Here is a 72,089-nt window from a genome sequence, read left to right as displayed (position 1 = left end):
CATTGTGTTTTCATTTGTTTCTAGGTATTTTTTGACTTCCTCTTTGACTTCTTCAGTGATCCCTTGGTTATTTAGTATTGTATTGTTTAGCCTCCCTGTGTTTGCAATTTTTATAGATTTTGTCCTGTATTGAAATCTAGTCTCCTAGCATTGTGGTCAGAAAAGATACTTGATATGATTTCAATTTTCTTAAATTTACCAAGGCTTGATATGTGACCCAAGATATGCCCTATCCTGGAAAATGTTCCATGAGCACTTGAGAAGAAAGTGTATTCTGATGTTTTTTGATGGAATGTCCTATAGATAACAATTTAGTCCATGTTGTTTAATGTATCATTTAAAGCTTGTGTTTCCTTATTTATTTTCATTTTGGATGATCTGTCCATTGGTGAAAGTGGGGTGTTAAAGTTCCCTACTACAATTCTGTTACTGTTGATTTCCTCTTTTGTGGCTCTTAGCATTTGCCTTATGTATTGAGGTGCTCCTATGTTGGGTGCATAAATATTTACTATTGTTATATCTTCTTGGATTGATCCCTTGATCATTATGTAGTGTCCTTCTTTGTCTCTTGTAATAGTCTTTATTTTATAGTCTCTTTTGTCTGATATGAGATTTGCTACTCGAGCTTTCTTTTGATTTGCATTTGTATGGAATATCTTTTTTCATCCTCTCACTTTCAGTCTGTATGTATCCCTAAGTCTGAAGTGGGTGTCTTGTAGACAGCATATGTATGGGTCTCGTTCTTGTATCCATTCAGCCAGTCTATGTCTTTTGGTTGAAGTATTTAATCCATTTACATTTAAGGTAATTATTGAGATGTATGTTCCCATTACCATTTTATTAATTGGTTTGGGTTTTTTATTGTAGGTGTTTTCCTTCTCTTGTGTTTTCTGCCTAGAGGAGTTCCTTTAACATTGTTTTAGAGCTGGTTTGCTGGTGCCGAATTCTCTTAGCTTTTGCTTGTCTGTAAAGGTTTTAATTTCTCTGTCAAATCTGAATGAGATCCTTGCTGGGTAGAGTAATCTTGGTTGTAGGTTTTTCCCTTTCATCACTTTAAATATTTCCTGCCACTCCCTTCTGGTTTGCAGCATTTCTGCTGAAAGAACAGCTCTTAACCTTTTGGGGATTCCCTTTCATATTCTTTGTTGTTTTTCCCTTGCTGCTTTTAATATTTTTGCTTTGTATTTAATTTTGATGGTTTGATTAATATGTGTCTTGGCATGTTTCTCTTGGATTTATCCTGTGTGGGACTCTCTGCACTTCCTAGACTTGATTGACTATTTCCTTTCCCACATTATGGAAGTTTTCAATTATAATCTCTTCAAATATTTCCTCCATCCCTTTCTTTTTCTCTTCTTCTTCTGGGACCCCTATAATTCAAATGTTGGCACATTTAATGTTGTCCCAGAGGTCTCTGAGACTGTCCTTTAATTCTTTTGATTCTTTTTTCTTTTTTCTCCTCTACAGTGGTTATTTCCACACTTTTATCTTCCAGGTCACTTATCCATCTTCTGCCTCAGTTATTCTGCTATTGAGTCCTTCTAAAGTTTTGTTAATTTCAGTTATTGTGTTGTTCATCATTGTTTGTTTGCTCTTTAGTTCTTCTAGGTCCTTGTTAAAAGTTTCTTGTATTTTCTCCATTTTATTTCCAAGATTTTGGATCATCTTTACTATCATTACTCTGAATTCTTTTTCAGATAGACTGCCTATTTCCTCTTCATTTGTTTAGTCTGGGGGTTTTTACCTTGCTCATCATCTGCTGTGTGTTTCTCTGTCTTCTCATTTTCTTTAACTTACTGTGTTTGGGGTCTCCTTTTCACAGGCTGCACGTTCATAGTTCCCATTGTTTTTGTTGTCTGCCCCCAGTGGCTACGGTTGGTTCAGTGAGTTGTGTAGGCTTCCTGGTCGAGGGGACTGGTGCTGTGTTCTGGTAGATGAGGCTGGATCTTTTCTTTATGGTGGACAGGACTGCATCTGGTGATGTGTTTTGGGGTGTCTGTGACCTTTTTATGATTTTAGGCTGCCTCTCGGTTAATGGGTGGAGTTGTGTTCCTGTTTTGCTAGTTGTTTGGCATGGGGTATCCAGCACTGTATCTTGCTGGTCATTGAGTGGAGCAGGGTCTTAGCATTGAGATGGAGATCTTTCAGAGAGCTTCCACCATTTGATATTACGTGGAGCTGGGATGTCTCTGGTGGACAAATGTCCTGAACTCAGCTCTCTGACCTCAGAGGCACAGACCTGACACCTGGCTGGATCCTGTCAGGCTCAGAAGAAAAGGGAGAAAAAGAAGAAAGAATAAAATAAAATAAAGTAAAATAAAATAAAATGAAATAAAATAAAGTTATTAAAATTATTTTTAATTTTTAAAAATCTAAAAATTTTTAAATAATAAAAAAAGAAAAAAAAAAGAAAGAAAGAAGAGAGCAACCAAACCAAAAAACAAATCCACCAATGATAATGAGTGCTAAAACTATACTAAGAGAAGAAAAAAAAACGGACAGACAGAACCCTAGGACAAATGGTAAAACAAATCTGTATAGACAAAAATCACACAAAGAGGCATACACATACCCACTCACAAAAAGAGAAAAAGGAAATAAATATATATATCTATATATATAAAAAAAGAAGAGAGCAACCAAATCAATAAACAAATCTACCAGTGATAATAAACTCTAATTACTAAACTAAGATAAACATAAAACCAGAAACAAATTAGATGCAGAAAGCAAACCCCACATCTACAGTTGCTCACAAAGTCCACTGCCTCAATTTGGGGATGATTCATTGTCTATTCAGGTATTCCAGAGATGCAGGACACATGAAGTTGATTGTGGATATTTAATCCACTGCTCTTGAGGCTGCTGGGACAGATTTCCATTTATCTTCTTTGTTCACACAGCTCCTGAGTTTCAGTTTTGGATTTGGACCCACCTCTGCATGTAGGTCGCCCTCTGGTGTCTGTTCTTCACTCAGATAGGATGGGGTTAAAGTAGCAGCTGATTAGGGGGCTCTGGCTCACTCAGGCCAGGTGGAGGGAGGGGTATGGAATGCGGGGCAAGCCTGCCGTGGCAGAGGCCGGTGTGACGTTACAACAGCCTGAGGCGAGCCGTGTGTTCTCCCAGGGAAGTTGTGCCTGGATCATGGGACCCTGGCAATGGCGGGCTGCACAGGCTCCTGGGAGGGGAGGTGTGGATAGTGACCTGTGCTTGCTCACAGGCCTCTTGGTGGCGGCAGCAGCAGCCTTAGCATCTCATGCCCGTCTCTGGTGTCCACACTGATAGCTGCAGCTTGTGCCTGTCTCTGGAGCTCATTTAGGTGGAGCTCTGAATCCCCTCTCCTTGCACACCCTGAAACAATGGTCTCATGCCTCTTAGACAGGTCCAGACATTTTCCCGACTCCCTTCCGGCCAGTTGTGGTGCACTAGCTCCCTTCAGGCTGTGTTCATGTTCATGCAGCCAACCCCAGTCCTCTCCCTGGAATCTGACCTCTGAAGCCAGAGCCTCAGCTCCCAGCCCCCACCTGCCCCAGTGGGTGAGCAGACAAGCATCTCAGGCTGGTGAGTGCTGGTCGGCACTGATCCTTTCTGTGGGATTCTCTCTGCTTTGCCCTCTGCACCCCTATTGCTGTGCTCTCATCTGTGGCTCCAAAGTTTCCCTCCCACCACCCCCCGTCTCCACCAGTGAAGGGGTTTTCTAGTGTGTGGAAACTTTTCCTCCTTCACAGCTCTTTCCTAGAGGTGCAGGTTCTTTCCCTATTCTTTTGTCTCTGTTTTTTCTTTTTTTTTATTGCCCTACCTAGGTACATGGGAAGTTTCTTGCCTTTTGGGAAGTCTGAGGTCTTCTGCCAGCATTCAGTAGGTGTTCTGTAGGAGTTGTTCCACGTGTAGATGTATTTCTGTTGTATTTGTGGTGAGGAAGGTGGTCTGCACCTCTTACTCCTCTGCCATCTTGAAGGTCTCTCTTGCCAAAGTTTTGAATGGAAAATTAGCAAAACTAATATTCTATTAGTTGTACAGATAGAATATTAGCACATAAAAATATACTCAACATCATTAATACTTGAGGAAATGCAAATTAAACCACAATGAAATATCACTACTTATCCAATATAATTGTTAAATTTTAAAAAGATGCTATAGCAAATACTACCATAGATGTGAAGTAACTGCTGGTAGGAATATATAATGATATAACTATTTTGGAAAATTATTTGGAAGTTTTTCAAAAAGTTAAATATATATCCATCATATGACCCAACCATTACAATCTTGAGCAATTAGCAAAAGGAAATGAAACCATATGTGCATAACTTGTACATGAAATTTCATAGTAGCTTTATTTTTAGTAGCCACAATATGAAGAGAAAAAGTGTTTGAGGGTAAAGGATGAACAAACTACATTCTATTTTACATAAGAGAATATTATTCACTCTTAAAAATACATGAACTGCTGATAAAACATGGATGAACTTCAAAATAATGACACTGTGTTAAAGAAGCCAGATAATCAATCAATATTATAGGAATCAATTTATATAAATTCTAGAATTACAAAGCTTATTAATATAGACAGAAAGGAGTAGTTGCTCAAGGATGAGGGATGAAAGGAGTGAAGGAAGGACTACAAAGAAGCATGAACAATTATTTAGGAGTATTGGATGTCTTGATTATTTTGACTGTGATAGTGACTTCATGGGTATTTGCAAACATCAAAACTCACTAAATTGTATACATTAAATACATTTAGTTTATTGTACAGCAATTACACATTAGTAAAGTTGTAAGTTATTTAGCCTTATTGAGGCCTTCTTATGCCACCATGTGTAAAATTCCATTTACCTTCTTGACATTTCTAGTCCCCTTTTAAAATTGTTTATTTATTATTACCTTCATATTTATTGCTAACTAAAAACATCTAATTTATTCTTTTAATTTGCTACAAGTAGGTATATATTTTTATCATTTTAAACACTGCTTTATTTCTACTGATTAGAAAATTCCTCTACCATAGTAAGTGCAAACTAAATATTTGTTGAATAAATAAATAAATGATTGAATGAAAGAGTAGGAGAAATTGATGGTATTAATTAATATGACTCAATGGGGTCAATGGATGGTTGGAGCTGAGTTACTAGGAGAATTGCAAAGGAAAACTAAAAGGAAGTGCAACAAAGATATATGCTTGTGTTGAATTATTGGAGACATTATGTTTACTGGCAATGATATGTCTAAATTTGGACCACTGGGTCAAGTTACTAGGTAAGGTGGGGGAAGCAATATTTGAAGGGGAAACAATGAAGAAATTAAGACCCCAGAGGTTTGGAAATATATTTATTGTTATTGGTGTCAAATGTAAGGTAAATTTAGTTGGAAAGAATTATAGTATGCCAAGAGCCAGTAAATTTAAAGGAATGAAGTAAACTCTGTGATGACAATAAGTAGGTACATCAGTGGGTAAACTGATATGAGATTCAAAGTTTCCTGTTTTTAGGAAGAAGAAACATCTGCAAGCAAAATGTAGCTATTACAAGCAATCTACTCACATTTTAGATAGTGAGAAAAGAAATAGTCACATACTGGGAAAGTTGCAAGGGAAATGATAGTTCTAAGGAGACAAGCCAGAACACAGTTAAAGGGAGAAAGCCAAGGGATCATTCTGAAAAGAGATTAAGGATATAGGCGATTTGGTTGATGACTGACTTTGAAGACTATATACATTCTGCTCAAATTTAAGGAAAACTTATTAGAAAAACTGAAGGAGCAACATGATCTAACAGATTCTACAACCCCATGAAAGCCATCACTATAGGAGAAGCCTGTCCAACAGAAGCTGTGGCCTTCAATAGAGGAATGAGGCCAAGGTCTCATTCCTGCACAGTCATAACCAGGGGATTACATATCCTGACCTCTCCTTTTCACACACTCTGATTTTCAGATGGTAGCTCCTTATGACAAAATCTAAACAGAAACTAGAGAGCAAGAGATCCTTGTTCCTGAACTACATTGAGGTCAACCTCCTGAGACAGAAAACAGAGTGCAGAAAGGCAGAGAGTAAATTTGGAGGAGCAAGTGATGCCTTTCTTGTACAGAATCTTTCTATGTTCCTCAGTCATATGGCTGAACTTTTAAAAGTTCAGTCTTCCCAAATTGTTTTATAAATCAATAGAGTTTACTTTAAAAAATGATATGTGTATTTCATTTGGATAACCCAATATATTTGTCCAAAAATTTTTTAGGAAAGGATTAAGTTTCCTGATTTGTTAATTAGACTTGGAAAAATAAGAGCAAAAAATAGTATTTGCCTTACTAAAGACATTCTATGAAGTTATAGTAACACAAATATTTTGGTACTACTTAAGAACACATGGTAGATGCCACAGTATTAGGTTAGAGAACACAGAGATAGACCATGTGTATGTGAAAACTTGATATATGATAAATTTGGGTTGTCTAATAAATGAGGAAGAGAAGGAATATATTTTACTCAATGCTAAAAAAAATTGCTCACCCCATGTGGAAAAATTAATATTAACCTTGATAATCTTTCAGCTTCTACTTAGGTCGCAGAAAGCCTGAAAATGGCGTTACCCTCACATTTACAATGCACAAAACACAACTCTTCTTAAATGCATCAGAAAGCTGGGATTACAGGAAAACTAACCTGAAACTTGAAAGACAGGTGACTACAGAGGAGAGATGATATGAGTATTGCTCGGGGCAGATGTTGAAATCCAGACAGCATGGAAATCAGTAAAAAGAATTCAGCTAAAATTTGTAATAAATTTTTAAAAGCCAAGTGTAGACTAGACTGACAGTATAGAAGTCCTGGAAGTCACAGACACAGAGGGAATTGATGCTTATTTGTGGTTTCTACACCACAAACTCTACCTGGTTTTTCACAAGACTGGGAGTTGAATGGGAGTCTGAGAAAGTCTCCAACATGGTTACTCCCAGGGAAGCAAACAGCAGCTGTATAAGGCATTACGCATTTGGGCTCTCTCCTATATTCCCTACGGAACAAAAGCCTTAAGCTACTTGTGGAAGGGCAGCAAACCCATTACCCATAGGGCACAAGTGAGACTCAGTGGAATGTGGTAAGGTTCTAGGCCCAGAACATTAGAGATCTCCTGTAGCAAGGGTAGGGGTAGTCACTTAGAGAGCCCCACCACCGATATCCAGGATCAGACCTCCAACAAAATGCTGAAGGTGAAACATGGCAACAGAGAATGCATCCTCTCCTTGCACTCCATTCCAAATCCGGGCTAACAAGTATAAAGTAACATGTGCCAGCAGTTTATTGTTGGGGAAGTTAAAGAGGAAAGAGATGTTCTCTGAGGAGCAATTATCAACACAGAAAGAAGACCTGAAGCTGAGGGGAGAGAAAACATTAAGAACAATTCACTGCAAGCCAGCCTCTAAACACATTACAAAGGAACTCTAGAAATATTTAAAGCCTGTGGTGCTCTGAGTATTGCAATAGCAACAACAAAATCTATATGCTGCTCAAATCCTAACTTAATTGACTAAACCCTCAAACTGGCAATACTTATAAATGTGAATAAGGCCAACAAGTGGGATATGACAGCACAGGAATTTTTATACATACTGGTAGACATATATACATTTGTGTCCATGTAACCCTGTGGTCTACCTCTGAGAAAAAGTCTCACCAAGGTCCATAAAAGGATATTCATTAATTGTAGTAATAGAGAGTTGAGGAAAACTGGTTTCCATCACTAGGGCAATTAATAAGGAAAGTGGGTTCATTTACCCCATGAAATAATATGCAGTTGTTCAAAGCAAAATATAATGTACCTATAAAGATTGGTATCCAAATCTTAAAAGTATAGTGCTGAGAGATAAAGAAAAAGACATCCATAGCACAATGTCATTTTTAAATAAAAATACATGCACAAAAACTAATTCAGTATAAAAACTAAATATTTAACAAGGACATGTATCAGTAAAAGGATACCCACAAAAGCCATGAGAACAGATGATCAAATAGGAGCATGGAGATAGGACACAATGAATAAAGTGAATAAACAGATAAATATACAAGTAAAATAGGAGTGAGCCTTTATGAAGACTGATGTCAATTCATTTCTATGAATACAGAAGAAAAATTAATTTGAATTTTTCACCTTGAGTTAAACAATCAAATAAAATAAAACCTACAGTGGTCACTAAATATATTGGGTTTTCTAGTTTAATTACAGAAAAATATTTAGAAGCACCTAGGTCATCATGTATGTGTGTGTGTGTGTGTGTGTGTGTGTGTGTGTGTGTGTGTGTGTGTGTGGTTTAAAGAAGAGATATCATTCATTTACTTTTTTTACCTTAATTAATTGATGTCTAATTTCATTTATTTAGCTCAAAGACATATAAATAGATGGTATTTCTCAACTATGATACAAATTCAACTTTAACAGGATTCATGTTGAAAAAGAAGAAATAATAAGAAAACAGAAATAATGTTTTCAAAATTTTTCCTGACTCTGAGAAACTCTAAAGAGTGAATCACAATCTTTCTCTCTCATTGAAATCAGTAAAGTGACAAATCTGATTAGTGTTACAATAAAAGTTTAAATAGTATAAATGAAATTCATAAAAAAGATCTTCCTTTGGAGGCACTCTTGGAAAGTTTCATAGAATCTCCCAGCTTGCTGATAGGCTTAATTGTACAAAGTAGTAACATTTGGAACTGGGCAGTCCTAGATAATAGACAATTTTCATTCACAAATCAGATTGCAGAAGAATGTTGTTCCCCAAATAAAAAGCAGCACTTACTACCATTATCCAAATATTGGATCATGAATGTCTGCACATGCCAAACAAAGCTCCAGAATAATTACTTTGAATTTTTGTTGAAGAAAAAAAAATGACTCTTTCCAGCCTAATTTCTGTTATACCATCAGCAAATCATCTATTATCATATAAGACTAAATCCCTTTCATTGGTTCCCCAATAGTCACTTGTACTAGTTTAAATTAAAATTAGTTAAAATTAAATAAAATTTAAAAGTCAATTCCCCAGTCACATTAGAAACATTTCAAATGCTCAGTAGCTCTATGTGGCTAGTCTATTATACTGACAGTGCAACTTTAGAGCATTTCCATCGTCACAGAAACAGCATTGGTGTAAAGAATATACAGTATTATATTTTATATTGTCGTCGGTTGCTAAAATAAGATAGAACAACCTACTTATTTCAAAAGACATCTGTCATGCTAATAATGTAAAGAAGTATTCTCCGAACCTGTAGTCTATAAATTTTAGTGCCATTGCTAGAGGCATCCAAAACAAAGGTGGGTTATATAGATGTAAATAGCACATGAAATTCAATGAAAGAAAACTAATCAAAGGAAGATAAAATATTCTCAAGAGGTATAAGCACACAGAAGCTTGTCTTATAACATAAAAAAATTTATAAGTGGTCTTGTTTTATGACATAAAGTATATATATGTGGTCTCTATCTTTATGTGTTCCAACCAAAATCTTCAAATATATTTCCTATAAAGAGACACAGTATACAAATCTATTGATACATAACACTAAAAACAGATAAAACTTCCTATAACAAGAACGTTTTTAAAACAAAATTTAAAAGTAGCATTGTCAAAGACTTTTCACACCTTGATGAAAGTTTTAACATTATTAATTCTCTAATGTATTTTCCAGTGAGTTGGTATGATTAATGTATTAGCAATAATACCATGCAAAATAGGAAAAAGAAACAACACAAGATGAAACTATCCTGACAAGAGAACAACATAAGGTCTTATAATTAGTAGGACACACAGGATGTTATCTCAGTAAATATAAAAACACTATTAAAGGTAAAAAATAATTTCTATTCTAAAATCCTCAAAATAAATGTTATTATTGATATATCAAGTTACTAGAAAAAATCTAAACTCCCTCCTAGGAAATCAGTCATCATTGTCTTTCAGTCTTCTGAAACATTAAATATTCTATAACATGTTTGCATTTTGTGCTTAGTTTTCAGATCTAACAGAATAGGTCACTGTAAAAGTGTGGGCTTGACTCTGGCAAGGTATTTTATTTTGACATGAATTTTATTTTGACATGCAATAGAGAGTAGATTAGAGAGCTTTCCTAAAGATAATTTTTGACCAAGTGAGAAGTGCATCTAAATTAGCCATAATAATTATAATGTTAAAATTACTAGAGATTCAAGTATCCAATCCCATTTCAGGGTGGTTGGCTTAGTCCAGAGGTAAATTCTATCCTTGCCCAGGTCCAGACAACTGTCTCACAAGTGAAACTAAATAAAAAAGATATGGATGTGGCACATATATACAATGGAATATTACTCAGCCATAAAAAGGAACGAAACTGAGTTATTTGTAGTGAGGTGGATGGACCTAGAGACTGTCATACAGAGTGAAGTAAGTCAGAAAGAGAAAAACAAATACCATATTCTAACACATATATATGGAATCTAAAAAAAAAGAAAATAATAGAAAATGGTCAGAAGAACCTAGGGGCAAGATGCGAATAAAGATGCAGACCTACTAGAGAATGCTCTTGAGGATACGGGGAGGGGGAAGGGTAAGCTGGGACAAAGTGAGAGAGTGGCATGGACATATATACACTACCAAATGTAAAATAGATAGCTAGTGGGAAGCAGCCGCATAGCTCAGGGAGATCAGCTCGGTGATTTGTGACTGCCTGGAGGGGTGGGATAGGGAGAGTGAGAGGGAGGGAGATGTAAGAGGGAAGAGATATGGGGGCATATGTATATGTATAACTGATTCACTTTGTTATAAAGCAGAAACTGACACACCATTGTAAAGCAATTATACTCTAATAAAGATGTTAAAAAAGAAAAAAATTTAAAAAGAAAAAAAAGGTATGGTCAGTTCAGCCATATTCTCACTGATATTAAGAAAATAGATCCACAGTGAGCTGCCTACTAATTAATTATATCCAATTTATAAGTGTAATCCTTAAATATCTATTTTAGTCACCCAATATAAAAAAGTTATTATATTAATATTTTAATGGCAAATTTATATCCTTCACAAGAGAAACAAAGGAGATAAATTTTATGTGCAGAGATATGCATTTGCAAAAAATACAATTCATATACTGTATACATCTGTATTCCGACATTGTAAAAGAGAGCAATTATGCAGTGCAAAATTTGTGGGAATGTACATATAGCATTCCCCTTACAGTTTTCTTCTCTTCTCTTCCCTCTCACCGGTACCCATGGCCAATGCTCTTCATTATGAGCAGCCAGCTAACTCATAAAGAAAAGCAAGTAACTAGAAATTAGTCATAATTGAATAAATATATTGATAAACACATTGTATAAACTATTACCAGGTCAAAATATATACATAAGGACGGGTTTCCTATTGCTAAAGGAAAGAATTTAACTCCCTGGAATCAGAAATACCCATAGGAATCTGGATATTTCCCAACTTGTCTCCAGTGAATTTTATTCCACTTGATATTTCACAAATTTACATTTAAGAATAAAACAAAATTTGGAATTACTTCATATAATACCTTACTCGGTATTACATAATGCATAATAACATATCAAGGACTTTTTTAAGACTTTCAATACTTGGAGTAAAACATTGTAAAATTTGTTTATCAACATTTTAATTCATAACATTTCTGAAGAACACATTTTGGAAAACACTTTGTTTGCTTAAATGATTTAATTTTTAAATGAGGACTTCAAATTACAAAGAATAGGATTATTGAATTCTCCAAAACACAACAAAATCTGTTAACAAAGAAAAGTTTTAAGAAAAAATATCACCTTAGCAGAGCTGTGTCTCAGAAAGGGAAGCTACATATATAAACAAAGTTGATAAGGCTTTGGAGTCTGAGCTCAAGTGGTTTACCATGCATGTTTCAAGGCAAAATCAGATTGAAATTAGGCAAAAGTTATGATATAACAGTTTAGAATTAGAAGTCTCAGGGTCTTGATGTGAATGGAAAAATACTTCTGTTTTATACATTAGCTGCTTGCCCAGATGACTAGAATATTGATCTGTAGGGATTTCCTTTATCACACATTGAAATTATTTATTGTCTTATAGCTTCAATTCTCTGTGGCAGAATTTTCCTGAAACAACTAAGTAATACTGACTTAAGTAGTCCACAGTCATATTTAAGTCACATTGACAGGTATAGTCTTGATTCTCAGTCCCCCATTATAGTCATTCTTCAGTGAGTATGAAGATAGGTCATTATCAACCAGGGAAGTGATCATTCCAGATCTCCCCCCACTCTTTGAATAGTCATGATTGTATACCAGATTTTTGGTGGCAGTTATTTGATCTACTTCATATGTCAGGGTTATGTGATCTTTTAGATGAAGACCACTTATTATTTATTTATTTATTTATATTGACATATAGTTGATTTACAATGTTGTGTTAATTTCTGCCATACAGCAAAGTGATCCAGTTATACATACATATATATATGTATATATATATATACATATATATATATACACATACTTTCTCATATTCTTTTTCATTATGGTTTATCACAGGATATTGAATATACCTCCCTCTGCTACACAGTGAGACCTTGTTTTTATCCACCCTATATATAATAGTTTGCATCTACTAATTAAAAACTCCCACTCCATCCCTCCCCCACCCACCCCTTGGCAACCACAAGTCTGTTCTCTACATCTGTGAGTCTGTTTCTGTTTCATAGTTAAGTTCATTTGTGCCATATTTACGATTCCACATATAAGTGATATCATATAGTATTTGTCTTTCTCTGTCTGACTTAGTTCACTTAGTATGATAATCTCTAGGTCCATCTATGTTGCTGTAAATGGCATTATTTCATTCTCTTTTTATGGCTTAGTAGTTTTCCATTGTATATATGTACCACATCTTCTTTATCCATTCATCTGTCGATGGACATTCAGGTAGCTTCCATATCTTGGCCATTGTGAATAGTGCTGCTATGAATATAAGGGTGAATGTATCTTTTTGAATTATAGTTTTGTCTGGATATGTGCCCAGGAGTGAGATTGCTGGATCATATGGCAACTCTATTTTCAGTTTTGTGAGGAACCTCCATACTTTTCTCCATAGTGGTTGCACCAATTTACACTCCCACCAACAGTGTACGAGGGTTCCCTTTTTTCCACAACCTCTCCAGAATTTATTGTTTGTGGGCTTTTTGATGATGGCCATTCTGACTGGTGTGAGGTGGTACCTCAATGTAGTTTTGATTTGCATTTCTCTAATAATTAGTGATATTGAGCATCTTTTCATGTGCCTAATTTCATAATTTCTTCTTCTTTTTCTGAATCTTGTTAATAATATTAAGATCTGAGAGAGTTCAGTGGGTGTTTAAATGAAACATTCTCCTGAAATGATAGATATACCTTTCGCAAAGACAATATCATATCTACTTCTGCTCGCCCTTATTTCTGCCCATTATTGTTAACTTTTTTTTAGTGAGAAGTTATAACACCTTAATGACATTCTAGCCCCTGTAAATATATAAACTATTGCATATAAGATTTTTTCCATGTCTCATGATTCTTCCATAACATTATATGAGGAGATTTAAGTATAGAAAAAAAGCCATCTAGAATTTCTGAGTTAGAAATCTCAGTAAGAACCCAGTTTTTATCCTTGATTTAAGTTATCTAGCAATCTCTCAATCTCTCTCTCTCCCTTTCTCTCAATAAAAAGAAACACATTGAGCCTAAATGAACTATGAGTGACATCACAGTATCAGTAGCTATTTTTCAGACCAGCAGTAGTTTACCAAGTAATAGGTACATACTTAATTTGCATTTAGTATCGAACAGGTTTTTGTGCCACAAATCTAATACTAGCTGTTGGAGGCTACACAATAAGCTGTTTTCAGCCCAAATCCCCCTACAAAGGCTGATCTATTTTATTGTATAGTTTTGGTATCATTCTGAGATAGTTAGGAGCCTAGTTAGGTAGGCAAAATATAAAAAGGAGAGGTAATCAGATAGATGAAGGATAAGATCTGAAGAAAAGAATTGGAAAACTTAAGTACTAGACATTAAGACTTCTATGTAAGATTGTTATTAAACCTATGTCATCTTTTTCTGTTTCCTTTCTTAGCCTTACCTGTAAGAAAGTTTGATTACAGAGACAGCTTCCTACAAATGACCCCTGAATATTGTTTCATTGTTTTTCTTGTCATAAAAATGATACGAAAATGGTTTTAGATTTTTGGTTGCCTGGTACTTTTCTTGCTATATTACATATAAAAAATCAAATAGTAGTTGAGTCCAATTACTTATGAAACTTTTTAAAACAATTGATTAGTTCTAGAAGGAGTTGATTGGAACTCAGAAAAAACAAGTGTGCAAACCAATACTATTTGAATTAATATTTAATCAAATCATTAAAAAAATTGAAATGGATGCTTAGACTCATACCAAGGATTGACTAAACACATAAAAGAAAATTTTAAGTATAGAGACTTTATAAATACTATGGTTAAATTTTTTTTTGCGATACGCGGGCCTCTCATTGTTGTGGCCTCTCCCGTTGCGGAGCACAGGCTCCAGACGCGCAGGCTCAGCGGCCATGGCTCACGGGCCCAGCTGCTCCGTGGCATGTGGGATCTTCCCAGACCGGGGCACAAACCCGTGTGCCCTGCATCGGCAGGCGGACTCTCAACCACTGCGCCACCAGGGAAGCCCTATGGTTAAAATTTTTAAAAAAATTGCTAACGGCAAAGGGAAAATAAAAGAATAACAGTATGGCAATTAAAGCATGAAGTTTCTGACTTACCATTATGTAGATTTTGTTCGGTAGATCTTAAGTGGGATCTGCCCATGTAATGCAATTGTTCTCTTGATACAAAGTTCCTGTCAAGCCCTGTCTCTTTCTATGCCAGTTACCTATTTATTGTCTCTCAGCTCCAAATTCGCTTTTCATTTCCTGCTTTGTGAAGTAGGGTCTGGGTACTTTAAATATTTTTCCTTTGCCAGCTATCATAATGTTAAGCATTGTCAGTAGAGGTTATTAGAGGGACATAGCAAGAAGGTTTTCCTTCCTCTTTCCAGTCACTCACTTGGCTGGCCTCTGCAGCACACAGATTCCCTACTATCCAATTCCTGCTGTGTGGGTGGCTTCTCCAGCATCCAGCACCTTCAGTGCATGACACGCAGCAGTACCTAGAGACCAGTGGATTCCCCCAGGACAACCTCCTCCCAAGGTAGTCTTGTAGCAGAGTACCTCTAGCTTTCTGTATGTCCTAAGAGTGGATTTACAGCACTTGATTTCTAGCAAGTTCAGCCATCAAGCATCACAGCAATATTTTTGCCCCTCAGAGAGCCACCACCTTGCCTTCTCCAATATTTTCTGGATCTGAGCTTTTTTCTATTTTCCATATAGTTATTTTTACTTTATCAACCAGTTCCATATTACTCCAATCCCCTGTAATGGTTAATAATTCTTTTTATTGACCTTTCCCTGTTCAAATTACTTTGTGGTTTCTTTCTCCTGACCAAACTCTGACTGATATACCATCTAAAGCTATCTATTTATGGAGGATTATTAAGACTCTTAGTTTTACATTTCCTGATATAATGGCAACCCATGTCTTATATCTTTTTAGCTAAGATACATTTAGCCATGGATCAATACTCTGAAGATTGAGTTCAGCTTTAGTGTTCAAAAGTATTTAATAGAGTGTTTTCCAACATGATTCTAAGACATATTCTCCCTCTGGTATATTTTCCAGGAGATGATTTCTTTAGTCTGAGGCCATTTAGAGCATACTGCAAGAATGTGAGGAAAGGAAGCTTATACCCCCTCGATGATAAGACTGGATATATTGCATAAAAGTCTTGCATAATTTGTGATGCATTCCTTAGGTAAATTAGGGTTCAAAATCAAGAGTGAAATATCCAAGCCCATAGGTGACCTGCACTAAACTTGATAGTGAAAGTCACGAGCCCTGGAGAGTGTGGGTCTCCTGTACATGAGGGTAGAGGCAACACTCTTGTCTAAAGAAGCCTAAGTGTCTGCTAACTTTGCTAATATAGTTTAAAAATGTCATTGGCCCTCTTTCCTTTTCCTAAGTATTAAGAATGATAGGGACAATGATGTGTCTTAGCAAGTGATCAGACTTTTCAAATTTCCCTATTAAGAAATCCCAGTAAAATGACTGTCTCTATCACTGGAGATGTAGATTGGAACTACCAAGCCAGACATAAAATCAAGTCAAATTTTTGCTTCAGTTAGAGCCATAGTTCTCTGGAAAATTTTCATCTTCCTAAAGATAAGCAAAAAGAAAGCATATTTTCAAAACCCATAGCAGATAGGTGGTTGTATGAAATCTATTCAGAGATGTTCAAGGGACACTGAGGTTTGGATTATTGTCCAAGTTCCACCTTCATACTTTTGCCAGGTTGATCATTGTGATAGATGAGACATGTACTGGAGGCATTCAGAAATATTTAGTGCAATGTGTTCACCAATATCGATCGGGTATAGTGGCAAAATTTTGAAAGTTTGCATTTGAAGTCTCTGTCCCCACCAAGCAGCTCTCATGTTGTACTATAAATTATCCTCATAAATTTATAGTTATATTTTTTTGTTGTTAAGGTTTTACAGACTCCAGAGCAGATCTGTGACATGCTATTATAGCTTCTTTTCACATCTCCAATGATTTGACTTCTTGGAGTATTAAAGGGGCCAGGATCTCAGTGAGGGCATAATGCTCAGCTAAGGCATTTCCTATAGCTTCCATATTATCTCCTTCTCAATGAGATTCTATATGAGAGCCTTTGAAAGTTCTTTAAATTAGAGACCATTTTCAGTTGGTCAAAACCTTGATTGTTTCCACACTGACTACTCCAAATCTGTACCTGGTACCAGGTATAGGTTAAAAATCTCTCACAAGTTAAGCAATATCTGGTAAATGTAATATCTGGAAATTTTAGTAAGTTCTGGTATCTGAGCTGACTTCACCTCTAGTCAAAGATCAATTTATAGTAAGGGAGAGCTGTTATGGTATATTCTGCTTAATATCTTCTTATTTCAGTTTTAAGTTATGATCCATCAAAAAACAAGATGAAGTCTGGATTTTAGTTCACAACAGAGAGAATAAACAGTCATGGATTTACCCTTCTTTTGGAGAATGGAATGATAGCAGGATACAGTTTATACAAATAAATAGAAATATTTGAGGGGAAAACTAACAAAATTTCATAGGAGGTAAACCCATTTATTAATAAATGTTCTCTATTTTCAGTAAGTAACAAGCACTGACAGCATGAAAGACTGTCACGTTTAAAGATTTTAAAGTCAAGTATGGAGAAAACTTCCCTAGTTCAGTTGCTGTTACAATTTCTCTTAGAAAATATGGGTAGGTGTCTGTCACAAGGTTTGTGGTACACCTTTAATAAGAATTTGGTCTTTGATTATTCCTATGAGTTTGATTCTAAATTCCAAGAACTTGCTGATATTACTCATGTACAGATAGATTTATAGGTTCATGATAATTGAGAAGGCACAGAGTATGGGGCTCTTAAAGACTGTATTTAAATGACAAATTTTTTTCAGGTTTAGATACCCAGGGAAGTTTCAGTCATAAGGTAATATAAAAGTTGAGATTCTCATACTAAGTGAAGTAAGTCAGACAGAGAAAGACAAATACCATATGACATCACATATGTGGAATCTAAAATATGACACAGATGAATTTATTGAAGAAACAGAAACAGGCTCACAGACATAGAAAACTAATTTATGGTTACCAAAGGGGAAAGGCGGTGGGGGAGGGATAAATTAGGAGTTTGTGATTAGCAGATACAAACTACTGTATATAAAATAGATAAACAACAAGGTTCTACTATATAGCAGAAGGAATTATATTCAATATCCTATAATAAGCTACAATGGAAAAGAATCTGAAAAATGATAGGTATATATATGTATAACTGAATCACTTTGCTGTACACCAGAAACTAAAACAACATTGTAAATCAACTATACTTCAATTTTTTAAAAAAGTTGAGGTTCTGTTGCCAACAATACATAGTGATACTCAGAAAAAACTATCATTTGTCTCCTAGTAACACTGAATGGATTGTAATGTATGTAATCCGTTGGGAGTGTTCACAGCCTTGGGACAAATCATGTCCAAAAAAATCAACTTTGTTCTCACAAAATTATAACTTTTCTTCATTGTTTTTATGGCCTAAAAGAATATGTATATTGATGGAGTCAGTTCATTACTAATATTCCTTATGTATATAGATGCAAAAATTCTCAAAAATATAAGCAAACAGGATTTCTGCTTTACATTCTGACATTAATGGGATTTCAAAGTTGTCACTCCTGTATTCATGATGAGAAAAAGTTGAACAAACAGAAAAATTAACAACTCTTCTTAGATCCATCAGGGAATTGAGGTCACTGTAAAACCATTGTCCTGAAAACCGGACAGGCAGGCAGATATAGAGAATCACAGTTTATCAAGAACAAAACCTGCAGAAGCCATAAATGAATAAGAACACTTAAAGTAACTGACAAATAACTAGAGGCTGAGTGTGGACTAGCTTGAGTTAAAAATTCCTGAGAGCTCTGTTTTAGTGGGTGGGGGGGGAGATGTTCTGCGAGTTTTACCACTAAGAACCCCACCAGGTTCTCACAGTGAAGAATGCAGAAATAGACCCTCAATCTCTGCAATAGATACAAACCAATTTTTTGAATTTATAGCAATTTTTTGGTAAAAATTTTATGAACTTGTAGCAATTTCTATGACAGTGTTTTTGATTTGTAGCAAAAGTTGAAAAAGAAAGAAAAGAAAATTTCCGAGACCTGTGAGACAATTATAAAAGATATATGTATGAGTTATAAGAGGATTAAAAGGAGAAATAAGAAAGAAGAAGAAAATATTTGAAGTAATAATGGCTGAGAATTGTCTAAAATTCATCAGGGACACCAAAAACCACACATCCAGGAAATTCAGACATAACAAAGAAGGACAAAGACCAAAAAACGTACACCTACACATATCATACTCAAATGACAGAAAACCAAAGGCAAAGAGAAAATCTTGAAAGAAGTCAGAGGGAAATGGAGATTTACCAAAATAGAGGAACAATGATAAGAATTATATTAGACTTTTTTTTCAGAAATCATGCAAGCAAGAAAGGCATAGAATGAAATACTTAAAGTGTTAAAATAAACACAGATACACACACACAAGCACACACATAACTAAACACAAAACACCAACCTAGAATGCTGTGTCCAGCACAATAATCTTAAAAAGTGAATGAGAAATAAAGACTTTGTCAGAAAACCAAAAACTGAAGTTTGCCACCTGTAGACCTGCCTGGCAAGATATGTTAAAATTTCCTCAGAGAGAAGGAAAAATTTATTCACTTCAAAAGCTCCCCAAACTGGAATTAAATTATGAAATTTTTGTCATTGTGAAATTAGCCATTTAGAGTAATAATTTAATGATTGACAATTATAGTATAAATGGGCTGGCCTGGAGAGGTCACAGAGTTATTTTAAACTAAGACTAACCCATGAGAGTTTAACAAAGGTCATAGACAGTAAATTTCCTCTCCAGCTTCTGGAATGTCAGCCCAGGTTTACATGAAGTCCCACTCTCAGCTTCTCATCTTAGAATCTCTGCCATCATCACCAACTTCAAACTGTCAATTCCCAAATATACCCCTCTTACTGGTCTCTTAGTTTCTTCACTGCTAATTCCCACATCTCAAGCCACTTGTGTTGTTAAAGGTGTCTTCAGTTTAGAGGCGTTCACATTACCAGAGTCTATCAGGTGGGGATTATGGCTTGCATCTTGTCCTGCAAAGAAAGGAGTATATTCTTGGTCTTCCAAAGTGGGATTTCTAAATTTGTTTTCCTATACATATGTTATTATATAATATTATACAGATCCATACAACTGTAACTGGTGAGTGTTGTGTCAGTCACACAGGAGGAGTGGCTTTTGCATGTAGCCAGGAATCTTAACATCATGTATTACATTCTTGCTCAGATGAATGCTGAGTTCTAACTAAGTGAACTTAATTTGGGTACTCACCTGTGGCTATGCATCTGACAGCCAACTTTCTAAATATTTGAAGAAGTAAAAGTAGAATGAATCAAAATCACACATACAGAGACCTGATATATAAATGTCATCGCAAATGCATCAAAAATTTTTATCCAGGAAAAATGAGTATTTAGAATAAAATCTATTATTCATGTCAAATGGGATGACACTTTCAGTCATTCAAGAACACAGTTAAGTATTGAGTTTATAAATGACAGGAACTAACCTTTTAGATAAGAAGATGAAGATGAAAATTTTGTTGTTGCACACGAGCAGAGTGCAGTATATTTTGGAAGGCAGACACATAAACCATCAATCATTATACTATATCATAAGGAGACTTTCTATAGCATGTAGCATAATGATAACTCAATAGGAGTATCAGCTAAACAAATGAACTCAGTCTTTTATTTGGGGGGAAGTTGGGAGAGGATGAAGGGTATATGGTGTCATTATCCTTTCACAGAGAAAGTAATTTTTACTAAATTGTGGCTTAAATGGTGTGTAAAATGTCCACAGGCTAAGACTATTCTCTGAAAAAGTACCAAGGAGAGTAAGCCCAGGGAATGTTTAAGTACCAGTGTCATTTAGTAGGTATGCAGGACATGTGTACGATAATACTTTTTATGTAGGAAACCAAGATTCACCTCCCAGAAAATAAAAGGTCTTGTAAAATTTGACACAACTCTGCTTGACATTGTTATTCAGACTTGGTATCCCTAAAAATTATCTGCAGCAAAATTCACTCAGTTTTAGCTATGAACCTTCTTCTGGAACACAGAGTTTTCTGGTTTTGTTTAATTAAAAAAATATATTTTTATGTGCTTGGAACAGAGGGATCCAGTTAAATGGATCCCTCCAGTTAACTAGAGGGATCTAGTTAAATAGACAACATGTATTCTGTGATTATTAAATTAAACTTTTAAACTGTGTGTTCAAATTTGATATCCATATTGATTTTTGTTTGCTTGAGCTATTAAATCTTGAGCAAGGAGTGATAAAATCTTTCAAAATAATGATGGAGTTTTTATTCTATTTTTTATTTTTTTATGTACAGCAATGTGACTATAGTTAACAATGCTGTACTTTATAAATGAAATTTGCTAAGAGGGTAGATCTTAAGGGCCTTCACCACAAAAGAAAGAAAACAAAAGAAGAGAAGAGAAAAGAAGAAAGAGATAGAGAAGGAAGGAAAGAAGGAAATGGTAACCATGTGAGGTGATGAGTATGTTATTTAGATGCTGGTGATTATTTCACAATGTAAATGTGTATCAAAATATCAAGTTGTCCACATAAAATATATATAATTTTTATTTGTCAGCTATACCTCAATAAAGCTGGGGAGAAAAATCAAAATTGTAAAACTTCTAGAAAGAAATATAAGAGAATATCTTTGCAACCCTGTAATACATAATATTTCTTAAACACAATTTAAAAAATCACTGACCATAAAAGGAAAAAATAATAAGTTGCACATCAAAGTTATAAATAACTTTTTAATTCAAAAAAAAAGTTCTAGACGTACTGTAGCCATCCTAACTTCAATACAAAGCTTTCAATAGTTTTTGTTTGTTTGCTTATTTGTTTTTTGGTTCCCAGAGGAGAAAGGGAGAGGGAATAAAGAGCAAAAAATGGAAGAAAAAGATTCAAAGTGGGGAAGAGAGTGGGAGGAAAAAGGTTTTTAGTTCAAAAAGTTATGCCCTGTTAGGAGGTTACAGTTTTTACTTTATTTTTAATTTTATTTATGTTTTTATACTGCAGGTTCTTATTAGTTATCTATTTTATACATATTAGTGTATATATGTGAATCCCAATCTCCCAATTCATCCCACCACCACCACAATGATGGAGTTTTTAATACCCGCTTGTCATTTCACTAGTTTTGGTTTATATACATTGAGAATTTTCACATGAATGTAGAAAGTTATTTCACATAATTTTACTATGATTATTGTTTTATTTATGATTATTTATACCATCTTTTTAATTTTGTTTCATGGTTTATCTATACTTGTCATGCATTATTATATACATCATATATTACTTTCTTATAGTGGTTTATAAGATATACACTTCATTTTTATTATTTTAGTGCTCACCTTTAAAAGTTAAACATAAATTTTTGATGTAAAATATATAAAGAAAAAGAAAGATAAAATAAATAACATATTTATCTATCTGTCGTTAACAGTGCCATCAAACACTTTAACTCTAATTAATACCTGTATACGTTTACTAGGGCTCCCAGGACAAGGTAACACTGACTGGGTGGCTTAAAGAACAAAAATTTATTTTCTCACAGTTCTGGAAGCAAGTAGTCCAAGGTCAATGTATTGGCAGGATTTGTGCCTTCTGAGGGTTGTGAAGGAACAGTCTGTTCTAGGCCTCTCTTCTTGTCTTTTGGATGATTGTCTTCTCCTTGTGTCTTCACATTTTATTCCTTTTGTGTCTATGTCCAGATTTCTTCTTTTTATAAGGAATCAGTCATATTGCATTAAGGTACATCCTAATGAACTCATTTTAACTTAAGTACCTCTGTTAAAACTGTCCCCAATTATGGTCACGTTTATAGATATGGGAGATTAAGACTTCAACGTGTGAATTTTTTTTTTTTTTGCGTTACACGGGCCTCTCACTGTTGTGGCCTCTCCCGTTGCAGACGTGCAGGCTCAGCGGCCATGGCTCACAGGCCTGCCGCTCCACGGCATGTGGGATCTTCCCGGACCGGGGCACAAACCCGTGTCCCCTGCATCAGCAGGCAGACTCTCAACAACTGCGCCACCAGGGAAGCCCCAACGTGTGAATTTTGAGGGGACACAAAAGAGCCAATAAAACCAGCTTCACCCATTTGGCTGCTATTTCTACCTAGAAAATTAATTCTACACATTTTTATTAAAATAAATTAGATATCATCCTTATTTATCTGGTCAATGTAATCTCAAATTTACCTACTTGTTTATATATTTCTTTTCAAAAGTTATTTGTTGAGAAATGTGCTAACAGTGGAACTGTCTGTGACTATCTGTTTTTTGCTTCATTTAAGAAAGTTTTAGAGATTGGTTCAAGATGGTAGAGTAGAAGGATGTGTGCTCACTCCCTCTTGTGAGAGCACTGGAATCACAACTAACTGCAGAACAATCATTGACAGGAAGACACTGGAACTCACCAAAAAAGATACCCCCACATCCAAAGACAAAGGAGAAACCAAAATTAGATGGTAGAAGGGGTGCAATCACAATAAAATCAAATCCCATAACCACTGGTTGGGTGAATCACAAACTGGAGAGCATTTATACCACAGAAGTCCACCCACTGGAGTGAAGGTTCTGAGTCTTACATCAGGCTTCCCAAACTGAGGGTCCAGCAATGGGAGGAGGAATTCCCAGAGAATCAGACTTTGAAGCCTAGCGGGATTTGATTGCAGAACTTTGACAGGACTAGGGGAAACAGAGACTCCACTCTTTGATGGCACACACAAAGTAGTGTGTGCATCAGGACTCAGGGGAAGGAGCAGTGACACCATAGGAGACTGAACCAGACCTACCTGCTAGTGTTAGAGGGTCTCCTGCAGAGGTGGGGGGTGGCTGTGGCTCACTGTGGGGACAAGGACACTGGCAGCAGAAGTTCTGGGAAGTACTCCTTGGTGTCAGCCCTCCCAGAGTCCACAACTAGCCCCACCAAAGAGTCGCTTAGGCCCCAGTGCTGGGTTGCCTCAGGCCAAACAACCAACAGGGAAGGAACACAGCCCCACCCATCAGCAGACAAGCAGATTAAAGTTTTACTGAGCTCTGCCCACCAGAGCAACACCCAGCTCCACCCACCACAATTCCCTCCCATCAGGAAGCTTGCACAAGCTTCTTAGATAGTCTCATCCACCAGAGGGAAGACAGCAGAAGCAAGAAGAACTACAATTCTGCAGGCTGTGGAACGAAAACCACATTCACAGAAAGACAGATAAAATGAAAAGGCAGAGGACTATATACCAAATGAAGGAAGAAGATAAAACCCCAGACAAACAACTAAATGAAGTGGAGATAGGAAACCTTCCAGAAAAAGAATTCAGAATAAATATAGTGAAGATGATCCAGGACCTCAGAAAAAGAATGGAGGCAAAGATCGAGATGAAGCAAAAAATGTTTAACACAGACCTAGAAGAATAAAAGAACAAACATCTAGAAGAATTAAAGAACAAACAGAGATGAACGATACAATAACTGATATGAAAAATACACTAGAAGGAATCAATAGCAGAATAACTGAGGCAGAAGAATGGATAAGTGACCTGGAAGACAGAATGGTGGAATTCACTGCTGCAGAACAGAATAAAGAAAAAAGAATGAAAAGAAATAAAGACAGCCTAAGAGACCTCTGGGACAACATTAAATGCACCAACATTCGCATTATATGGGTCCCAGAAGGAGAAGAGAGAGAGAAAGGACCTGAGAAAATATTTGAAGAGATAATAGTTGAAAACTTCCCTAACATGGGAAATGAAATAGCCACCCAAGTCCAGGAAGCAAAGAGAGTTCCAGGCAGGATAAACCCAAGGAGAAACATGCTGAGACACATAGTAATAAAACTGACAAAAATTAAAGACAAAGAAAAATTATTAAAAGCCACAAGGGAAAAATGACAAATAACATACAAGGTAAGTCCCGTAAGGTTAACAGTTGATATCCCAGCAGAAACTCTACAAGCCAGAAGGGAGTGGCATGATATATTTAAAGTGATGGAAGAACCTACAACGAAGATTACTCTACCCAGCAAGGATCTCATTGAGATTCGATGAAGAAATCAAAAGCTTTACAGACAAGCAAAATCTAAGAGAATTCAGCACCACCAAACCAGCTCTACAACAAATGCTAAAGGAACTTCTCTAAGTGGGAATCACAAGAGAAGAAAAGGAACTATAAAAACAAACCCAAAATAATTAAGAAAATGGTAATAGGAACATACATATTGAAAATCACCTTACATGTAAAGGGATTAAATGCTCCAACCAAAAGACACAGGCTCACTGAGTGCATACAAAAACAAAAGCCATATATATACTGTCTACAATAGACCCACTTCAGACATAGGGACACATAGAGACTGAAAATGAGGGGATGGAAAAAGATATTCCAGGCAAATGGAAATCAAAATAGAAAGCTGGAGTAGCAATACTCATATCAGATAAAATAGACTTTAAAATAAAGAATGTTACAAGAGACAAGGAAGGACACTGCATAACAATCAAGGGATCCATCCAAGAAGAAGATATAACAATTATAAATGTATATGCACCCAACATAGGAGCACCTCAATACATAAGACAACTGCTAACAGCTATAAAAGAGGAAATCAACAGTAACACAGTAATAATGGGGGACTTTAAAACCTCACTTACACCAATGGACAGATCATCTAGACAGAAAATTAATAAGGAACACAAGCTTTAAATGACACAATAGACCAGATAGTTTTAATTGATATTTATAGGACATTCCATCCCCAAACAGCAGATTTCACTTTCCTCTCAAGTGCACAAAGAACATTCTCCAAGATAGATCACATCTTGGGGCACAAATCAAGCCTCGGTAAATTTAAGAAAACTGAAATCATATCAAGCATCTTTTCCAACCACAACACTATGAGATTAGAAATCAATTACAGGGGAAAAAAAAGTAAAAATACCAAACACATGGAGGCTAAACATTACATTACTAAATAACCAAGAGAATACTGAATAAATCAAAGAGAAAGTCAAAAAATACCTAGAGACAAATGACAACGAAAATACAATGATCCAAAACCTATGGGATGCAGCAAAAGCAGTTCTAAGAGGGAAGTTTATAGCTATACAAGGCTACCTCAAGAAACAAGAAAAATCTCAAATAAACAACCTAACCTTACACCTAAAGGAACAAGAGAAAGAAGAACAAACAAAACCCAAAGTTAGTAGAAGGAAAGAAATCATAAAGATCAGAGCAGAAATAAATGACATAGAAACAAAGAAAACAATAGCAAAGATCAATAAAACTAAAACCTGGTTCTTTAAGAAGATAAACAAAATTGAAAAACCTTTAGCCATAGTCATCAAGAAAAAGAGGGAGAGGACTCAATCAATAGAATTAGAAATGAAAAAAGAGAAATTACAATGAACACTGTAGAAATACAAAACATCATAAGAGACTACTACAAGCAACTCGATGCCAATAAAATGGATAACCTGGAAAAAATGGACAAATTCTCAGAAAGGTATAACCTTCCAAGACGCACCAGGAAGAAATAGAAAATATGAACAGACCAGTCACAAGTAATGAAATTGAAACTGATTAAAAATCTTCCAACAAACAAAAGTCCAGGACCAGATGGCTTCACAGGTGAATTCTATCAAACATATAGAGAAGAGCTAACACCAATCCTTCTCAAACTCTTCCCAAAACTTGTGGAGGAAGGAACACTCCAAAACTCATTCTACGAGGACACCAACACCTGGATACCAAAACCAGACAAAGATACTACAAAAAAAGAAAATTACAGACCAATATCACTGATGAATACAGATGTAAAAATCCTCAACAAAATACTAGCAAACAGAATCCAACAACACATTAAAAGGATCATACACCATGATCAAGTGGGATTTATCCCAGGGATGCAAGGATTCTTTAATATATGCAAATCAATCAATGTGATACACCATATTAACAAACTGAAGAACAGAAACAATATGATCATCTCAATAGATGCAGAAAAAGCCTTTGACAAAATTCAACACCCATTTATGATAAAAACTCTGTGGAAAGTGGGCATAGAGGGAACCTACCTCAACATAATAAAGGCCATATATGACAAACCTACAGCAAACATCATTCTCAATGGTGAAAAAGTGAAAGCATTTCCTCTAAGATCACGAACAAGAAAAGGATGTCCACTCTCGCCACTATTATTCAACAGAATTTTGGAAGTCCTAGCCACAGCAATCAGAGAAGCAAAAGAAATAAAAAGAATACAAATTGGAAAAGAAGAAGTAAAACTGTACTGTTTGCAGATGACATGATACTATACATAGAGAACCTAAAGATGCAACCAGAAAACTATTAGAGCTAATCAATGAATTTGGTAAAGCTGAAGGATACAAAATTAATGCACAGAAATCTCTTGCATTCCTATACATTAACAATGAAAGATGATAAAGTGAAATTAAGGAAATAATTCCATTCATCATTGCAATAAAAAGAATAAAATACCCGGGAAAAAGCCCACCTAAGGAGACCAAAGACCTGTATGCAGAAAACTGTAAGACTCTGATGAAAGAAATCAAAGATGACACAGATGGAGAGATATACCATGTTCTTGGATTGTAAGAATCAATATAGTGAAAATGACTATACTATGCAAAGCATTCTACAGATTCAGTGCAATCCCTATCAAATTACCAGTGACATTTTTAAAGAACAAGAAGAAGAAATCTTAAAATTTGTATGGAGACACAAAAGACCCCAAATAGACAAAGGACTCTTGAGGGAAAAAAACGGAGCTGGAGGGATCAGTCTCCCTGACCTCAGACTATACTACAAAGCTATAGTAATCAAGACAATATGGTACTGGCACAAAAACAGAAATATAGAACAATGGAACAGGATAGAAAGCCCAGAGATAAATCCATGCACATACGGTCAACTAATCTATGATGAAGGAAATACAATGGAGAAAAGACAGTCTCTTCAATAAGTGAAGCTGGGAAAACTGGACAGCTACATTTAAAAGAATGAAGTTAGAACACTTCCTAACACCATACACAAAAATAAACTCAAAATGGATTAAAAACCTATATGTAAGACTGGACACTAAAACTCTAGAGGAAAACATAGGAAGAACACTCTTTGACATAAATCACAGCAAAATCTTTTTTGACCCACCTCCTAGAGTAATGGAAATAAAAATAAAAATAAACACATGGGACCTAATGAAACTTAAAAGCTTATGCACAGCAAAGGAAACTCTAAACAAGCTGAAAAGACAACCCTCAGAATGGGAGAAAATACTTGCAAATGAATAAACAAAGATTAATCTCCAAAATATATAAACAGCTCATGCAGCTCAATATTAAAAATACAAACAACCCAATCAAAAAATGGGCAGAAGACCTAAATGAAATTTTTCCAAAGAAGATATACAGATTGTCAACAAACACATGAAAGGTTGTTCAGCATTACTAATCATTAGAGAAATGCAAATCAGAACTACAGTGAGGTATCCTTTCACACCAGTCAGAATGGCCATCATCAAAAAATCTACAAACTATAAATGCTGGAGAGGTTGTGGAGAAAAGGGAAACCTCTTGCACTCTTGGTGGGAATGTAAATTGATACAGCCACTATGGAGAACAGTATGGAGGTTCCTGCAAAAACTAGAAATAGAACTAGCATACGACCCAGCAATCCCACTACTGGGCATATACCCTGAGAAAACCATAATTCACAAATAGCCATGTACCACAATGTTCATTGCAGCACAATTTACAATAGCCAGGACATGGAAGTAACCTAATTGTCCATCGATAGATGAATGGATAAAGAAGATGTGACACATATATACAATGGAATATTAGCCATAAAAAGAAATGAAACTGAGTTATTTGTAGTGAGATGGATGGACCAAGAGTCTGTCATACAGAGTGAAGTAAGTCAGAAGAGAAAAACAAATGCCATATGCTAACACATATATATGGAATCTAAAAAAGAAAAAATGGTCATGAAGAACCTAGGAGCAGGATGGGAATAAAGATGCACACCTACTAGAGAATGGACTTGAGGACACAGGGAGGGGGAAGGGTAAACTGAGATGAAGTGAGAGAGTGGCATTGGCATACATACACTACCAAATGTAAAATAGATAGCTAGTGCAAGCAGCTGCATAGCACAGGGAGATCAGCTCAAAGCTTTGTGACCACCTAGATGGGTGGGAGGAGGAGGGTGGGAGGGAGTAGCAAGAGGGAGGGGACATGGGAATATATGTATACATGTAGCTGATTCATTTTGTTATACAGCAGAAACTAACACAACATTGTAAAGCAATTATACTCCAATAAAGTTGTTAAGAAAAAAAGACACATGCACCCCAAAGTTCATTGCAGCATTATTTACAGTAGCCAGGTCATGGAAGCAACTTAAATGCCCATTGACAGACATATGGATAAAGCAGATGTGGTACATATATACAATGGAATATTACCCACCCATAAAAAGGAACAAAATTGGGTCAGTTGTAGAAACTTGGATGGACCTAGAGACTGTCATATGGATTGAAGTAAGTCAGAAAGAGAAAAACAAATATCGAATATTAACGCATATATGTGGAATCTAGAAAAATGGTACAGATGAACCAGTCTGCAAGGCAGAAATAAAGACACAGATGTAGAGAACAAACATATGGACACCAAGAGGGGAAAGTGGCGGGGGTGGTGGTAGTGGTGAGATGAATTGGGAGATTGGGATTGACATATATACACCAATATGTATAAAATAGATAACTAATAAGAAACTGCTGTTTAAAAATAAATAAATAAAATATAATTTAAAAAAAGATTTATTATATTTCAAATTCTGTAGATTTATTAGTATGTGTCTAATACCCTCTGTGTAAATTGAATTATCTTTATCCTACTTTTGATATGTTTTATCTGATTCTAAGCAATCATTTCTTTCTTTAAAAAAACATCATCAATTATCTCATCACATAGTATTTCTCCTTTATTATTACTATTTTCTCCTAGAATTCTGAACAGATATGTAGTAGTCCACCTCATTCTAACCTCCATGTATCCTTACTTCTCTTTAATAGATTTTGTTTCTGTATTTTTTGGCTGCATTTGAGAATTTTCTAAAACTCTACTATTTAGTTCACTGATCTTCTTTCAATTATTTATAATTGCATGTTTAACTTTTCAAAAAATTTTAAATAATCTTTATTGAGGCATTATTTGGGTACAAAATATTACCTATTTAGATTATATAAATTATTGAATTTTGACACCTATGACAGAACCACAACAATCAACATATAGATTATTTCTATCATCCAATTTTTCCTCATGTTTTTTTCCCAGATAATCCCCCTCCACTTTTGAATTAAGAAAACCATTGATCTTCTACTTTGCATTTTCTAGAATTTCATATACATAGAATCAGACCACATTTATGCTTTTGTGTCTGTTTTCTTTTATGTAATATATTGTTTTTGAGGGTTAACCATGTTGCTGTATATGTCAAAAGTTTGTTTCTTTTTAATATTGATATTGCAAAATTTATTTATTCACCTCTTTGTAAATAGTAATACATGAAAAGATGATCGTGATCCACCCTTTGGTCAACATTAAAAAAGACTAATAATGCCAAAACTTGATGCAGATGTGCAGTGACCAGGACTCACATACTATTGGTGAGAATGCAAAATTTCACAACTATTTTGGAGAAAAGCCAGTCTTATATACAATTTCTTAATTTCTTATAAAATTAAGTGTAAATCTATTATATGGCCCAAGAAATGTTGTTTTTAAGTATTTAACCAAGAGAAATAAAAACGTGAAAGTATGAGAACATATATACATATATACACATATCTTTATATGAGAATATTTACAGGAGCATCTATTATAATAGCTAAAAGCCAGAATCAATTAGGTTTTAAATTTACTTATTTTTAACTACTAGAAGTAATATTTGATTTAATTTCAAAGTTTTGGTTTTTTTGATATCTTTTTTGTTACTTAGATTTTAATTCTTTCTATTAGTTTTAAATCATTTTAAATTTATCTTATTTTAGCTTTTTGATCATTCTGTTTGAAGTCCTTATGTGTCTAATTGGGGAATTTCATGGTTTTGTTGATTCTTGTTGTGGCTTGATTTCTTGTTAGCGGTTTAATTTTTGAAAGTGAGCATTTATTTTGAGTTCTGTTGGTGAGAATACTGTAAGATATATCTGAAAGTGTGCCCCTTCTACTGCATACCCCATGAACATATATTAGGCCACCTCATTGTAACAAGACCAAGTTATGATAATGTCCAAATAATGCAGTAATATGTATTTTATGTAATAATTTATTTGTGGCTAGAGCAGTGATTTTAAATTCTCAGAGGACCATTTTATTTTTTAAACTCAGAGACCAAAACTAAAGGAAAATTTTCTTTCTTAAATTACTCTCCGGATGGCTACAATATTTTGTAGCCATCTTTTTCTCTCACTGGGTAGCATTTTGAGTGTCTGTGGGGGTCTGAATTACAGCTCTCTTAATTGGTTAGATCAAAGTATTTGTCTTTAACAGTCTATGTGGTCATTAAAGCCCAAGCCTCTAGGTCTCAAAATTTGAAAAAGGCCCCAAGATCACTTGACCTTTAGTATTAGCTTACTGTTTGGATTTCAGTTCACTATTTGTTTTATGGGTTCTGGATTTTGTCCTTAACTTTTGGTAAACTTAAGTCTGTATTTAAAAGCATGTTTGTTGTATAAATCAAACATTTATACTATTTTTTATTTTAATTCTTTTAGAGAGATAGTGTTTCAGACTATTTTATGTTTTCCAGAAAATGTAACTTTCTACTCCTCTCTTAATCCAGATTTTGCTAAAGTGTATTCTTTGTTCACAGCTATATTCTCCCTCATTGCCCTTGCTGTAGACAGAGTATATTTTCTAGATGTATTAAATTTGGGTTTGGCCATATAATCTGTTTTGATCAGTGGAACGTGAACAATACAGATTGTACTCTAACTCTTTGAAAAGACTTTAAATGCACTGGAGTGGTTGGGCTGCTCCTTTATCTCAAATCCTGGAATGAGATGACCTAGAGAAAGACTGGAAGATTTGATACTGACCCACACAGCCCTCCTAAATAAAAGCAAATAAGTAAATGCTTGTTACTGTTATCCATAATCATTTTGGGAGTGTGTGTTACCATAGCAAATGTTGACTAATACACCAAGGAGTCTGGTTTTCATTCCATCTTGGTTCTTGTTTCTCTCACTACTGATAAGACTGATACTGTGTTATGCTTTCTTGATTGTCTCCTTTATTACAAGGTTTTGGTAAGGATCTGTTTCTTGGTCTAGGTGACTGCTAAACAGATGAATTCACTTTGTGGAAGTTCATCAAGCTTTACAATTATAAGTTGTACACTTTTCTGTGTGTATGTAATAATTCAAATTTTCAATAACTGAAAAACAATACTTAAATATTTTGATGGAACAAAAATTTCACCAAACAATATTTTAACCACTAAATTTTATATTTTACATATTTTCTATGCATTATTACCAGTAAAATAAGCAAATCTTCATTTACTTTTAATTATTGTTAGTCTTTTCACCATTTCAAGAAAAATTATTAATAATATTTCTAAAGCATTTTTTAGTATCTGCAAGTTTTGATATAAGGTGTTTGGATAAAACTTGAGAATGTACAATATATAGAACGAAAACAATAAGAGGGTAAATATTGTTTCTGGTATATCATTTTAAATATTAAAATGTAAATTTCATGAAGAAATTTTTCTCTGAATCAGATTGAATAGGAACAATTTTCCACTGGAATATTTTTTCAAAAAAGACTAAATGAAATAAAGCCAAACATCTGAAGGAGGTAAATACATTCAAAAAATGAAAACAAAACATTGCTTTGGCAGGATTAATGTCCACAGCTTCAGTGTCAAAAAGAAATATGGGAAAGAATTAACAATACATGAAGCATAAATATAAACCACCTGAAACAAATGTTCAACAAGAGAATAAATTGAACATGAAATACCCTGTCCTTAGTCTCAGAGATGGAGAGAGTAATTGAGAAGATTATGCTTTGTGATCCACTGTGATAAATTCCATCGACAGATGCAATAGGATTGGCATGGAGCAGAAACAAAACTTCTGCTACTACAGGGATAATGAAAACTTTATAGATATGGCATTTTAAATGGTATGACCAATTTAAACCTTAAAACCAGTTAGTTATGCTTAAATTTATAGTATATAAGGCTAAAGAAGATCTAAAAGCATGGTTGTACTTAATAATACAGGAAGGTTTTTATATATAGCTGTTTTATATATATCTTGAATATAAACATTTTTCTTAAGAAATATTTGATGCAGATTTTAATTCTGCCTGTGACTAATGATTTAATTGTTAATATATTTTAAAGAGACTAAAAGGGAAAGTCCTATAGAATTATTAATATTGCAAGAACATATATTTTTATTCACACAACTTATTTTTTCCTTTTCAAAAGTGATTGCAAGTTTTAATCAATTGTCATATGCATAGGAAAGAACTGAAAATCTTACATATATTAAAGCTTAAATGCACACTGATCTATAGATGCCCAGGATGGGAAGCATTTAGATGTAAGAATGGTTGTTAGAACATGTAAAAAATATGAAATTCATGTAAAAGTGAAATGAATTTAAAATATTGTATTTTAAGGCAAGGTCAAAATTTCCTAACACTTAAATACTTTAGTAGATAAAGGGTAATAAAGGGTAAATTTATCTAATTTCAACATATGTTCTAAGAACAGGAACACAGAAATGAAAAAATGTAAAAATAAGAATACACATGCAGTTCCTTCCATTCAGCATATAATAGTGGAGACAAAAAGAAAAACACCAGTTAAATTCAATTTGATAAATCTATAGTAACAGTAAGATTATGTTGCCAAAGAAGCAGAAGAAGGTAACATATTATGAGACATAATGTAGGAGGGTTATACAGGATAAAGACTCAGAGGAAGGTACACTCCAGCAGGGAGTCTATTACAAGTAGAGGGCAATAATGTGTGAAGAGGTGTGAGGGAATTTCCAGAATGACTGAAGCATAATAGGCATAATGAGGTGGATGGCAAGATGAGACCAAAGCCTAAAAAAGTCACTACTACAAAAAGATTGTATTGTCATGACAATAAAATTAAAATATAAAATTTTACTCCTGAAAAGTGAAGAAGCCTGTATAAGAATTTTAGTCTAGACAGATATAGAATATTTTATGTTTTAAACAGATAATCCTTGGAGGATTCTTGAAATTTTGGCTTGTAATATTTCCAGAAAACAAACAGACTAAGTATTATATGGTTAAAGTTTATTATTATAAATCCTTATGTATATAATACTTTATACAGTTGGACCTCCGTATCTGCAAGTTCTGCATTCATGGCTTCGGAGGGCTGACTGTACTATGTAGTTATGTATAATTATAATTATATATATATAAAATTATAATATATTGTTCTCCACATTATAAGTAATACAGGTTAGTATAACTATTTTTGTTAATTAAATAATTTTCAGTATTTAATGCCTGCCAGAAAATTGTAATAGTAATGCAAGAAGAACACAAATCTCAAATGATTTGAAACACACTTATATCTCAAGCATTCAGCAGGGAATACTCTTCTTACAGTTTTGCTTTATTCTCTGGTTAGTCATTCAGACATTTTATACATATTTAGTTACTACCTACTATGGACCTGGAATAATCTAAACTCTTGGAATAAAACAGTCAAACAGAAAGGATCTCGGTCCTCAAAAAACTTACAGTAACATATTGATAATAAAAAGAACAGGTCAAGAATTCTGTATCTGAGGGCCTTACAGAATAATAACTAATTTCTCTGTGTATTGATGATGCCAAGTGCAGAGAACTGCTGTGTAAGTGGAGAGACTGGTAGACCAAACAGATGCATCTACTTGGACAGAAGAGGACAAATAGTTGTTTCAAGGTGTATGTTTCTGGTCTATGCTTTCTTTTGTGTCCTGAAGATTAGTCACCTGAAAAGAAATTAACTCAGAAGATTAAATCAAAAATGAAAAATGATATAAGATGTTAAGAAATAATTAAGAGATTTATAACTTATATAGGTAATTATTTTTTAAAATACTAACTGCAAAGGAAAAGGAAAGTCAAGCTTATTGTCAAATAATAGCTCAAAATGCTAAGTTCATGTTTCAAAGAATCCACAGAAAAAGAAAATGGTACAATGAGAAAATAGGCAGGATTTACTTTCAGTAGTTATGTTATGTCAATTCATTTCATTCAAAACACAGTATGTAATATACTATGTTCAATGCTGAGGCCAGGTAGGAGCTAAAATAGTGTTTTTTTAATGAATTGACTGAAAATTACAGTAATTATTTTATAATTCAGATCCACTGGACTTTAAAAAAAAGAACATTAAATTACAGTTTGTTGTAATAGCATTCTTGGAGCACTAGCTTAGTAACACGTGTGATTTATAAATAAACTGATATAAATTTTCAATTTGGAATTCAAATTCTAACATTCCTTCATGCCCTACATTCACATTCAAACAGAAAATGGGCCAACGGTGAATATGTTTTACCAACTACATATTGGAACTTTCTTTGGGGAGGGGTTGTATTAGGGCAGGGGTCCCCAACCCCCTGGCTGCAGACCGGTACCATTAGGAACTGGGCCTCACATCAGGAGGTGAGTGGTGGGCAAGTGAGTGAAGCTTCATCTGCCACTCCCCATCACAAGAGTTACCGCCTGAACTATCCCCCTGACCCCGCTGTCCATGGAAAAGTTGTCTTCCACAAAACCAGTCCCTGGTGCCAAAATGTTGGGGACCGCTGTATTAGGGTATAGCCAGATTCTAAGGTAAGGAAGAAAGAGGAGAGAAACAAAAATCTGAGCTGAAAACTCAAATCATTTTAGATGGGGAGAAAGGAGAAGTTGTGAACAGTAAGTTGTGTATAGTTAACTCGTAAGTACCCATATGATTTGTCCGTCACCATTCCTGAGTAGAATAATTCTGCCTTCCTTCAAGCAATGTTATTTGTTTCAGGGATGGTGTTATCTGATTGATATGAAAGAAGGGAAAAGGGGCTTCATCCTTCATCATTTTCATTATTTCTTCTCATCTAACAATGTTAAGAGTATAGACCTCTCTCAGTAGCATCGTTTGCAAATATTGTCTTCCATTCTGTAGGCTGTCTTTTTGTTTTGTGTATGGTTTCCTATGCTGGGCAAAAGCTTTTAAGTTTAATTAGGTCTCTTTTGTTTATTTTTGCTTTTGTTTCCATTATTCTCGGAAGTGGATCCAAAAAAATATTGCTGCAATTTATGTCAGAGTGTTCTGCTTATGTTTTCCTCTAGGAGTTTCACAGTATCCAGTCTTACATCTAGGTCTTTAATCCATTTTGAGTTTAATTTTGTATACAGTGTTAGAGAATGTTTTAAATTCATTCTTTTACATGTAGCTCTCTAGTTTTCCCAACAACACTTATTGGAGAGACTGTCTTTTCTCCATTGTATATTTTTGCCTCCGTTGTCACAGATTAATTGATGATAAGTGCGTGGGTTTGTTTCTGGGCTTTCTGTCCTGTTGCATTGATCTATGTGTCTGTTTTTGTGCCGGTACCATACTGTTTTAATTTCCAAAATATACAAATAGCTTATACAGCTCAATATCAAAAAAACAACCTAATATAAAAATGGGCAGTAGACCTAAATAGACATTTCTTCAAAGAAGACATAAAAATGGCCAACAGGCACATGAAAAGATGTTCAATGTTGCTAATTATTAGAGAAATGCAAATCAAAACTATAATGAGGTATCACCTCACACCACTCAGAATGGCCATCATCAAAAAGTCTACGAATATTAAATGCTGGAGAGAGTGTAAGGAAAAGAGAACCCTCCTATACTGTTGGTGGAAATGTAAATTGGTGGAGCCACTATGGAAAACAGTATAGAGGTTCCTTGAAAAACTAAAAATAAGTTACCATATGATCCAGCAATGCCACTTCTAGGCATATATCTGGAGAAAACTCTAATTTTCAGATATGTGCACTCCAATATTCATAGCAGCACTGTTTACAATAGCCAAGACATAGAAGCAACCTAAATGTCCATCAATTGATGGATAAAGAGGATGTGGTATATATATATATATATATATATATATATATATATATATATATATATATATATGAATATTACTCAGGCATAAAAACTTATGAAATAATGCCATTTGCAGCAACGTGGATGGACTTAGAAATTATCATACAGAGAAAGACAAATATCATATGATGTTGCTTATATGTGAAATCTAAAAAGAATAATACAAATGAACCTATTTAAAAAACAGAAACAGACTCACAGATATAGAAAATAAAAAGTATGGTTACCAAAGGGGAAAGGGAGAGGGATAAATTAGGAATTTGGGATCAACAGATATACAGTACTATATATAAAGTAGATAAACAACCAGGACCTACTATATAGTATAGGAAACTATATTCAATATCTTATAATAACTTATAATGTAAAAGAATCTGAAAAAGAATTTATATATATTACTGAATCACTTTGATGTACACCTGAAACATTGTGAATCAACTATACTTCAATAGAAAAAAATTTTGAAGTACATAAAAGTCTCCCCCACCAAAAAAAGAGTAGAGACCTCTGTCTTGTTAGGTGTGCTATAACAAGGATAACCCATTTATAGGTAAATTTATTAGCCCTTTGGAATATTTTTAAACTTTATTTTCTGTGTACTCATTGCAGAAAGTTGACTGAAACAGGACTGCTATGATTTGTTGCCTGTCTAAACATCACTTTGTGAGGCAAAAAAAATTTGGTTGAATACTACACAGTATGAGCTCCCAAGGTATATGAGCCATTTGCTTTAAGACAATTACCTCATATGTTTAAGATCTGAATATACTGATTAGTGACCAATTTTTAAAATAAATATAATTATCTATATTTGTCTTCATTATCCCTCTAGAATTAGTGTTGTGAGCTACAGACTATACTCCAAAAGACAAAATATATTACCTTCAAGCTTATCCTTGGTCTTTTATTTTGCAGACTATAGAAAAACATTCCTGCTTATTTGTTGTAACCATATCCTACTTTCTATTTCCTCATTTCTGAACTTAAGCTTCTCTTTATAGTTGACCCTTGAACAACATGGGTGTGAACAGCCCAGGTCCACTTATACTAGCTAGCATGTTTTTCTATAACTATACAGTCAGCTCTCCATACCCACAGGATCTGCATCCAAGGATTCAATCAACCACGGATCATGTGCTGTTTACCATGCACAGTTGGTTGAATCCCTAGACAGGAAATCCACAGGTATGTAGGGCCAATTATGGGACTTGAGCATCCACAGATTTTGATATCCATGGCGATCCTGGAACAAATTCTCCCACAGATATGAAGGGAGAAGGGATGACGATATTTCATGCTCAATGAAAGCTATTCAATATAAGCCATTTGTACAGAAAAAATCTGTAATATCCTCTTCCTTCATTTTCATTGTTCAGCTGAATACTTCATAAAATGCTGACTACTAAATTTTTGTTTTTCTATTAGTTCTTAGTAATATGCCTATATTCAGAACTACTGAGATAATTATTTCTATAAAGTTCCTTCCCTGTCATATTTTCATTTTGAAATGTTTAAAAATAAGTGGCTTCCTAAGCTCATTGTGTGGTTATTATTGATCATTCATAAATTATAATAACTTAACCAGAAGAATATAGTAGCTGCTCAGGTTGATTGGTTCTAAGTTTGTACACAGAACAGAAGGCATAATAACATTTGGTGTTAGAATACTCTCAACACAGTAATATTATTTGGCACTAATCCTGTACATATTGTTAAAAATCCTTCCAGATTTTTTAGTTTACTAAACAGCAAAAACTATTGTTAAGAAGTATATTTCCTTATTACAAATTTTAGAATATTACTTTTTAACACACTGCATTAAGTATTATACAAAAATATATATGTTCATTTTAAATTGAATGAAAGCACAAAAATATAACTTAAAAATCTAATGTTTTTCTTTCTATGTAACTGTCAGAGGAAGAAAATTGTCTAGTTCGCTTGTATGGCAAGAAAAACTTTCTTCACACATTTATGTAATTTTTGTTATTCCTAATCACAAGGCTTTACAGATTAACATCTATCCTTGGTAAGTGAATTCTGCATAGTGTGACTTTGTGAAGTGTGCCATATCAGAAGATAATTCAAGACCACTTATTTTAATTTATCCTTTCTAGTATTGCAATAATCAACAAAAATGACTTTTAAAAGGCCATTCAGGGTGGTCAGTTAACACATAAATGTTCTTTAATGGTTTCCTATTTGTTTTGCATTCAATATTCCCCTAGGTAGAGCTAGACTGATTGAGGAAATATATAAAGTATTTTATGAGATGCGTGGTGATATTTTAATTGATTCCTTAAACAAGCATATTCAGATTATTAAAAAGAATTAGTGTATCCTGTTTTCAAAGGTCTGTTATTTGATATTGGTCATCTCACAAACCAGGAAATCTATGATTAATAAGCTTCTTTTCTGTCACAACCCCAAATCCTAATATTTTAGGATTAATATCAGGGACATTGTGAAATTGAGAGATTCAAATATTTGGTATCATCGCTGCCAAAAAGGTGTTTTGAAAGTGATTTTCCCCAATGGCCTTAAATATTTTAGGTTTGGACTAGAATTTTGAAATACTAACTGATTTTTTCAAAGTAACAAACAGTAAGAACCAGATGAATAAATACCAAGAACTACTTATGTCCTGGTGATGTAAAAGTGAATGAGATACTCTAGTAGTTCTCAACAAGATTGTGTTCTCTCAGTAATGAATGCCTTGTTTCAAAAATGTGTAAATCATATTTTGTGGTGTTTGTGTGTGTATATTAGAGAGAGAATAATTAACAATTCTATGTTCTATGTATCCCTTTTATATTCTGCTCATAATTCATAGAAAATTAGATTTATTAAATGTGTGCTATGGAAGATATTCTGTATTTCACTCTTTTCCTCTTTTCTCTCTAATAAAGGTTTCTTTGCCTCACCTTTAATTAGATTAACTGAAGACTTTGACATATAAAATAGGTGGAGTGTTTCTTACATACTTACAGGACTAAAAAGACAATTTTAGGACTGCTCATTGAATGGAAGTCAAGTTTCCCACAGAGAACAGATAATTGTTTACATTACACACATCACAGTTTCCAGGATCGCCTTTGAAATGTAGTTGAAACCTTCAAATTCTGAGTTGTGATAAATATGAGACAGGGCTGTGGTTTCTATAGTTGCTCTCTAGAGGCCTGTTCTTAAAGTTCATTACAGGTAATTTTACCATTCTCTCACATTTATTACCCTACTTCAGAATGAGTTACAAGTGCTTTTCATAGCACATGAGAAATGGCATGTATAGGGAAGAATTGAAAAAGTAATTGAGAGAATGGGAGAAATATCCATGAGTAATAAACCAAATCTTCTATTTATTTTACCTCAAAAAACCAAGAAGACACCCAGAGCTTCATGCTGGTTACTATAATAACTCCAAGGTTCAGCTACCTCAAGGTCCTTATCTTCTGCCATTAACTCTTATCCCTTCTGGTTAAATACTACTTTTTCTAAATGGCCATGGTTGATTGAGCTACCTACAAGAGCTGCCCCTGAAGAAGTTCTCCCCATCTCCAGGCTTACATATCATCTTTAGATGAATGACTTATGAACTGACCAGTAGATGCATATATTCCAGTTAAACATGAATTCTCTAGTCTAGAATCTCTAGGCTATTATTGATTAAGAACTTTCATCTATGATATAATCCTTCTACAAAGAAATGATATTTTATAATATGCTGACTTCCTTGATCACCTACTCTAGGACTGCGTTTCAATAACTTCCTTTATATCCCATAATTTTCAGCTTCTTCTAAACTGGATAATTCCCATTGCTATAAAAAAAGGCTCTAATATTTCCCATAAAAAACCTTGATTTTTCTAGTTTCTTTTAATTGCTATTTTATACGTTTACTGTATCTTGAAACAAATGTATTGAAAATAGTTGCCTTTACTGGAAAGCTCTACCTTCTATTTTTTTTTGTGTGTGTGTGCTCCAATGAGGGGCCTACCTCAGTCTTAATTCCCTATCTACAGTCTTCCTAGCGAGCACCCAATGAAGGCCTGTAACAGGTTGTGAGTAGACAAATCAGTGAACGTCAATAGAAACTATGAAATAGGGACTTCCCTGGCAGTCCAGTGGTTAAGACTCCACAATTCTACTGCAGGGGTGCAGGTGATCCCTGGTGGGGGAACTAAAGATCCCACATGAGGCGCAGTGCGGCCAAAAAAAAAAAGAAAAAAGAAAAGAAACTCAGAAACTATGAAATATAAATTCAGAGATCTGAAGACCAAAAAAACAAAAAAAAATGTACAGAGACTCAAAGACCTATGGAGTAATACCTAACAATCTAAAAAATGTGTAATTAGACTCCCAGAAAAGAGGGGATCATAAAAACTATTTCAAAAATTCTAAATTCTTTCTAAATTTGATGGAAAGTGTAAATCCACACATCCAAGTCATTAAATAAACTCCAAGTAGAATACATGTAAAGGAAGCTATACTTAGACATATCAAAATCAAGTTGCTAATAAAGCAGTGATAAGGATAATAACCTTTTTAAAAGGCAGAGGAAAAAATATGCACTATATACAAGAATACAGATAGAATGACAGAAAATTTCTCATCAGAAACTAAGCATGGAGTTATTTTTTAAAGGTGGTAAAAGAAAAGAGAAAAAAGAACTGTCAACCTAGATTTCTATACCTAGTTAACATGTCTTTAAAAATGAAGACAAAATAAAAGCATTTTCAGACCAACTACCACACAAATATTATCATGGCTAAAATCTTAAAAATAAGATCACCGACAATACTATTTGCTGGAGATGACACACAGCAACAACGACTCTTAATTCTTTACAAAATGATACAGCTGCTTTGGAAGTCAATTTCACAGTTTCTGATAAAACTAAATATTGTATACCATAAAATTAGAATACTAAGTACTTATTCAAATTATTTGAAAACTTATGTCCACACAGAAACCAGCATGTGATAGTTTATAGTGTCTTCAGGATCACCCAAAACTGGAAGAAAGCAAGAACAACAAATAGTTAAAGTAGTACTGGATTTTATCCCAAAGTATAATATAAATAAATGATTGAATAAATAAATGAATGAGGGGGAATATACTAGTTTCTTTTTTTCCTTTTTTCCTTCCTTCCTTCCTTCCTTCCTTCCTTCCTTCCTTCCTTCCTTCCTTCCTTCCTTTCTTTCTTTCTTTCATTCTTTTTGGCTGCATTGGGTCTTCGATGCTGCACATAGGCTTTCTTCAGTTGTGGTGAGTGGGGGCTACTCTTCATTTCGGTTAGTGGGAGCTACTCTTTGTTGCAGTGCCCGGGCTTCTTACTGCGGTGGCTTCTCTTGTTGCAGAGCATAGGCTCTAGGCACGCGGGCTTCAGTAGTTGTGGTACACTGGCTCAGTAATTGTGGCTCACAGGCTCTAGAGTGCAGGCTCAGTAGTTGTGGTGCATGGGCTTAGTTGCTCCGTGGCATGTGGGATCTTCCTGGCCCAAGGATTGAACCCATGTGCGCTGTGTTAGCAGGCAGATTCTTAACCACTGCACCACGAAGGAAGTCCCCACAAGTGTCTAATGCAAAATAATTTAAAATAACTGAATAACTCCCCAGTCTTTAAGTGTGGGCTACACACAATGCCTTCATTTCAAAGAGTACAGTATTCAAAGTGGGAAAATAATATTTTTACAGTAGAGAAACCTGAACCAAGTGATTAAAGTTAACATCAGTAATGCTAATTAATGTTGTTAATATTATTGAAATGGCACTTTACCTCTATGGTCTTTCTTCCATAAACCCATTATCCTATTTTAATCATAACAAAAACAGCGAACAAATCATAAATAAGGAACATTCTATAAAATACATGATCAGTCCTCTCAAAAGTGTCAAGGTCATCAAAAACAAGGAAAGTCTTCAAAACTATTATTATAAAGAGGTACCAAGAGATGTAATGACTAAATGTAATGTGGTATACTTGATAAGATCTTGGGACAGAAAAAGGACATTAGGTAAAAATTAAGGACATTTGAGTAAACTATGGACTTTAGTTATTAACATTGTATTAACACAGGTCTATTAATTTGAACAAATTTGCCATAATATGTAAATTGTTAATAACAGAATAAACTGGGTGTTTGCTATATGGCATAGATTTACAGTTTTTCTGTAAATCTGAAATTATTTTAAACTAAAAAGTTATTAAAATAATATAAGGAAATGAAAAAAATATATATATAAACATTAAGAGAAACTCAAGAAAGCTGGAGTGGGTAGATTACTAGTCATGAAGAGAAATGTTTCAAAATGATAAAAATATATTCATCAAAAGATAAGCATATTAAATGTAAAGTAACCTAATAACAGAGCTTCAAAATACTTAAAAGCAGAAGCATATAGAAGTGCAAGGAGTAATAACAAATCTAAAAATACAGTAATAGATTTTGATACCTTTCTCTCAGTAACTGACATAACAAGTAAACAAAAAATCAGTATGAATATAGAGTGCCTAATGACCACTAAAACTAACCTAATTGATATTCATAGATCAACCAACCCTCAAATAGTAGAATGTATTTTATTTTGAGCTGTACAAGAAATACTCTATAAATGAGACCATATTCAGGGCCATAAAACAAGCTTCAGTGAAAAAAGTATTGAAATTATACAATGTATTTTCTTTGACCATGATGGAATCAAAGTAAAAATCATTAATAGAAAGATATGCAGAAAATTGCCAAGTATTTAGAAAGTAGTCAAGATATTTTAAAATAATTCATGTGTTAATGTGTCATAATAGAAATAAGAAAATATTCTTACTTTCTTAAATAAGTTAGAAGTTAGAAAATAATGGTTTGAATGAAAAAGGAAACACGATATATCAAAATGTGTGGAATACAGCTAAAGCAGTACCTACAGGGAAATTTGTATCTTTAAAGACTGATATTGCAAGAAAAAAAGTTCTCATTTCAATGAACTATACATATACCTCAATAAGCTAGTAAAGAAGAGCAAATTAAACCCTAAGGAGCAGGAGTAAAGAATAGTAATGGCAAAGAAGAAGAGAAAATCAAAGTAGAAAAGCAAAAGCTGGTTTCACAAAAAGATTTATAAAATTAGTAAATATCTAGCTAGATTAATCTATTAGAAAAGAAGAGAGAAACTCTAATTAGTATTATCAGGCATGAAACAGGAGACAGTACTACCAATCCAAAAGACCTTAAAAAGATAATAGAAGTCTATTATAAAAGTTTTTAATTGAATAATTAGATGAAATAGAAAAGTTCCTTACAGTCACACTATGAAAGTTTCCTCAAGAAGAAATAGAGAATCACAATTGCCCATATCTACGAAAGAAACAGACTTCATGTGTAACATGAGAGAACTGTTTTAAAGACTTACTATAAAGTTATATTAATCAAGAGTGTCACTAAAACCCATCAAATTATAGTTTAATGACTGAATTTTATTATATGAAAAATATACCTTAATAAAGTTGCTTTATTGCTTTAATATTATATATTAGTATATATTTTTATTTTAAATTATTATTTAATAATATATAATGTATTGTTATATATTATATGTATAATTAATATTTATTATTATATATTATATTATATATGTACTGTGAGAACTGTGAGAAATATCTGTTGTTTAAGCCACCCAGTCTATGGTATTTTGTTATATCAGGATGAGCTGACACTTACCTTGAACCATATTAAAAAAAAAACTTGAAATTGATCTTAGTCCTAAATGTAAAAGCCAAACCTATAGAAATTCTAGAAGAGCATACAATAATATTGTTGTGACTTTAGTCAGGGAAATAATTCTTAGGATGCAAAGAATATTGACTATATATAGAAAAATATATAGAATAAACATCAAAAATTTAAAAACATGCTTACAAACATTACTAAGAAAATGAAAATCAAGATACAGACTAGGAGATTGGCATTTACATATTTTTATAATATATAACATATATTTATACAGATTTATATTTAAATTATATAGAGAATTCTTACAATTCAATAATAATAATAAACCAATTTATATAATGCATAAAAGATTTGAGATACTTTAATCAGACAGTATAATTCAATTGGCAATGAGCCGATTTAAAGTGGCTCACCATCATGAGGTGTTAGAAAAATGCAAATTAAAACCAATGAGAGACCACCTCCCACTAGAATAGCTAAAATTAAAAATAGAAAAGCTAAAATTAAAAAGACCAAGAAAACCAGTATTAGCAAGGATACCGAGCAACTGGGATTTTCACACATTGGGTGTGGGAATGGAAAATGGAATAGCCATTTTGGAAAATAGTGTGTTGGTTTTTATATAATTAGGCACACATTTCCAAATCACTCAACAATGTGCTACTAGATATTTACCTAAGAGAAAAGAAAACACAGGTCCATGCAATGATTTGTATGCAAATGTTCATAGCAGCTATTTCGTACTAGCTCAAAGCTGGAAACAATCCAAATGTCCACCAAATGGTGAATGCATAAGCACATTTTGTTATATTCTTACAATGAAATACCACTCAGTGATTAAAAATGAGTGAACTGTCAATGCAAAGCCCAACATAGATGAATCTTAAAAGCACTACGCTATGTGAATAAAGGGGCAGACAGAACTGACTACATACTGTTTTGTGCTATTTATGTAAGATTCTAGAAAAGGCAAAATTATAGTGGCACAAAGAAAATCAGTTGTTACTAGAGGTTGGGTTTAGGGGGAGGGTCTTGACTGCAAACGGGCCATGAGGGAACTTTTGAGAATGAAGGAAATGTTCTGTAGCTTGATTGTGATTAGTATTACACAACCATATTCATTGTCAAAACCCATCAAAGTATAAACTTTAGTAAGTGAATTTTATTGAATGAGAAATATACTCAATAAGCTCATTTTATGGATATGCTTAGCAAAGTGCTTACCCTGTAGTAAATGTTCAATACATGGTGGATAAAATAAGCTTTTATTAGCAGGTTACAATTGTCTTTTTAAATAGAATTAGGACTCAAATTAGATTTTAAATACTACAGAATGACATCAAGTCCAAGTTCTGGTAAAATTTGCCTTAAAGGAGTTGAAAAAAAGAACATGCTCACTCTTTTTCATAATAAGTTAATATTTAACCGGGATTTAAGTCACCTTGGATGGAAATATGAAAAACACAGTCTCTAATGGGTAATACATTTTATATATTGGAAATAAATACATTTTCATGCCTTAACTTTTTTCTGTGCTTTCACAATTCTGACACAATGAAAATTTCCCTAGCTTTCAAAGCCCGCTGTAAACAGTAAACCCACTTTGCCAAGTAACAACTGGGTAGGAAAGGCATGTTACTGCCCCATGTAATCACCCTTCTCTTCAGCAGCATCAAAATATTTGGACTGCCAGTTGCAGAAAACTATTTAGCAATTATGAAGTGACTGTTGGAGCCATGCTGTATCATTTTGATCAGTACCAGCTCCCTAAAATGGCACCACTTTAGAAAACAGCATTGTAACACAGTGGGTGAGTGAGAATGTTCTGCATCCTCTAACACCTGTGCATAATGGGGGAACAGACTTAATGGCCTCTCACTATATTCCCTTTGCTGGTAGATTGTATTCATAACTTCTGTGTTTTCTAATATTTTCTAGTGAACTTTTAAAATGAAATCAAGTTTTTGGTCTGATTTGTCATGATTCCCTGAGTTCCTACCTAGAAATTCACCATAATTTTCACCACTCAGCATTATTATCTTCAAGACATTTGCAAATAAAAACCATCAGGTGCATCTCATTCTAAATTTCTGCTCACCTTGTAGAATTAGTAGGCTGAGAATTTGGCTCCCTGTAATTGGCAAGCTTCTCTTAACTTTTGTGCAGAGTGCAGGAACAAGGACTCATCTACGACTTCTGTGATTTTAGAAAGGTTCTCCTACGTCACATTTATTTCTGTGTCCATTTAGAACTAACATGCTTCCTCTATATTCTTCTGTATTTGCAGATGTGAATAGAAAAGCAGGGGGCAAAAACTGATTGTCAGGAAATTGTATCAGTAGTTAATTATGAACCTCTTGCTGCATTAATAATTATGCTAAATAATACATATTTGTATCTGTTTTCTACTTTAAAAATATTTTAAATACATTATCTCATTTGATTCTCGTGAAAACTCTGTATAGATCAGGTATTATATCTTCACAGATAGGAAGTATTATATCTAACAGATAGGAAGTATTATATCTAACAGATAGGAAAATTGAGGGATTCAAGGACCTGTCTAGAGCCATCTAGTAAATAAATAATGTCAAAGGAAATAGAATCAAATCACTTTATTACAAACTTATTAGTGTTCTACAATACCATAAAAATGAAATCTGGGTGGAAATGTAGAGAGATGTGCTCAAATCTACAATGGAGACTAATTTCAATAATTAGAAGGAAACAATATATTGTGTCTGAATCCAAGGAATTATTCTATGTTTTGATTATAGTGGTTTTTACATGGCTGTATACATTTGTCAAAACATATCAAACTATACACTTTAAATGGGTGTTTTTATTTTATGTAAATTATGCTTCAAAAAAGTCGATTATGTAATGTTACCTCTGAAACATAGTGATATTTTTATCTGTAAAATGTAATATTCTGGGGCTTCCCTGGTGGCGCAGTGGTTGAGAGTCTGCCTGCCGATGCAGGGGACACGGGTTCATGCCCCGGTCCAGGAAGATCCCACATGCCGCGGAGCGGCTAGGCCCGTGAGCCATGGCCGCTGAGCCTGCATGTCCGGAGCCTGTACTCCGCAAGGGGAGAGGTCACAACAGTGAGAGGCCCGCGTACCGCAAAAAAAAAAAAAAAAAAAAAGTAATATTCTGCTTAATCAGCACATGTAATACATAGTTGATATGTAAGCATAATTACTGGCACATAAATTAAGCAACCATTTTGTTGATTTTATATATGATTACTGAATTAAGTAATTATGCTTTTTGAATCAGCCAGTTATATTTTTTAAAATAAGCTGGCTTGGGTTTTCTTTCAACATCTACAATTATAAATTCTCCAGTAATCATTTAAAATAATACAAATTCTATAGTTGAAAAATTCTGATAGTAAAATTTGCACTTAGTATTCTATATGTAAAATGTAGCTGATATTTATGATACTACGAGAAACAGTTATTTAAATTATCTGTAGGTTTACCAAGTAATTTAGTGTTTTCAGAACAGGATTCTCAAATTAAATACTATCTGCTTGTCTAATAATATTATTTATCCAATCAACTTGGGAGTTAACTTACACGTTAAAAAAACCACACACACACACACACACACACTTTAGTTTAAACAGAAGAAACAATTAAAAAGATAACGATCGTAATGATAGCCATAATAAATTCTTTTTTTTCCCCCCAATGGATCAAGAACACCTACTCTCAGGGCAGCCCCGGCTGGCTCTCAGGGAAGTGGGATGAGGCGTGGGGTGGGGCGGGGGCGGGAACCTGCCGCGCACGTAAACGTCAGCCAGCGCCTACGGCCTCAGCGTCTGGCCCGGAAGAAATCCTTCACTCCCACGGAGTGTCCCTCCCTCGACCGTGTGTTCCTGTACGAGATCCTGGACACCGTGCACCTTGCAAAGTTACACCAGATTTAGGGCTTGTGGCTGACCACAGCCTCACCCTGAGCCATCTCATAGGAGTCTTGTGGGAGTTATGCACCAAGCTGAATGACACCCAGCTGCGCTTCAAGCCGGCCTAATACCCTGACATGGAGCCTAGCCTGGAGGTGCTCAGCTCCCACCAAGGCCTGAAGAAGTGGATGGAGGCCGGGAACTCCTGACTCTCCTGCGCAAGATGCTGCTGTCCATGGGGGTCCCCGAGAACCTGTCGGCCATTGCCTGGCTGGAAGCGCCCAACGATGATCAGGTATGGCTTTAACAGTATCCTGCAGCCGGTGGACCACAAGGTAAACTTGCAGATGGTAAACACCAAACTGGGATTCTGGTGTGGATGGAACTTGTGGGGTGTAAGTGAAATTGTGTGTATGCATGTGTGGAGAGGGAGAGGGACAGAAAGAGAGAGGGACAGAGAGAGAGAGAGGCAGAGATGCATCCAATGGATTACTTTATAATGTTGTTAAAATATCAGTTGACTAAATTTTGGGGAGTCTCTTCTAGTCTTTCTATTCTGTTCCATCAGTCTGTGGATTTGTCCTTTCACCAATACCGCACTGTCTTGATTACTGTAGCTTTCAAGTAAATATTTAAATTGAGATGTGTGAATTTTTCAAATTTGTTCTGCAGTTTCAAAATCATTTATGTCTATTCAGGGTTTTAAAATTTTTCTGTATAAGTTTTAGAATCAGCTAACAGATATCTACAAAAATTCTGCTGGAATTTTAATTAGGATTGCATTGAATCTGCAGATCAAATTGGGAATAATTTATTTCTCAATGAAATTGAGTCTTTCAGTCCAAGAATATAATTTGTTGTTTAATTATTTCCACTCACGTTTTATAGTTTTCAGCATATAGATCCTGAACATATTTCATTAGGTTTTTAACCTAATATTTCAATTTTATTTAGTGCTATGGTAAGTGATATATTTCTTTAAATTCCAATTGTTCATTGCTGGTAGGTAGAAATAAAATTGATATTTTGATGTTCACTTTGTATTTTAAGACTTGATAAACTAATTTATTATTCTAGAAAAAATTCTGAGTTTTTCAGATTTTCCACCTAGAAAGTCATTTCGTCTGTGAATATAAAAAGTATTATTTCTACTTTTATGTTTTGTATGCTTTTGATTTGTTTCATTTAATTGGCTAGCATATCTTGCTCAATGTTGAATGTGAGTCAGGAGAGAGTGTTCTTGCATTTTTCCTGATCTTAGGGATAAAGCATACAGGCCTTCACTATTAAGTATGATGTTAATAGTAGGTTATTATAGATACTCTTGTCAAATGGAGAATTCAGATTTACTGAGAGTTTATCATAAATTGTTGGGGTTCTTTTTTCAAATACTTTCTTTGCATCTATCGGTAGGATTTTGAGCTTTTTTCTTGTTAGGTCTGTTAATATGATGAATCACATTGATTGATGTATAGATCTTGAACTTGCCTTGAATTATTGGAATGAATTCCATTTTGTTGTAATGTATTATCCCATTTATTTATTGCTTGATTCCATTTGCTAATATTTTAGTGGAGGACATTTGAGTCTATGTTCATAATAAGTTGTTTCTGAAGCTGCCAAACTTTTGTCATTACAGCCAGTTATGACCAAAAAAGAAATTCAGATTGACTCGATAGTTATAACAAATTTGAGTCTTGCTAAGGAGATGCCTATATTTTTACCTTTGAAAAATAACTATTTGTCTCAAATTTGCCTTATTACATTATAGTATGTTTTTATTTACTGTTAGTAGCAAAATGAAGGGTGATTAGAAAATATGTTGTTTATTTAATACTAGTATTACAAAGAGGCTTTTTTTATAACTTGCAGGCACACTTGGGATTTTTGCCCCAGTTTTAAAGAATGACGGCAAAAGCACCTTTATCTGACATTTAGGATGATTAAATTTTGAAAAATCACTTGGCATATTCAGCATGACTCCACAGGGTGCTCTAGCTTTATAAGACAATGCATCATGTTAGCTTAACTTATATTTAAGATTTGCTGGCCTGGTATTATTGTGTTAGACAGTATTGCTGAAATGGAAACATAAAATTTTGCTGCCATGAGATCAAGTTTCTGCATGCCCTACACTAAATTAGTTCCATACAGTTTTAAAATGCAATGTTTATTCTGGTTCTAGTAGTATTGTGAAATGGCAAAGTGTGCTTAAGTACATAAAATTAAGCCTACTCTGTGTGAAAACAGATTTTGTTTTTATTCATGTATCATTTAAATTCAGGAGTAAAGGTTGCTTAACCACCAAGAAGGTTTATATGAAGCTAAAAGAAAGAAGCCAATTGTGTCTGAGAGTTCATTTTTAAAACCAACATATCCTTCTGGGCCATAATGCATAATTTTTATGAGCCTACATATATATTGGCTACTACTGCAGCATAACAAGAAATGTAATGAGACATGCAAAGAAACAGGTTATAATAGTTACAGTGTTCATAAAAAGTGTTCCATCAATGACATCCTACTTTGAGAATATATATATTCAAGAAATATTAAATAAAATGGAATAATGAGTCTAACTCAATTTTGAAAGCACAAAATTGGTTTGTTACATGTGTTAATTAAACCATTTGAAGAAAAAAATTCACAAATAAGAGTGTGACAAAAAATCAGTTATCATTGAAAAATACCTTGAACAATATGGATGAGGCAAACTATCATTTTGGCAAAGAAGAAAAAAGTAAGCAAACAATGTATATAGCTCCTTTGTTTTTTTTAATCTTCCAATATTAAAAAAGTCACCAAATAGTGTTTATTTTAAACAAAACATAAAACTGTTGAATGAGTGGATTATTACCTGCTAACTATAAAATGATCTTATGGCTAACTACTTAGAGAATACTATTGAACACATGAAATTTGTCAAAATTTATATAACCATTGAATAATTTTCTTGTTTAGCAATTATGTATAATTCTGTGGAAGTATTTTTTTGATTTGTATATTTTCAAGCATTTATTTCATTTTCTTGCCAATGTAGGACCAATTAAGTAAAATGGTAAACTTTATTTTTTTCCCTTAATATTTTACTAGTATAAATGAGAAAATAGTAGTAAAATGGACTTTTGGTATTTTCTATAAAAGTGACTATAACCATTCCTAAGTTCTTATATGTAAGAAATAATTTATGTGAGTAAAATTATATTTTTAATTGTGTTTATTGAACCAGGCTTACCTACTGAGTAATGTAAAACAAAATAAGCAATATACAATTTCAAGATGGCAGTGAAATAAGTGTTAGGAAATATCAATTTTAATTTTTATACAATTTTTCCCTAAAATAAATTGATTTAATATACTAGAGAGATAAAATAGCATCTATCATACATGAAGTACTTGGAAAAGGGAATTTGATATTACTTATTTGGCAACCCTATAAATTTATGAGCACCAAGTCTTGTAAGGTATATTGATAACTATTAATATTCATTGAAGGATTGTGACTATCACAGGTCAATAAAAGGGAATTTTATGCAGATAATGATCTATTCCCTCCCCCCCCTTATTTTTGCTGTGCTTAAATTTTAGTATACAAATGTATTGGATTTTTAAAGTTATCCAAACTTAAAAAATTTGTATTGTGATGTTCATTTAATTTTAATTTTTTATGAAAAATGAAAAGTATTCCAGATTTGGTCAATCAACTTAAATTGAAAAATATTCAGCCAATTAAGTTAAGGGACATATAAAAATATTGACCAGTTATCTCTCTTTCATTGTGATATCAAGCATAACTAACTGTCTTGGCAATTATCTTGCAATCATAACTACTAGCAAGCATTTTGGTTGTGTACGTTTAATATATAGTTTGGAAATTATTTTAAAGTTATCTATTACTCTAAGACTTATGGGTGTCAAACTAACTTTATGGGAATTCATAGATTAAGAGTAACATTTTATGTTACTCTGTCCAGAGTTTTGTGACAGCAAAGGTTTCACCCTAAACTCTGTCATCAATGTAGAAAAACAAACACATTTAATGTTAATATTTTAATGAAACATTCCTCTTGCTCAGCAAATTTTTTTTCTATATTCAATTTAAAGTTTATTCATTGTTTACTATAGTTAGGTTTACAGTGAGTATAAATAAGGTCATTTTTATATTTATATAGTATAAACTATAGCGACTTTCCTGCTTCTTAAAATGTCATGCAGTTTTATTTGGATTTCCCTGACGGAATGCTTTCTATGTGTCTCTGAAAATTGTTTACTTTCTGTAATTATCACATAGTATCCATTATGTGGGTTGTTAAAGGGGAGAAGTGTGTACGTGTATGTGTGTGTGTGTGTAACTAACATTCCTAAATAAAGCAAGAAGATGACTTAATTTCCTTGCACTGTCATAATGGAGCATTGTTTAACAGATTCCCTGAACTATTATTAATTATGTAGGAAAATGCACTTGTGTTTATCTTTGCTATTTATTATGTGATTAGCACCCAGACGTTATGGAGTTACACGTCAACTAGTGGATTTCTGTCTAGTAGAAAAGCTAATTACAATGCTATATTTTTAATGTTATGTAGGAGTTCAACCTTTTTGCTGTCTATTAACATATTTAATTTAGCATTCCTTTGACTAGGTGATTATATAAATCTTCATTTCTCAAATTATTATTATTATTTTTTTCGGCACGCGGGCCTCTCACTGCTGTGGCCTCTCCCGCTGCGGAGCACAGGCTCCGGATGCGCAGGCTCAGCGGCCATGGCTCACGGGCCCAGCCGCTCCGCGGCATGTGGGACCCTCCCGGACCGGGGCACGAACCCGTGTCCCCTACATCAGCAGGCGGACTCTTAACCATTGCGCCACCAGGGAAGCCCTCAAATTATTTTTTGAACCAGCTTTACCATCTTACTTGTTCCTTAATTGATTAATGTTTTGAATAAGTATCTTTGACATATATTGTTCTGTATTTGTGTGAGGGTCATGTTTTTAATTTTGAAAATTGTCTTTTATAGATTCTACGTACAGTAATTCCAAAAATGTGATAAGTAGGAAATCTGTGTTTTTAAAATTTTTATTTGGATACTAATTTACACTAGATCATGACTAAAGGCAGAGTTTGATGGCACTCCTTTAGATTTCTTCTGGATTCTCACTCAGTCATTATCACAAAGCATTTAATACAGTTTAAAAAACTGAGGTGAATTTCCTCTAGTGATTTAATGCATTGGATCCCTTATAAGGCTCTTCACTTATACTTTAGAATTTTACTTTTGAAATATGTTCAGGAAGACATCAATTGTGCTATATCTTTACAGCTTCAAGGCAGACATTTATACAAGCCATCAAAACCTTAAAAGAGCTTATCTGTCTTCTTGGAAACAATCTTTTCAAAATACATAACTTTGCTGTTACATGTATGAGAGATGGAATAGAAAAGAATTGGCTCAGTTTAGAGAAAATAATATTCCCATAGAACACTGACTACCTAAATGTGATAATGCATTAATCTATTTGTGATTATGCAGAAAATATTGACAAGCAGCCTCCTCCAACAGATGTGTTTCCTGTCCCAATAGCTTGTTTGCAGCCTAAACTTTCATATTTCAGCTGTCTCTTTGCATATTTCCTGACAAAGCATTTCCTAGTCATCTGGGTTGTGTGTCTTGCCATTCTTATTCTAAAACATGTATTTCTGTGGGCTAAGATAAGGTTAGAAACTTTTAGGAACACAAATATGATTCTGTTTCAAATTCTCAAATGCATTATGTTGTTTAAGGATTTAGATTTAGACTGCAAATAATCACTATTTTGTAGACTTAAAAAATGACCCATCATTTTTTAGGTCAAGCTCAAGTTCCTTTGCATCACTACCATAGATTATATTATTACTTGGTAGTTTGGTAATCATATATTTCTGAATGTTAACTAACAAAATATATTAGATTTTGAGTTATTCTACCATGCCATTGTATTTTCTTTGATCTTTCATTTTTGGGCCATAATAGACAAAAATTTTCTCCAGTAATGTTTAATTTACATCATTATCAAGGTTGATTATGTCACTCACAGTGGAAAAATTGATAAATTAGGTTTCTATACTTTCTCACATCATTTAATTTTAAAACACATAATTAAAATGTATTTTTAAAGCCTTTCCTACTAGATTGGATGTTTTTAAAATGTGTCATTTCTTTTGCTTTAGATTGAATCAAGGATGGAGCTAGCGTTATGGGGTTTATAGCACAAGTTGAATTGTAATGTTTTTGACATTTGTAGAAGTGATTTTTTTTTTAACAAACCCTGTGAGCTCTAGCTTATAGAAGTTAGTCAGGAACAAAAATTCTGAGTTTCACATGATTTCTGTCAAGATAACAATTGCTGCATGTATTGAGAACTATGAATATTTCTAGCTTTTTTGGAAAATTCCTGATCATCTGTTATAGATAAATGACTGCAAGAAGCGTAAGCAGGGATTCTAGGAATACAGCCAATAGCATGTTTTCCAGTTTATTCTACCTCTGAGTTTACCTGGCAAAGACATCAAACAAAAATGCAATACTATTTTAGGCACTTTTTTGTGATATACTAATCAGTTAAGTAATATGTATTACCTGACCGAGGAACTAATTTTTGGGTGAAAAAGACAATCTTCCATCCTTAGAATTACTAGAAAGTATCACTTGTCAGTTACATGACCTTGGAAAAAAGTCTCATTTCCTTCATCTGTGAAATTGGGATAATAATTGTACTTTCTTCATAGGGTTATAGTGAAAATAGAATATTTGTAAAGCATGTAAAAGATTTCATGGCATGTTGGACACAGTTAATTTTAATAATGATTACTATTTTGGGATAAAAAATCTCAATATGAAAATGACTATGTATTTTCATAGCACTTTAAGAACAATTATTTTCATATATATTGTCTTATATGTATGCAATCAATATAGTCCTGATAGATAAAATGACTGTTATCCAGACATTATAAATAAGGAAATTAAGAAATAATTTTGTATTTTTGAAATACTCCTAAAATACTATTAAATGCTCAGAGAGCTGATACTTAAATTGATACTTAAATGGCAAGGCCTCAAATTCAGATCTTCTGATTACAAATCAAAAATTCTTTCCATTACACCAAAATGAAAGAACTCAAATCTTTTGAGTGAGAAGAAGCAACATCCCCCACTCCCCAAGGAGTCTCCTTTTCTCCCACCAATTCTGGAAAGCATTTGTTTTTTTAGAACCAACGAATCTGAGAATCATTAGACATATGAGTGGATATTTTTAAAAATAAAGACATATTTAGATAAACTAAAAAATATCACAAGAGTAAATCTGAGCTATAAACTTACCAACCCACAAAATATATAAAACAGACATCAGCAGAGAGTACGACATCAGTGGCAGCCTGCATCACTCAATGGTGGATCAATCTCTATCAATTACAGACCTGTCTGGGTGTCCTGGAACAACACATAAACCAAACAAATAATGAATAACTAGTCACAGAGAGAAAATTGTTAAATTGACACCTCCTACCCTTATGGTAATGGCAGCAAGGAAACCCATAGTTATTTTTTTAAGAATACCGATGATTTTTCTAGCATAAGCAATGTGCTTAGAGTACCAGAGTTGCATGATTTTGTCAGAATTTGAAACTAAATATTCAAAGATGATCTCACAATATTTATGTTAGTAGTAGAATAATATTGCATGAAGGGATACATGTTGAAAAGGAAGATACATATTGTTTTACATTATTTAAATAAAATTATTTAAATAATTACCTAATATAAGTTATGTAGTCCTTATTACCTGAGCAAAAACTCACTTAATGAAATAACAGTTTACTTATGACTTGCTTCGAGAATCTTTCTTTGCTCTGTCCGCCAATCTGAAATTGTTCTTTCAAAACATTTGCTAGAGTACATTCATTTCTGTACTTAGAAACTTAAGCCACTTAAGCTCAGACCTCAGAGTAATATATAATTTCTACTAACTTCCCCTTTCTGAAATACAGCAAACACTCGTGAGATGAGTGTATTGGTCAGGGTTCAACTAGAGAAAAAGAACATCTTATAGGATACACACACACACACACACACACACAAGTACACATACACATATATACATATATGTAATAAATGTGTATTAGTTATAAGGCATATGCATTTCTTACATGTATTTATTATAAGCAGTGTATCTGTTTTTATATAAGTATGCATTTATTTTAAAGAACTGGCTTATTGTTAATACTGGCTAAGTAAATCTAAAATCCATGGGGAAGGCAGTCAGGAAAGGAAGGAAAAATCACAAGGAGGGTGGAATCTCAAAAGTACAGGCTGAAGCTTGCTGTCCATGGGCTAAAATCTGTTAATTTATTAAAGGTCTAATGTTTAAAGTTTTCCTAGTTGATTAATTCAAGCTCTTTTGATTCACTTAAAGCCAACTGATTAGAAACTTCAATCCTGTTTACCAAATTGCTTCTCAGCTGTATGTAGTAATGTTTCAATGAATAATGGGAAAGTTGTTTGCTTATTACAAAAGTACTGCTGTCTTTGTCCTCCAGCTTTCTTAAGAGAATATCATTTGTAGCTACCCTAATCAGAAGCATACTAGAAAGGGAATTCTGTGTACCATAGTTCAGCTTAGCCAAATTGACATATTAAAATCCATTCCAGTGGCATTCTTCCTTAATTATGTAATTCTGATACGTTTAGCTTTGGTAACAGGTTTTCTCGTGATGCTTTGGGAAATTCAACAATTTGGAGGTTACACCAAGATCCATATGAGACTCCGTAACTGTGCAACCCAAGACTCTTGACTCAAAAGCAGTGTTTTCCGGTGAGGCAGCTTGAGACTCACTCAGGGATCTGTTCAACTGGAAGAAGAGGCTGTTTCTCATGATGTTCTGATTCCTATTTTCATTGAAGTCAGACCAAACGTGAGACTTTATTTAACATCTCCAACGAAGTAAGATCCCTTTTAGGAATCCTTTGGTTTTCTGTTCTTGTTTGAAAGACTTTTATCTTTGGTGGAAAATGGTATTGGTATTGTCAACACTACTATTTGTCAGTCTTCATCAGTTTTTTAGTGTTAAGTCTGTAAGATGTTCCTAGGGAAAAAGATGATCTTGATAAATTTATTTCTTGAGCTGGCTCTTGGGCCTGAGGATTTCAGAATGTAACTCTTCAGAACAACAACTTTTGGCCAAAACTTATAGAAACCTATGAGAATTTTCCTCAGGCTGTCTTGCTTTGTCTTTGAGACTCTTGTTCTGTGAGAAACCTCCCATCCAAACTTTGTATATGCTAGGAGTCCTTGATTGTGAATGTCCAAGACAAGTTGCATAAGAAACTTTTAGACTGACCTTTCCTAGACTCTCATGAGTTTTTCTCAGTTTAAACAGAACTCCATGCCCTCTCCAAGCCAGGCTGTTTAAATTATAATTTAATTATAATGGTCATTTATTGAATTATCACTCTAAATAGCATAATTCCACCAAAGATAATTTAGAATTACAGTGGCCACTCTCAGAAGCTTTTGTGGTCAATAATTTATGTTTATGTGAGAGTTGCCATAGAATATAAACTAAGTAAATTCCAAAATATTAAAAAGTCTGTACTTTCTGATTAGTGTGAGGAAGCTAAACTGTTTTCCAAACTGTTTGTAACATTTTACATTCTCATCAGCAGCGTATGAGGTCTCCTTGCCAACACTTAAGATTGTCTGTATTTTTTATTATAAATAAGCTAGTGAGTATGAAATGGTATCTTATTATGGCTTTAATTTGCATTTTTCTAAAGTATATTTTGTTCATTTTTAATTGGTATGTTTATCTAATACATAGAAATACAGTTGACTTGTCTGTTACGGTCCTGTGTCCTGAAACAGTGCTTAGCTCATTTATTAGTTCGAGTATCGGCTTTATCTGTCACCGCCACTTCAATAACTATTGGATCTGCTGGATCATATGGCCCAAGTGACAGAGCAGCTTGCACTGACTCTGGACCTGTTGCGGAGCCTTCTCCTGTTCTGGGCCCCACACAAAACAAGCAGGTTTTCGGGTTACTCGGTTAATGAACTGGAGTAGAACAATGAAATGAGGTATATGTTGCCTCCAAAATCTAATGAAACCCACTAAGCATTCTGCTTCTTTCTTGATTTTTGGAGGGGACAGATGCAACATAACCCATAACCTATAACTTAGAATGGGTATCTTCACATGCTTCACACTTGACATGCTGGACCCTTAGAAATTTCACTGAGGTGGAAGCCTTCTAAATTTTTGTCAGATTTATTTCCCACCCTCTGGCATGCAAGTGTCTTACCAATGAGTCTGAGAGTATTTACACTTCTTGCTATCTAGGTCCTCTCAGCATAATGCTATCAAAATAACTGACCAATGTGATGTCTTGTAGAAGAGAAAGGTAATCAAGAGCCTCCAAAGTAAATTATGACAGAGTGGGAGAATTGATATGCCCCTGAGGTAGAACGGCGAAGGTGTATTGCTGGCTTTGCAGCTAAAACAAACTGCTCCTGGTGGTCTTTATTAACAGGTATCAAGGAAAAAGTATTTGATCAATAACTACATATTAGGTACCAGAGGATGTGTTCTGAAACCACATCTGATTTAGCAGCTGCAATTGGAGTCACTATCTGGTTAAGTTTACAAAAATCCATTGTCATTCTCTAAAATCCATTTGTTTTCTTCACTGGCCAGATAGGCTAGTTAAATGGGAGTGTGGTAGAAATTATCACCTCTGCTTCCTTCAAGTCCTTGGTGGTTTTAAACTCTGCAGTCCCTCCAGAATGAGGTATTGTTTTGGTTTACTGTTTTCCTAAGTAGAGGCAGTGACATTTTGGGTCTCCTGGAATTAGTGTCAGTTCATAGATGGTGCTCAGTAGTCCCCGAAAGTCCCCTTTCCCCCAAAGCACAGTTACCCTGGTAAAAGACTGTAGGTCCCTTTGGGGAAGGCTGGGGGAAATATTAAAATACATGGTTTTACTACTGCACTGGGATCCTTTCTTAAGGGGGCCCATCCTATCCTTCATTCATGGGGTTCTAGGTATGTAAAGTTTAGTTTGATCTTCATTTTCTAGTACCTAGGGTTGTAAAGTTAGGTATCCGTGGGATATCCATTTAACATCCTAAAACTATTACACTCCAAATTAAATTAGTACAATCTTAACTTCAATAGCATAAAAAATTGCTCCTTTACACCTCTATCTCCACTCTTTTCATTTATTGATGTCACAGAATTACACCTTAATAATTGTATGTCCAAAAACAAAACTAATACTTGTTTTTAAATGTGTTACTCTCTTAAATTACGTAGAAAACAAAATGTGGAGCTACAAATCAAAGTTTAAATAATACTAACTTTTAGGCTAATAATTGTTTTTTTAAATGTATTAGTCCCATAAATCATTGAGAAAACAAAAAGTACAGTTACAAACCATTGTTTAAATATTACTAGCTTTTATAATTGCCTGTGTATTTACCTTTATTTAGATCTTTATTTCTTTATATGGCTTTGAGTTTCTATCTACTGTCCTTTCATTTCAACCAGTAGGAATTTCTTGAGCATTTCTAACAGGACAGGCCAAATGCTGTGAACTCCCTCAGCTTTTTTAAATCTGGGAATGTCTTAATTTTACCCTCACTTTCTCTGTGCTGTACTGATTATTGTAGTCATAGTTGATTTTACAATTTTTTATCTTTTAATCTTTGTACTAGCTTATGTAAGTGGTTGATCCTCAACCTTTTCTATATATTTGCCTTTACTAGTGGGATTTTTCCTTCCCTATAGATTCTTAATTCTTGTTATAGCCTTTTCTTTCCCGCTTAAAGAAGACCCTTTAACATTGCTTTTAGGGTAGGTTTAGTATTAATTAACTCTTTTCATTTTTGCTTGTCTGAGAAGTTCTTTCTCTCTCCTTTAATTCTAAATGATAATCTTGCTGGGTAGAGTATCCTAGGTTACAGGTTTTTTCCCTTTGAGATTTTTATATATCATGCTACTCCCTTCTGGCCTGCAAAGTTTCTGCAGAAAAAATCAGCTGATAGCCTTGGGGTGGTGCCCTTGTACATGACTCTGTTTTTCTCTTGCTGCCTTTAGAATTCTCTCTTTACCTTTGGCCATTTTAATTATGATATGTCTTAGTGTGAGTCTGTTTGGATTCATCTTGTTTGGGACCCTCTGTGCTTCAGCTTTGGGAAGTTTTCAGCAATAATTTTGTCAAATACCAAATATTTTTGACCCTCTCTCTCTTTTCCTTCTGGGACATATATAACGTAAATGTTGGCATGCTTGATGTTATCCCAAAGATCCCTTAAACTGTTTTCACTAATTTTTTAAAATTTTTATCCAATTGGGTGATTTTTATTATTCTGTCTTCCAGACCATGTATTCATTCTTCTGTATCACCTAGTCTGCTGTTAGTTCCTTCTAGTGTCATTTTCATTTCAGTTATTGTATACTTCAGTTTTGACTGGTTCTTTTTTATATTTTCTTGTTCCTTGTTAAAATTCTCACCGTGTTCATACATTCTTTTCCCTAATTCAGTTAGTGTTCTTATTACTAATGCCTTGAATTTTTTATCTGGTAAATTGTTTATTTCTATTTCATTGTGTATTTTTTTCAGGTTTTTTTTCTTGCTCTTTCAATTGAGACTAATTTCGGTCTTCTAATTTTGCTTAACTTTCTCTGTCTCTACAAAATTAGGTGAAAAAGCTATCTATTGTTGTCTTGAAGGAGTGTCTTTATGTGGGAGCATCCCTATACAGTCTGGATGTACCCAGTGGCTTTGGTGGGAGAGCTGGATTTGATGTGAACACAAATCACATCTTTCTTCAGGATGTGCTGACAGCTATCACCTTGGTAGGATGTGGGCTTGGAAATGGAAGGATTAGAAGCCAGAGCCAGTTTTTAAGCAGGGGTTTCTCTTCTGCTCAGTGGCCATCACTGCCCTATTGGGGCCAAGGTTGGGTCCCAAGTTGCTGGAGCAAAAGCCCTGAGGGTTGGGTCCGAGCTAGCTTCATTCCTTTTGTTTGCTCTCCGTCCTCCCAGCATGACACCCTTGCCCCAGAGGGGATCAGTGTTGGAGCAAGAGGGGCTGGTGTGGGCACTTGGCATGTATTGGGGTGCACACTGTGGTGATCTGGCGGGGTCAGCGATCCAGACTGCTTCTGATGAGCTGCCTGTGTAAGTGCCATTAATAGCTGCCTATGCCCTGCTCAAACACTGCTTTGGGTCTGAGTTTCCTTTGTCCTTCACAGCCCGGCTCTCCCTTTGGCCTCTGCCACCCTTGCTCTGGTGTGGGTATACCACAGAACAGGCAGTGCCTACGTGGGCTCTTGATGTGTGTCAAGGCACAGGCTGTGGTGCTCTGGCCACAAACAAAGATGCGGCTACTTCTCTTGTGCTGCCTGTATAAGTACCAGTAATGGCTGACCCTGCCCTGCTCAGACATCTCTTCAGATGTGAGCTGCCTCTGTGCCTCACAGCTGGGCCCTCATCCCAGTGTGGACCTGCACCAAGAATCAAGTGGGGCTGGAGCATTCGCTCAGCTCAGGCTGGGGCGTGCACAATGGCAGTGGTGGCAGGAAACCGGCCAGCCTCTTATATCTTCTGCAGTTTAAGTTCACCCTCTCCACCCTGCTATAGGGGCAAGCATGTGTGCACACACTCAAAAGCAGAGCCCAGGCTTTCCTCAGCCCTCCTGTTAATCCCACTAGCCCTCCAACCAGCCAAGGGGACTTGTGTTTTCTGTGTTAGACCCCAGGGCTGGGGCACCCAATATGTGGCTTGAAATGCTCACTCCCCAGGGAGGATCTCTGTGTAATCTCCCTTTTTCTCTGAGTCCCCTCCCAGGGGCACAGGTCAGGACCTGATCGCTTCACTTCCCTTCCTGCCCAATTACATGTGGATTTTTCTTACAGCCTTGGTTGTACAGGAGTCTTTCTGCCAGTTACCATTTAGTTTTCAGTTAGAATTGCTCCACATATAGATATGTTTTTTATGTGTTCATTGAGGGAGGTGAGATCCACGCCCTCTTTCTCTACCATCTGATCTCTTCCTCTCCCTCACTGTTTTTTTATAACATCTTTATTGGAGTATAATTGCTTTACAATGGTGTGTTAGTTTCTGCTTTATAACAAAGTGATCAGGTATACATATACATATGTTCCCATATCTCTTCCCTCTTGCGTCTCCCTCCCTCCCACCCTCCCTATCCCACCCCTCTAGGTGGTCACAAAGCACCAAGCTGATCTCCCTGTGCTATGCGGCTGCTTCTCACTAGCTATCTGTTTTATGTTTGGTAGTGTATATATGTCCATGCCACTCTGTCACTTTGTCACAGCTTACCCTACCCCCTCCCCATATACTCAAGTCCATTCTCTAGTAGGTCTGTGTCTTTATTCCCATCTTGCCCCAAGTTTCTTCATGACCTTTTTTTTTGTTTTTGTTTTTAGATTCCATATATATGGTGAGCATATGGTATTTGTTTTTCTCTTTCTGACTTCACTCTGTATGACAGGCTCTAGGTCCATCCACCTCACTACAAAATAACTCAGTTTCGTTCCTTTTTATGGATGAGTAATATTCCACATCTTTATCCATTCATCTGTTGATGGACACTTAGGTAGTTTCCATGTCCTGGCTATTGGAAATAGAACTGCAATGAACACTTTGGTACATGACTCTTTTTGAATTCTGGTTTTCTCAGGGTATATGCCCAGTAGTGGGATTGCCGAGTCATATGGTAGTTCTATTTCTAGTTTTTTAAGGAACCTCCATACTGTTCTCCATAGTGGCTGTACCAATTCACATTCCCATCAACAGTGCAAGAGGGTTCCCTTTTCTCCACAACCTCTCCAGCATTTATTGTTTGTAGATTTTTTGATGATGGACATTCTGACCGGTGTAAGATGATATCTCATTGTACTTTTGATTTGCATTTCTCTAATGATTAATGATGTTGAGCATTCTTTCATGTGTCTATTGGCAATCTGTATATCTTCTTTGGAGAAATGTCTGTTTAGGTCTTTCTGCCCATTTTTGGGTTGGGTTGTTGGTTTTTTTGATATTGAGCTGCATGAGCTGCTTGTAAATTCTGGAGATTAATTCTTTGTCAGTTGCTTCATTTGCAAATATTTTCTACCATTCTGAGGGTTGTCTTTTCATCTTGTCTACGGTGTCCTTTGCTGTGCAAAAGCTTTTAAGTTTCATTAGGTCCCATTTGTTTATTTTTGTTTCCATTTCTGTAAGAGGTGGGTCAAAAAGGATCTTGCTGTGATTTATGTCATAGAGTGTTCTGCCTATGTTTTCCTTTAAGAGTTTGATGGTGTCTGGCCTTATATTTAGGTCTTCAATCCATTTTGAGTTTATTTTTGTGTATGGTGTTAGTGAGTGTTCTAATTTTATTCTTTTACATGTAGCTGTCCAGGTTTCCCAGCACCACTTACGGAAGAGGCTATCTTTTCTCCACTGTATATTCTTGCCTCCTTTATCGAAGACAAGGTGACCGTGTGTGCACAGGTTTATCTCTGGGCTTTCTATCGTGTTCCATTGATCTGTGTTTCTGTTTTTGTGCCAGTACCATACTGTCTGATTACTGTAGCTTTGTAGTATTGTCTGAAGTCAGGGAGCCAGATTCCTCCAACTCCGTTCTTCTTTCTCAAGATTGTTTTGGTTATTCAGGATCTTTTGTTTTTCCATACAAATTGTCAAATATTTTGTTCTAGTTCTGTGAAAAATGCCAGTGGTGGTTAGATAGGGATTGCATTGAATCTGTAGATTGCTTTGGGTAGTATAGTCATTTTCACAATGTTGGTTCTTCCAATTCAAGAACATGGTATATCTCTCCATCTATTTGTATCATCTTTAATTCCTTTCATCAGTGTCTTATAATTTTCTGCATACAAGTCTTTTGTCTCTTTAGGTAGGTTTATTCCTAGATATTTTATTCTTTTTGTTGCAGTGGTAAATGGGAGTGTTTTCTTAATTTCACCTTCAGATTTTTTGTCATTAGTGTATAGGAATGCCAGAGATTTCTGTGCATTAATTTTGTATCCTGCTACTTTACCAAATTCATTGATTAGCTCTAGTAGTTTTCTTGTAGAGTCTTTAGGATTCTCTGTGTATAGGATCATGTCATCTGCAAACAGTGACAGCTTTACTTCTTTTCCAAATTGGATTCCTTTTAGTTCTTTCTCTTTTCTGATTGCTGTAGCTAAAACTTCCAAAACTATGTTAAATAATAGTGGTGAGAATGGGAAACCGTGTCTTTTTCCTCATCTTAGTGGAAATGGTTCCAGTTTTTCGCCATTGAGGATGATTTTGGCTGTGGGTTTGTCATATATGGCCTTTATTATGTTGAGGAAAGTTCCGCCTATGCCTACTTTCTGGATGGTTTTTATCATAAATGGGTGTTGAATTTTGTCGAAAGCTTTCTCTGCATCTATTGAGATGATTGTATGGTTTTTCTCCTTCAATTATTTAATATGGTGTATCATGTTGATTGATTTGTGTATATTGAAGAATCCTTGCATTCCTTGGATAAACCCCACTTGATCATAGTGTATGATCCTTTTAATGTACTGTGTGATCCTTTTACTGTGCTAGTATTTTGTTGAGGATTTTTGCATCTATGTTCATCAGTGATATTGGCCTGTGGTTTTCTTTCCTTGTGACATCTTTGTCTGGTTTTGGTATCAGAGTGATGGTGGCCTCATAGAATGAGTTTGGGAGTGTTCCTCCCTCTTCTATATTTTGGAAGAGTTTGAGAAGGATAGGTGTTAGCTCTTTTCTAAATGTTTGATAGAATTCGCCTGTGAAGCCATCTGGTCCTGGGCTTTCGTTTGTTGGAAGATTTTTAATCACAGTTTCAATTTCAGTGCTTGTGATTGGTCTGTTCATATTTTCCATTTCTTCCTGGTTCAGTCTCGGAAGGTTGTGCACTTCTAAGAGTTTGTCCATTTCTTCCAGGTTGTCCATTTTATTGGCATATAGCTGCTTATAGTAATCTCTCATGATCCTTTTTATTTCTGCAGTGTCAGCTGTTACTTCTTGTTTTTTGTTTCTAATTCTATCGATTTGGGTCTTCTCCCTTTTTTTCTTGATGAGTCTGGCTAATGCTTTATCAGTTTTATATAACTTCTCAAAGAACCAGCTTTTAGTTTTATTGATCTTTGCTATTGTTTCCTTCATTTCTTTTTCATTTATTTGTGATCTGATCTTCATGATTTCTTTCCTTATGCTAACTTTGTTGTTTTTTTTTTGTCCTTCTTTCTCTAATTGCTTTAGGTGTAAGGCTAGGTTTTTTATTTAAGATGTTTCTTGTTTCTTAAGGTAGGATTGTATTGCTATAAACGTCCCTGTTAGAACTGATTTTGCTGCATCCTGTAGGTTTTGGGTCGTCATGTTTTCATTGTCATTTGCTTCTAGGTATTTTATGATTTCCTCTTTGATTTCTTCAGTGATCTCTTGGTTATTAAGTACTGTGTTATTTAGCCTCCATGTGTTTGTATTTCTTACAGATTTTTTCCTGTACTTGACATCTAGTCTCATAGCATTGTGGTCAGAAAGGATACTTGATACCATTTCAATTTTCTTAAATTTACCAAGGTTTGATTTGTGACCCAAGATATGATCTATCCTGGAGAATGTTCCATGAGCACTTGAGAAGAAAGTATATTCTGTTGTTTTTGGATAGAATGTCCTATAAATATGAATTAAGTCCATCTTGTTTAATGTATCATTTAAAGCTTCTGTTTCCTTAATTATTTTCATTTTGGATGGTGTGTTCTGGTGAAAGTGGGGTGTTAAAGTCCCCTACTGTGATTGTGTTACTGTCAATTTCCCCTTTTATGGCTGTTAGCATTTGCCTTGTGTTTTGAGGTGCTCCTATGTTGGGTGCATATATATTTACAATTGTTATATCTTCTCCTTGGATTCATCCTTTGATCATTATGTAGTGTCCTTCTTTGTCTCTTGTAATAGTCTTTGTTTTAAAGTCTATTTTGTCTGATAAGTGAATTGCTACTGCAGCTTTCTTTTGATTTCCATTTGCATGGAATATCTTTTTCCATCCCCTCACTTTCAATCTGTATGTGTCCCTAGGTCTGAAGTGGGTCTCTTGTATATACGGGTCTTTGTATCCATTCAGCAAATCTATGTCTTTTGGTTGGAGCATTTAATCCATTTACATTTAAGGTAATTATCGATATGTATGTTCCTATTACCATTTTCTTAATTGGGTTGGGTTTGTTACTGTAGGTCATTTCCTTCTCTTGTGTTTCCTGTCTAGAGAAGTTCCTTTAACATTTGTTGTAAAGCTGTTTTGGTGGTGCTGAATTCTCTTAGCTTTTGCTTCTCTGTAAAGGTTTTAATTTCTCCGTCAAATCTGAATGAGATCCTTGCTGGGTAGAGTAATCTTGGTTGTACGTTTTTCTCCTTCATCACTTTAAATATGTTCTGCCACTCCCTTCTGGCTTTCATAGTTTCTGCTGAAGGATCAGCTGTTAACTTTATGGGGATTTCCTTATGTGTTATTTGTTGATTTTTCCTTGCTGCATTTAATATTTGTTCTTTGTATTTAATTTTTGATAGTTTGATTAATATGTGTGTTGTCGTGTTTCTCCTTGGATTTATGCTGTATGGGACTCTCTGTGCTTCCTGGACTTGATTATTTCCTTCCCCATATTAGGGAAGTTTTCAACTATAATCTTTTCAAATATTTTCTCAGTCCCTTTCTCTTTCTCTGACCCCTGTAATTCGAATGCTGATGTGTTTAATGTTGTCCCAGAGGTCTCCGAGACTGTCTTCAATTCTTTTCTTCTTTTATCTTCATTCTGCTCTGCAGTAGTTATTTCCACTATTTTATCCTCCAGGTCACTTATCCTTTTTTCTGCCTCAGTTATTCTGCTGTTGATCCCTTCTAGAGAATTTTTAATTTCATTTATTTTGTTGTTCATCACTGTTTATTTGCTCTTTAGTTCTTCTGTGTCCTTGTTAAACGTTTCTTGTATTCTCTCCGTTCTATTTCCACGATTTTGGATCATCTTTACTGTCATTATTCTGAATTCTTTTTCAGGTAGACTGCCTATTTCCTCTTCATTTGTTAGGTCTGTTGGGTTTTTATCTTGCTCCTTCATCGGTGGTATGTTTTTCTGTCTTCTCATTTTGCTTAACTTACCGTGTTTGAGGTCTCCTTTTTTGCAGGCTGCAGGTTCGTAGTATCCATTGTTTTTGGTGTCTGTCCCCAGTGGCTAAGGTTGGTTCAGTGGGTTGTGTAGGCTTCCTGGTGGAGGGGCCTAGTGCCTGTGTTCTGGTGGATGAAGCTGGATCTTATCTTTCTGGTGGGCAGGTCCACGTCTGGTGGTGTGTTTTGGGGTGTCTGTGGCCTTATTGTGATTTTAGGCAGCCTTTGTGCTGATGCATGGGGTTGTGTTCCTGTCTTGCTAGTTGTTTGGCCTAGGGTGTCCATCACTGTAGCTTGCTGGTCATTGAGTGGAGATGGGTCTTGGCGTTGAGATGGAGTTCACTGGGAGACTTTCCCCATTTGATACTACGTGGAGCTGGATGGTCTCTTGTGGACCAGTGTCCTGAACTTTGCTCTCCCACCTCAGTGGCACAGCCTTGACACCTGGCTGGAGCACCAAGAACCTGTCCTCCACACGGCTCAGAATAAAAGGGCAAAGAAAAAGAAAGAAAGAAAGAAAAAGATAAAATAAAATAAAGTAAAATAAAATAAAGTTATTAAGATAAAAAATAATTATTAAGAAAAATTTTTTTTAAGTATTTAAAAAAAAAACGGACAGACAGAACCCTAGGACAAATAGTAAAAGCAAAGCTATACAGACAAAATCACACAAAGAAACATACACATACACACTCCAAAAAGAGAAGAATGGTAAAAAATATATATATCATTGCTCCCAAAGTCCACCTCTTCAGTTTGGGGTGATTCGTTGTCTATTCAGGAATTCCACAGATGCAGGGTACATCAAGTTGATTGTGGAGAGTTAATCTGCTGCTCCTGAGGCTGCTGTGAGAAATTTCCCTTTTTCTACTTTGTTCACACAGCTCCTGGGATTCAGCTTTGGATTTGGACCCGCCTCTGCATGTAGGTCGCCTGAGGGCATGTGTTCTTCACTCAGACAGGACAGGGTTAAAGGAGCAGCTGATTTGGGCACTCTGGCTCACTCAGGCCAGGGGGAGGGTGGGGTATGGAATGCAGGGAGAGCCTGTGGCGGCAGAGACCTGCGTGACCTTGCACCAGCCTGAGGCACCATGTGTTCTCCCGGGGAAGTTGTGCCTGGATCACGGGACCCTGGCAGTGGTGGGCTGCACAGGCTCCCGGAAGGGGAGGTGTGGATAGTGACCTGTGCTTGCACACAGGCTTCTTGGTGGCTGCAGAAGCAGCCCTAGCATCTCATGCGCATCTCTGGGGTCCACGCTGATAGCCGCGGCCTGCGCCTGTCTCTGGAGCTCATTTAGGCAGCGCTCCTAATACCCTCTCCTCATGCACCAGGAAACAAAGAGGCAAGAAAAAGTCTCTTGTCTCTTTGGCAGCTCCAGACTTTTTCCCAGGCTAGCTGGGGTGCAGTAGCCCCTTCAGGCTGTGTTTATGCAGCCAACCCTAGTCCTCTCCCTGAGATCCAACTGAAGCCCAAGCCTCAGCTCCCAGCCTCTGCTCGCCCCAGTGAGTGAGCAGACAAGCCTCTCGGGCTGATGAGTGCTGGTTAGCACCGATCCTCTGTGTGGGAATTTCTCCACTTTGCCCTCCACACCCCTGTTGATGTGCTCTCCTCTGTGACTCCGAAGCTTCCCCCCTCCGCCACCCAGTGTCCGACCACGAAGGGCATTCCTAGTGTGTGGAAACCTTTCCTCCTTCACAGCTCCCTCCCACTGATGCAGGTCCCGTCCTTATTCTTTTGTCTCTGTTTTTTCTTTTTTCTTTTGCCCTACCCAGGTATGTGGGGAATTTCTTGCCTTTTGGGAGGTCTGAAGTCTTCTTCTAGCGTTCAGTAGGTGTTCTGTAGGAGTTGTTCCATGTGTAGAAGTATTTCTGATGTATTTGTGGGGAGGAAGGTTATCTCCGTGTCTTACTCTTCCACCATCTTCTAGCTCCTCCCCTCTCCCTCACTTTTGAAGAAAAGTTTTACCAGGTATAGTATTCTTGATTGACAGTGTTTTTTTTAAAAACACTTTGAATAAATATATCAGCCCACTGCCTTATGGCCTCCAATGTTTCTGATGAGAAATCTGCTGAGAATCTTATTGAGGTGCTTTATGTGTGATAAGTTACTTCTCTTTTTCTCCTTTCAAGGTTCTTTCTTTGTCTTTGTCTTTCAACAGTTTGGTTGTAAGGGCGTTTTGAGATGGATCTCTTTAAGTTCATCCTGTTTGGAAGTTACTGAGTTGTTGGATGCTTATATTCATATGTTTCATAAAACCTAGTATATTTCAGCCATTACTTCTTCAAATAATATCTCTCCCCTTTCTATCTTCTCGTTGTGGGTCTTCAAATTCACTGGTTCATTCTGCCTGGTTAAATCTGCCTTTGAATTCTTTTAGTAAATTTTTCATTTCAGTTATTGTACTTTTCAACTCTGTAATTTCTTTTTGATTTATTTTTAGGTTTTCTTTATTTTATTAATATTTTAATTTTGTTCATATATCATTTTTTTAACATTCTTCACATTTTCCTTTAGTTCTTTGTGCATCTCTAAGCTGTTGTTTTAAAAACTGTCTAATTGATCTTTCATCCAGTTTTTCTCAGAGATAGTTTCTGTTGCTTTTTTTTTTTCTTTGAATGGGCCATACTTTTCCCTTTCTATGTGTGCCTTGTGATCATGTGATTTTCTGTTGAACACTGGACATTTTTAATCTAATAATGTGGTAATCAAATTCTCCTCCATCCCCCAGGGTTTGCTGTTTTTGGTTCTTGTTATTTTTTGTTTTTGACCATTGTAGGCTGTCTTTATGCTGAGGATAAGCCTGAGGTGTAAATTAAAGGTCTTCTCTAGTTTAGTTTGATCCTGTACCTATTCTTGGGTATATCAGTGACTTTTTAGTTTCCCCTTTATATGCAGTTGATTTTGAATGCCCTAGTATTTAATCTCTGGGGAGTGAAAAATGAAGACAGAAATAATAAGGCTCTGCCCTAGAATCCCTAGAAGTTTCTTCACCCTAAGAGGGAGGGGCTTGCAACAATGGAGGAGGAGTGGAGCAAGGCCTACCCTCCTCTGTCTGCACCTCCAAGATTAGAAGCAGTAATCATTGATCAGAACACACATCCCTGATATTTGGAGAATAGGGTTCTTATTGCTTGCCTTGGATCCTGAAATCTATGTACAAGCTGCTCTAGGAATATGTGCATGGATCCCTGCCATGGGGCTGGGGGGTGGGGAATGGGTGGCAACTGCCGAGCTAATGTAATGGACCAAAGTTAACCCAATTTACCTTCCAAGGCTTCTCTTGGAAGTTGCAAGGCTTAATCGACTCCAGAGCTCCGAAATAATGAGGTCAGTAGATTCTGCCAGTGCAGTTGTTGTCTAGGTGAGGAAATGGATTCCTGGTGCTTCCTATTCCACAGTCTTCCCAGGGTTCTCCAGTCCTTCATTGTTTTTTCTTCCATGTAAATTACTCTGAATAAGTTTGTGTATCAAAAAAATCAGATATCCTTCCCTGATGATATTGTAGGTTCTTTCATTGTATTTTTCTCTTCATGAATTACTCAAACTTACTTATTTAAATCATCCTGTTTTTGCAAATATTTCCACTCTAAATATCAGTTAAGTATTATCTGGTCTCACTTCCTAGAACTAGTATTAAATTAAACCAAAGTTCTACAACTAATTAGATTTTTGCTTTGAAATTGATTACCCCAGTAGAACTTTTATAAGAGTGTTTAGCAGTCAAATAAGGTATCAGTTTTCCTCAGAAAATCTGGCATTGAGGTTTCTCTAGTAAAATGCCATTCATTCAGAAAATACTGAAATATTCATGGTTGGAAATCAAATGGTAAATGAGTTTAAAGAATTTATAAAGCTTTTATCAAATCCAATATTTTTTTTCGGGCCCACCCATAAACTGACTAGGAAAAGCATTACCAAAGCCCTCTTTTTTTTTTTTTTTTTTCCCAACTCTCTCCTTTATAGAATTTATTAGAGTCAATATAGCCTTGGGCCTCTCCTTATTTTTTATTCCACTGAATGCCTGGTAAATAATTCCACATAGATATCTATAATAAAACCCATTTTGAAAGTATATGAACTTTCTTTTCTAAATGTCCTCTCTGTGCCAATGGTACCGCCAGACGTCACTTAAACTTATGAAGAGAGAACAAGGTAAAATGCCAACAGCATGGGCTTTGAATTTA

The sequence above is a fragment of the Lagenorhynchus albirostris genome, chromosome 2 (genome assembly GCF_949774975.1).
Source record: "Lagenorhynchus albirostris chromosome 2, mLagAlb1.1, whole genome shotgun sequence".
Taxonomy (NCBI): domain Eukaryota; kingdom Metazoa; phylum Chordata; class Mammalia; order Artiodactyla; family Delphinidae; genus Lagenorhynchus; species Lagenorhynchus albirostris.
Note: the sequence above shows the minus strand (reverse complement) of the source record.